This window comes from Calypte anna, chromosome 2 (assembly GCF_003957555.1).
Source record: "Calypte anna isolate BGI_N300 chromosome 2, bCalAnn1_v1.p, whole genome shotgun sequence".
In the NCBI taxonomy this organism is placed as follows: Eukaryota; Metazoa; Chordata; class Aves; order Apodiformes; family Trochilidae; genus Calypte; species Calypte anna.
Window position 1 is genome coordinate 115331561 of NC_044245.1, and position 68777 is coordinate 115400337.

A 68777-nucleotide genomic window follows, 5' to 3' on the forward strand; every position below is an offset into this window, starting at 1 on the left:
AGTAGGAATTGATGTCTGACTCTTCTCACCCAGATGTTCCAGCACTAACGTACGCATCTAATTATTACAATTCATATATGGCTCCTTCTCCCTCCCTAATCTCTTTTGCCCAACACCAGTAGCTGTCTCTAATTTGAAGAGAAGAAGGATGACTGCTCTATGGATGTCAGTCCCTAGGAGCCCTGACACCCAGGACTTTCTAGATGTCTGTAAATTTGCACATCTCTAAACTCATTTCCTCCCTTCTCCCAGGAAGAAGCCAAGCATGAATGTACAGTAAAAGGCACCAGCTGAAGCCTTAGAAGCCTCTGGGGACTAATTTTGCCCTTAAATTAAAAGTAAACAAACCTGAAAATGTGTGTAAAAGCTTGTAAAGTTATTTGTAAATACTTCTAGGCAAAGAACATGTATGTAACTCTGGTATCGTGTTTTCTATTCTGTCACCACTAGCATAAAGTGATACACAAAGCTGTTTTCTTTTGGAAACCGGCAGTCTTTCTAACAGAACACTTTGGTTTTTTTCTTCTTAATTACTATACAAAGTGCTGTGCACAGGTCCAGACCCCAGAGAGTTAAGTCTCTCTGCTGAGTCTGTGCATCACAGCATTCGGTGGAAACCCCATCAGGGGTTTTGGGGGGGTTTTCTGACTTTGTGCTTTCTTATTAAATAGTTTCTTTGTTCGGACTGTCAGGAAGGATGCTCCTTCTAACATGTTTATCATCACCTGAAGTTGAACAGATGTCTACTCCATTCATTCATTAATATTCTAAACAGTCTCTGGCTGGTAATTTCTGGTCCAACACCATTTAGATCCTAAATTTGCAGCCATCTCTTGAATCATGTATTTCTGAAGTCTGAGCAGATGAGAGCTAGAAGGCAGCTTGCCTTGATTATTTCCCTTCTAAAGCATTTGTGTTCTTTATTGATACAAACCTAAGGGGGATGCAATGGAGGTGGAATCTATCATTTCTAGGTGACAAGGCTCTTGTGCTGCATCAACTTATTTTCTCAGCTACTCAAATCAAAGACCTCACCATCTTTGGAGAAAACCCAACTTAAACATAGATTAACCTTCTCTGAAACCGTATGAAAGAAGTGTGCTGACAAAGTCAGCAGAAACAATAAGTAGATAAAACCCTTCCTTAGGGGTATTCCTAGCAATCCAAGGACTGGGTATACCTCCAATTGTCTTTGTGCATGAAATCAGACTGTGCCAAAAAGAGGAATGCTTTGTATGAAGATAATGTCAGCTTTCCTCAGGTATTTATGAGTTCCCTCATACACTCTTTTCCCTTGTATTCCAGAATACTGTGAAGTACCAGGCTTTTTTCTATCCTGAAGACCTCATCTTAGTAATAAAAAGACAGTTTTGTCACAAAACTTAGGTGAATAATATAACTTTTGAAGCATCATGAAAAAGATACAGTGTGAATTGCTTTATACCTCTAATATTTTAAAAAGGTGAAAATGTTTTTACCTGTTTCTGTAATATTTTACTTCTACTTAGCATGAAAAGTATTTAATTTCTTTACATGATGCCTTAAACAGTAATGATGCCTACCTAGCCAGTGCTCTGTGTTTGTGATGACTCCAGAACTTGGGATACCTGAGCATGATTCAGTGTCTCACAGTTCCCAGAAGCTGCCTTGTTTTAACTTTCAGCACATGGGCATCTAGCATGATGATTCCTGTGATCAATGTGGTTCCCACTTGGGCTTTACACTTCAACATTAGTTTAGTGGTGCTAATTATTAGGAGGTGGCAGATTAAAGGCCTTCAACTGAACCCCCACGACCAGGCCAGAGGAAAGGGAAGGAGCATTGCATCCCCACCAGTTGCACGAGTTCACAACCTGTTCTGACAGAGCTTTGGAAGTCTGTATTTAATTTTCTACCAAGACACATGTGCTGAACTATGTTCAATGAATTTTCCTGAATGTGTCTAAACCTTGCCTTTTTTGGGTCCTTCAGGTTTTCAGCTTGCTAATGAAGAACTGCAAACATGCTACAAATATTCTGCAAAGACAAAATCTGACTTCTCTTCCATCTGAAATATCAATCACTTTTTAGCAGGGAACACAGACCAGTATGTCCCAAATACGTTCAAAATCTCAGAATCATTACCAATACAGCGAGTCTGCCATCTGTCTTACTTAATGAACAGAACAATACAGATTGAGAGGAATTTGTCTTCATTAGAACAAGCCAAAAAACACCCCTCAGTGCCAAGGGAAACTCATTTTTTTCTGAATTGAGGCACAAAAACCAGTACCAATCAATCTGTAAATGCTGGGGAAAAAATCTTGAGAATAATGAATGGTTTTGTATGTTAATTACTGTGTACTCCAATATAGTAGAGTATATGGGCTAATGTTTTTGTAGGAATCCTTTGCAACACCATTCTTTTATTTTTGCAAGTCATGATTTCAGTAGCATGTTAGGTGCATCCCAGATCAGCCAGCTACAAAGGAAGTAAGTGTTGGCTTTCTAAATAAAATCCTATAGTATTCTTCAGATTAACTCTAACACACAGTTTCACGCACAGTTTCAGGAAATGATTGGGCTGTACAGCAAAACAGAACTTGCTGACAATCCTAAAACCTCAACGGAGATTATCACTTGGCAGAAACTGTGCTGGAGGCCATACCATGACAACTTAGAACAGCTGAAGGTCTGTCTTCAAACTCCTAGACTTTTTGCCTTTCCTCAAGGTTCTGCTTAGTTCAAGTTTTACAGAGCATCAGGTTTGCAATGGAACTTTAACTGAGAGCAAAACTGGAAATACGACTGCAGAAATATGACACTTACATGTTCACTGAGGACTGAGACAGACACCATCAGCTTCATAAAAGAGCAGCCAACTTATTTAGGACATGAAAACAGGAACTATGTTGAGAAATGGTCAGATTTTTGCCTGGTATGATGACATAGGGTGATCATGTATCACAGTTTCTGGTGTTGCTGAAGGAATTATTGTCTGGTCTGATGCCCCCAACTCTTTCCAATTCACAGAGCTTTAATAGAAAAAAAAATTTTTTTCAAATTCAAGTATGATTCTGGAGAATGAAAGAGTTCATAACTGGGCTTATTAAATGGTTTTTACAGTGCTAGGATATGATAACTACTATAAGTGATTTTCAATGGAACTCTACCAGTTAAAACCCTGGGAATTATGCCTAGTTTTATTTAACACCTGCTTTCTTTCAGTAGTGCCGAAGATGGTATTAGGAAGATGGTATTTACCATGTATTAATTAGGATATCAGAGTTTGAAGTCAGGAGTAAAGTTGCTGGCTAGCAAGTGACAGGACTACCTTTTCTTGTTTAAAACCTGAGAACACGCAGTTGGGCCACTCAAAAACCTGTAGTCCTGGCCTAAAAATGGCAGATTTTAGCCCTAACAAATGGTGGCTTGTATCTTTAAAGCAACTTTGAGTCCAGGCTTTCTTTGCAGCTGCTGTGAAGAGAGCCGCTCCACGCTTGACTCTTGAATTTCATCTTTCCACTCAGTTGTCCACAGCTCAGGCTTTGCAACACCTTTGTCACCACCGAGTACCAGATGGGCAGGTGCAGCCTTTTCTCAATGCCAACTGCACTGTGCTTCTGTGCATCCAGCTGCCTGTCTTTCAGGTGAGGATTGTCTGGTTGGAAAAGCCAACCCAGCAATCTATCAAGGTCCTCTAACAGACTTTGACAGTGGCAAACAAAAGTTGACATCCCGAACTAATTGTCTTGCCTCTTTCCAGTATCAACCTCATCTGCTTTAATTATAACAAATTGCAGCCTGGGGTCTCCTTTATACACTGAAGAAGTTTTCTTTCAATTTGGTAAAATATTCCTTCCATGTACAACACCCACCACAGCAGGAGTCCTTTTGCAAAAGAATTCAACTGGGTGCTTCGACAGAAACCACTTCTTTAGTGCCCAACATGGTGATGGCATCATGTCATTACCTGGCAGAATAGTGCTTTTATAGCAGGGTGTCTGGGTTGGAGCCTGAGGTCATGTCAGAAGCTTGAATGGTTAGGGTTGCACATGATAAAGGGTGCCCTTATCAACGCAGTCTTAAAGAAGTGGTCTCTCTCTCTCCTGTCTATCCAGGGAGCTGACTATCCCTGCAGCCATTTCTGGGGATCAGCCTGAAAGACTCAGTAATATGAAGAGGGTTAGTGAGCAAACTAATATATGTGCTGTGGACAGTCAGAATCACAGCTGAGAAAATGGGCACATAAAGATTTTTCATACCAAGATTACTGCAGAGGGGTTTGCCCCTTAGAGCTGCATTGCATGCTGGTTTTGTGGGCACAGTATCTCAGAGAAGCTCTGATCACCTAGAAGCACCAGCAGCACTCTGCTTCACTTTAAGGGGACACATGGCTATTCAGGACTCTATATAATTATTTAGGAGTTAAGGACACAGATCTACTGCTTGCTGGTAAGATATGTAATGCTAATATATAAGGTGTACTGTTTTCCTAAGGTTTACAGGCACCTGCTGATAAATGATGGCTTCTTGCCATAATTTCAGTTTCCTTCATACAAGTCATGGTTTGAATGTTTCTACTTGATTAAAAAAAAAAAAAAAAAAACAAAAACACATCTGGATTTAATTCCTGTCTTGGCATGTGCACCTGCTGGTCAGTCACACAGCACAGTCTCAAATGTGACAGCTCTGTAGAATAGCTGCCCTTGCATGGTCTATTGCCTCTTGAAAACAGCAAATTCTGGAGATTGTCTCACTAAACAGCAGCCATGCATAAATAATACTGGGAAGCCGAAGATTCTCCTTTTATTCGCTTATCCCCTTAGGACCAAATATAACTTTTTTAAGCATTCTGTCCCAATTTCCTATTTATTTCACACCAGACATATGCACCCATGCTTTCAAAGCACTCCTGCAAGTCAGTGCCAAGCAGACTCACTGAAGCTGATTTACAAATGGGCTGAATGTGATTCCAAGAGTAATCTAATTTCTCTTCTTCCACAAAATTGCATAATGAGTTGAGCATCACATACTAGGAAGGCTTACAGCATTTTGTCTGTGCTACACCATGAGCAAACAAGTCAGCACCACAGGTCAGCCATACTGCTCAATAAAACATCACTCAGGTGAACTTATCCTGCATTATCTGTGGAGCCAGAACCAGATTAACAAGCCGAGTGTCCCAAGTACCAGGGCAAACACAAGCCAACACCTTGTTTAAACAGCCTTGGCCTGACATTAATAATCCACACTGGAATGTGTTGTTTCGCTTAACAAATAAAGCAGCCTGGCTTGTACCTTGCAGCCAGAGCCCCAAGTGTGTGATTGCTAGTAACCTTCTGCACCACTCATACACATATGTATATATTAAAAGTCATGGTTTTGCCCTGAAATTTAGAGAAGGCTTAATCTAGACTGCTGTAGAGAGTGTGCCTGGAGTGTTTGGAGACCAGAAGAGCAATGATGGAGACCACTGTCTGCCCATGGAGACAGACCCAGGACCTGTCCTGGTGCCAGCACTGGCTGGAAGCTCTGAAGGAAGGAGGAGCCCAGAGCTCCAAGAGGAGAAAGAGGGCAGACCCTCTTGTCACAGTCAGCTCCCACACCTGGGCTCTGTGACCTGCAGCAAGCTGCTGAGAAACACCCCGAGGAGAACTCCTTAGGGATCTCCCCTGGGTTGCTTAGGAGCTGCCTTTAAATCCAGTCCTTGGTCTGTGGTGATCCCCTGAGCTGTTCCTGGACAGGGACCTGTAGCGAAATAGGGCAGCCAGGTGTCACTAATTCCCAGGGAGTGGCATGAGTTTGTGTATCAGGCCTTACCTTTTATTGGCCCCCTGGTCCTGCTCATGCGCAGTGGGGGCCTGCCCTAATCAGGCACAGGTGGGCTTGACACAAGCTCATGCCACTCCCTGGGAATTAGTGGCACTTGGTTGCCTCATTTCTCTACAGGGACCTGCCTGACCCTAATTCACCCATGATGCCTCTCAGTCCTGCCTTGGACCTGTCTCATCACCATCCCTTTTGCTGGTGGTCCTTGGATGGTGGCCACTCTTCTATTTGGGCACAGGGCCACATGGTCCATTGGTACAGGCAGGGTCCTGCCAGTCTGACCATCACCTGAAGCCAAGCCTCTTCCTCGTTCTTGTCCCTAATAAAGGCTTCACATGACACCTCTTCCATCCTTCCACTCCCCTTTCTGTGGGTGGGGAAAGAGAGGATCAAGATTTTTGCTGTATAAAGTGTCTTCCACTAAGAGCTTAAAATTGCTTTCCTTTTGCATGCCTTTAGCACAAGGTGCTCCAGGGACCAAAATGAGACAGCTGTAACAGACTCTTTTCTAGGAAAGCAAGACTCGTGGCACATAGTCCATTTGTTGATTTATGATTTGCCAGGTAGTTTTCCAAATCTGCAAGAAGTCTTTTCATGATAGATTTTATTTAGTATTACAAAATCTTTGGTCCTTTTTTTCCCTCAAGCAAGCACATACAAAAAGTTGTGCTTAATAAATTAGTTTTTGATGATGAAATACTAAATACATGTATACTGATAAAGCTGTTATCCAAATTAAGACACCAGCTTGTTAAGGTAAACTGTCTTTGGGGAAGTATTAGCTTCAGGTATGTAGCTAAGAGATGTGTAATATATATTCATTTAAAAGACATCCCAATTAATTTACCAGTTAGAAAGAAATCAGATTTGTGGCTATCCTTGACTCAAGAAATCTGTTTCACACTACAAGAATCTACTAGCCCTGTGAATGAAGAAATATTTGGGAAAATAAATAGATCAGACTTACAAAGGGCACCATTCTAAAAGGAAAACAGGAGAGTGGAAAGCAAACAAAAGAGAATTTATTTTTTTTTTAACATCTCCAGGTAGTACATTCACAACTATTTACTGAAATGAGAAGCACCACAACATAAATTAATACAAATATAATTATTTGTCATTGCTTTTCAAATAGGGTAGGGTTACTAAAAGCTGAACTAGTTTTACAGCCTAACATCATTAAAACGTAATCTACCAAGAAATGAAACTTTGTTGTTCTGCTGTGCATGCTATGCCACCTTATGGTTAGTGGTAGAAATACTACCACACTCAAGACAGCCATTTCAAAAATATAGCAGAGGCAAAGAGGATCACATCTCATGTATTGGTACATATTCCTGAAATGTCACATGTCCCAGTGGAATCAGCCAATGCAGAGAGCTAAGGTCAAATCTGTGAATTATATATAATATATAAAGACAAAACACTGCAAAACAGATCTCCTTTTAACAGTTTACTTTGCTGTTTTGCTGCAAATACATTACTAAAATACTAGGTAATCCAAATTTGACTTGGTAATGTCCCATAAGCAACAATTCCTGTGGAGTTCCCTTGTTTTGATAGGTTGCAAGTAACTGGAAGTCACAGTGTTATCCGCTCCAGGAGGTGTCATCTCTTTGCCTCTTTCACTTTAATAATGTGAAATACAGTTGGATAGCTAGCATGGAAGTCCAGTCCTGAGTGCAATTTATACAATACAATATATTAACAATATAATATAATATAATATAATCGTATAATAATAATATATAATTATTATATATAGTAATATTGTAATTACAATATAATTTACCATGACCTAAAAATCTTACAGTAAAGAAAAAAAAAAACCAAAAACCTTATGAGAGAATGATTTTCATTTGAGTCAGGAGTTCATAATATATAGTAGCAAAAGCAGGTTTACATTTTTATATTAGAATAAGTTTACCTGTTTAAATAAACATGGAAGCTGGGTGAAACAATGAGATCTAGAGTATACAGCCAGTTAGGGCATGCTTGGAATCTTTGCTACACTAAATTCACTTTGGAAAAAATGTTTAGCAAAACATTTGAATATGAAATATCTAAATTTATGAGCCAGTCATCCAACATTATTAAAGAAGTAGGAGGAAGGGAACTGTGTCTCTCCTGCTCCAATATAGGGTTTGTGGCTATCAGGCTTTTTCTTTGGGCATCTTGGTCCAACCGAGAGTCAGGCCAGAGGAATGTGAAAAAAATGTGCTTCTAAATTATTTTATCTTTTCTGATCTCTCAATCAAGTATACTCAGCTTCAGACAGTTCTGGTTATGGTCAGCTTCTGAATATCTGAGGAAACCTAGATAAAGCAGGAACATATTTGAAGTAAAAAATCTGTTAGTTACACACACAAGTGCTATTTTGAGAACTGAAAATGTAGCATCAAAAAGTGAGGCCTTTGGGGTTTTTTCTGTGACCTGGATAACTCACTAACCAGATAACCCAGCCAGGATACATGAAAAATTACTACACATAATTTAAAATTCCTCTTCTAAAGGGCACTGTGATCTTTCCATTATGACAGAGGATAAAGTAACTTTACTCAGCAAAACTTCTAGGTTAACTTTGTAAAAGTGACCATGAAATTCAAGAACCACTTACATTTTGAATATTCAGATTCTTATTAATGCAGTTGTTTGGAAAAAAAAAAAAAAAGAAAAAAAAAAAAAAAAGGGGGCTATGCTTCAGTTTTGGTACAACTTAAACCAGAATTAATAACATTTCTTTTTTTCTGTGTTTAGAAAGAGTATGGGCAGGTTCTCTCCCTCCTATCCAGGGAACGCACTTGTTGGAGCATTAACTTGTAGTACAAAATTACCAATGTAATTAGGGACTCTCCTCATTTCTCTGACTTGCCATAAAGCTCATATTACCCAAGGTTGACTTGCCATGCAAATAAATTAAAACATCAACTTCCTCGGAAAAAATACTAGTGATTTTCTGTTCAGAAGCAATTGTTTATTACAGGATGTTGTAGTTTGGGCCCAGCCAGTGCAAACCAGGCCTCCACTTACTCATCCCCCGGTACCGCTGTGGGACAGGGAGGGCTTCACCGCTGCCTCCCCCTCAGAGCACAGGGAGGGGCAGGAGGGGTTTAGGGTCAGTTCCCCACACGATGTTTCTGCCGCTCCTTCCTCCTCAGGGGGAGGACTCCTCACAGCCTTCCCCTGCTCCAACGCGGGGTCCCTCCCATGGGGGAGAGTCCTTCAGGAACCCCTCCGACATGAGTCCCTCCCACAGGTGCAGTCCCTCAGGCACAGACTGCTCCAGCCCGGGCTGCACACAGAGTCACGGCTGCTGCAGGAGCAGTCACCTCCCCTGACACGGAGTCCTACATGGCTGCAGATCCATGTTTGCTCCTCCATGATCCTGCACAAGCTGCACATCTGCTTACCACGCTCCTTCATGGGCTGTAGATCCTACTGTGCTCCTTCAAGGACTGCTCCACCATTCTCCTCCATGTGCTGCAGGCCACAGCTGCCATCTCATCATGGGCGGCAAGGAAATCTCTGCTTGGGCACCTGCTCCCTCTTCCACTGACCTTCATGTCTCTGTTCTGACATTGCTCTCACCTCCTCCTTTGCTCTGCCCTGCAGATCTTTTTTTGCAGTTTTGTTTTCCCCTTCTTAAATATATTACTTGCAGAGTAATATATAAACCAAACACCACTCCATGAACCCAAGACATGGGAAAACCAAATACTTTTATTGGTAGCTATATCACTTCTTGAATTAAAAATACAGAAGTATCTAATCACCATGAAACCTATTTCTGGAGACTGCTTAAACGTGGAGATTGTGCATGGAGCAAATGCCACAATAGAGTCAGAATCTTTGGAAAGTAAAAAAGAAAAATATATAAAATATGCATTCTTCTCCTGCTTCCTGTTTCTGGGGTTAATTTGGCCAGCCTTGAATAACACATCACAAGACTGGCTTCCTACCTTTTGGGATTCATTCTGTTAATTCACTGTAACTATGATGCCTCTCAGTCTGCTCTGTGTGACATATCATTTTGCATAACATTAGGCTCTAGGTTGGAAGTGGAGCTCCTTAATAGCTAGGAGCTTCTGCTTCCAAATTGCATACAGATGACTTCCTGGAGCTGGCTGGGATATACACTTCTGAAAACATCCATGTCCTCTATAAGGACATCTAAAATGACTGATGAAAACCTGCTTAGACCAAAACATTTGTAATTAATGGTGTGGAGGTATGTCTTTGTCGTGCTGGAGAAGAATGAAGACTTGGCTTCCTCAACAGATGCACTTAACTTTTGTAAGATATTCCACTAAGGTCCGAACCTCACTGGAAAGCAGAGAGGAAAATGCATCCCTTTTCCCTTTGTACTAGGAAATTTCAATAAATTCTTCTTGCTGTATTTGCTGCAGAAACTTGAAAGAAACAGAATACACTTTGGGATTTCTCTGGAAGCAACACTGCCTGCACCTAGACCTTAACTTAATGGCTCAAGTCATGCAATGGCTGTGACGTGGAGTCCCACCATGGAACTTGGGCTGTAATATTTAATTTCTTGGTCCCACACTTCTCTATGAAATAAGAATAGTAACAGGTAGGTAGCACTTTCCCACAGAAACAAGATTTTATTCATATTTAATTTTTTTTATTTAGTGGAGCCACTGATTACCAAGTAGGATATCTGTATAGCAGCCATACTAGTAGTTCCCAGGTCACTTTCTAGGATTCAATTTCCATTGTCTTCAGATGGGAATTATCAGGTAGCTGCAAAGACAAAAGACCTCCTTCATAAGACCAGTCTGTGTTGGTGCCAAATTCCTTCTTTCTTCCCTTCCACCTCCCCAAGCCTAGTCTGATGATGAGGGAGGTCTGCGTTCTGCCCACAGCTCTGGTTGGTAAAAGGCATAGCAGCAGTTCAGGCTCTGCATCCTCTAGTGCAATGATGTGGGATGGGACCTCAGGCACCAGCCCTTGGCCACCACTGCTGTGGCATTGTCAATAACACCTTGGCATAGTTTTGAGTAAGGCCACGTCAAAGTCCCAGCAAGTCTGGCCCAGACTATGAGAAAGCATGGGCTAGGGACTGTCCCCAGGAGTCATTACTGGTGTGTAAATCCTGCTTCAGGTTTTAGCAATGTGTGAATGAGCTGTGCTGGGTCCCTTCAGCAAAAAGTTAGAACACAGGCCGTAGCCCACTCCATTTTCTGTACTGACCTACAGTGATGGCTGTCCCCTACTTGTTGAATATGCTGTATGTCACAGAGCTGTGGGCATGGCTCTTGTAATACCAAATTGTCAAACTTCAGTGCTTGGAAGACACATCGTGCTCCACACCATATCTCAGGGCAAGAGAAAGAGGCTCCCCAGAGTATCCCCACAGCTCCTCCATCAGCCTGGGTGGTCAGGACATAGGAAAAAGGTCTCTGTATGGAGTGTGGATTGAATTTTGGATACACTTGATCTCAGAGTGGTTGGAAAGCTTAGGCTGTAAGGTCTCACTTTCCTTCACTTGAGCACTGTATTTTCTTCACTTTATGGGGTAAGACATTGAGGGGATAAAACAAAGTGTGAGATAAGGCATGAAGATAGCTCTGAATGTGGATACATTTGCAAAGAAAACAAATAGGGAAGGCAGTGAGAAAACCATCCTCTGAATCATGCCATGGAACTGAAGAGTTATAAAAGCTCTACCTCCATTAATGAAAATCAAGGTAAGGACAAAAAGGTGGAAAATATGTAGCTTGTGACACAAATCCTGGAAAACAGTGCAAAAAGATGAGGATTTTGAAAAGTGCATCAAAGAAGAAAACATAAGAAAGGGGATTTTTCACATTCTGAAGTAATTTACAGAAATATGAGAGATCAACCCTATGGGCTGTGCAAGGAGCAAACACAACAGAGAACAGAACTATACAGCAAACCAATAGAGAGGGTGAGATTCATGCATTATATTTAGGTTTCTGACAAATTCTTTCAAAGCATGCCATGGGGATATGCAGTTTGATGGTGAAGTTGCCCACTTATGTAAAAAAGAGAAAAGTATTTGTCCTTTTTTAATTAGGAACATTATACAAAGCATCGTGCCACTTTCTTCACCTATGATTTTAATAAGTGTTTTTTGACAGACAGCATGAAGGAACTATAATTATTAGGAGCTATACATGAATATATACTGCTGTAGGGCATGTTGTGGGGTTTTTTTTCATTTTCAGCTGGATAAACTGATTAAACACAGCTAAGTTCGGGAACTAAAAATAACATGTTATCATTTACTGGACTAAGTTCATCAATATCTCTTTTTCCCTTAGGGGAAAAGGTCAGAGATCTTTTTCCTTTTTCTTTTTTTTTTTTTTTTTTTTTTTTGAGAAAAAAAAAAGCCACAAGACCCTCCATGGAATAGCATAAGGAAGTAGAAATGCACTATTCTTCTTTGTAGTTAGATATGCTACTGAACTGTGAAAGCAGTTTAAACCCTAATCAGGAAATCTGATACAATCCCCAGACTTTGCTTCCTCTTCAGCACTCAGTCAAAAAGGAACCGTAAAAGGTCAAAAAGGTACCGTACCCCCTGCTCTTAACATTACATGAGATCCCATTGCCCTCACCAAAACTCAGTATGTTGATTTGATGTTGGTTTTTTTTCAAAATCAACCAAAACCTGGAAAAGTTTATTAAATGATTGGTAAAGCAGACCAAAAAAAAAAAAATATATAGATATTGTTGAAAATTCACTGCAATAAAAAAGGTGTGCTCTAAAAATATAGTGCAAAGGGTGTTACAGTGTAGCAGAATTGAAGTGGTGGGGATCATTGTGTAGGGTTACTGCATGGCCATTGCTCCTGTATGTGTCTTTTCTCCTATGCAGAAATTACATCAGTTTGTCACTGTTTGGGATCATAATTTGGAGATTCAAGAGATTTCCCAGATTTCTGATAATTTCATAATCTTTTGGAGGGATCTGGCTTTTAGGAGTGTTAACTTTCGTCTGTCTGTAAAACAAGAATCCTTGGATTTGTTCAGTATGAATACACGGAGTATTAGTGCAGTAAATCTTAAAACCAGAGCTTCCAAGCACCTGGTGCACCTTGGACACAGCCTGTTTTATGCTACATAGAGTGTGCTCATTTGGGTGACCCTGCAGACAGGAAGTTCTCTATCATTTAAACTGGCCCCAGTGACAACAATAAAGATCATTACCAGTGACTGTATTCACAGCAAGAACTGAGTTAGTGCCTACTGAAAGGAGAGGCAGCCCACCCCTTCAGCACACTTGGTGAGCTCCAGACACTGCTTTCTCTGGACTAAATATCTGCCCAGGCAGGGAAGAGATGGTCAGAAACTGGAATGCCTCTTTGCACATACACCGGGCACTCTGTATTCGCCATCCTCTTAGTTTAATACCGACATCCTATACACCAAATGGATAAGGTGTGGCCATAACAATCTGTCATTCTATCCATTTCTTCTTTTCATGCTATGCTATGCAGGAGACTAAAAGGTCATTAGAAGAAGAGATACAAAAATAAAATAAAATAAAATAAAATAAAATAAAATAATAAATATACCAAGCTTATTTTCTCATGCTGATTTTTCTTTATTTGAGGGGGGCTGTGATACTGCATGCAGTGCACATACCACCCTGTGCAGCCAAAAACTGGAATTCAAAGGGGAGAGACTGCTGTGTGACCCACAACATATACAGCTTGTTGGCCTCACTGGGCTCTTCTGCTGCATCTCTGTAGGGAGCAAGGAGGAGGAAGGGTTGTACAAGGCACAGATGGCAAAAGGGGAAAGTATGAGGAAAATATAAGTGCAATAAAAGATACCTGGACACAGTGTGACACTTGGATAGTCTCCACAGCCAGTCTTTTACATCGATCAGCTTCTGTAACTTCTAATCCAGCTCTTCAGGTGTGCCAAGCCTGCCCTGCTCCACGCTGCTGAATTGCTGCACTGGGTCCCAGCTACTCTTGCAATGTAAAAGGTAAAAGCTGGTGCCACAGTAGGTACAGAGAAGCTCAAATCACATAGGATTTGACCTGAAAATTGTCTGCATGCTTCACAAATGAGATGTTGCATGCTTTGATGTCACCTTTTTCCTGAGAGAAATGAAATCTTTGCCATAACTTCCCCTGCATGCAGGGAAGAGGGCTGACTGCTGTAGAGGATCAGCTGTGCAGAGAGATGTGCACAGGCAGAGGGTCAGCTATCATCTTTCAACAGAGAAAGACATTTCTGTCATGCAGTGGGACCTGCTACAGTGAAAAAGTGCCACACTCGTTAGGATAGTACGTCCCCAGCAACCCTTTGTCCCTCAGGGGTCTTGAAGAGGATCACAGAATTGGTGCTGCACACTGAGCTCTGTGCAGCAGAGGGTTAAAGGATTATTCCCTCACGTGTGGCCTTCTCCTGGGATTTTGCTGGGGGGAGCATATTACTGGTATTGAAGTTCAAATGTTAGCTACCCACTGAACACTGCCATTTCACTCATGTCCTGAGCTGTAAAGCTGAGAAGAAATCATCTCTAAGGACTTAGATCTTTCAGGTGCTGCAGCTGGCAGGCAGGCAGATGACTGAAAGCCACAGGTACTTGTTCAAATCAACAAAACCAGCAGTCAGCTGTGAAGTCCAGTGCCTGAAGTAACTCAGTGTTAACCCACTCCAGCTGCCATGTCTTGCTTCAGCTCACATCCAGGACCCAAGGGCTAGAGTTTCTTTTATGGCATTGATGTATTCCTTCTCATTTCCACGTTTGCTGCATTACAGCATCTTTCCCAGCAAATCCCAGCACACATTACTGTACAAATGTATAACAGCTTCCAGCAGACAGAAAGCACGGTGTGTAGGAAGGCAAAGAGAGTCAGAGAGGGACCAGCTCACCACCAGCATTGCAGTTCTGGATGTAGCTGACCCAGGCTGAGTTTCCTCCCACATCACTTTGCAATCTTGCTTCTGCCTGGGAAGGGCTGCTGTCTGCCCTTGCAGGAAGCAGCATTAAGGCATGATTCAGCTTGTGATGGAGGGTGTGAAGCAGAGTGTCAAGGTGTCCAGCTGGGATGCTTGCCCAGGCAAGTCCCTCCTTGGACTACTTGATGTCCATCTCAGCCAACACAGCTTCCTCCTCCCCCTGAAACTCTCCTCACACTGTCACCTTCTCCTGGTTACCCTGGTACTGTTAGACTGGGAAGTTTACCACACCAGGATTTAGGCTCCAAGCTGCCCTATAGTCTGCTGATTGAGCAAGGGCCCAAGGGTGGAGATTTCTGCAGTGCACAGAGGAAAATACCAACGTTAAGTGGCCCAAACCTGTTGAGAAGGACCCAGCCTGGCTGCTGTCATTCAGCTGGGGTTATTTTTCACACCAAAGCAGTCTGTAATGATCAAAATAGGGTCATAGAAGACAAAACAGGAAAGAAGATCGGGCTGTAATCAGAAGTGTCTAGAAAGCACTAACTTTTTCTACTGGAAATTTTCATGAGCAAATTTCCCTAGTTAATGGCATCAAATTAAAACACTTCACAGATGCATAACATAGCAAGGCTCAGGGAATCTGAGAACAGCAGATGGTTTATATACATCTGAGGAGTTTTTTAATATTAAACAAATAAATGAAGATTGGAGAGGAGTGTCAGTCACGCATCTTGTTGGGTTTTTAATCAGGCAGATGAGACTCCCAAATTTTAATTGCCTCTGTTTTTTAGTCTAATTTTAAATTGCATAGATGAAGCTCTTTAATTTTTCTTGTCTTGTTTGAAGTCTTGGTATCTAGATTGTAATTTATCAATAAGTTCTACAGGACACAGAGAACAAGATGACTACCAAAAATCCTGCTACTCACAAAAGTGTGAGATCATGTTTCTTTTTAATTACTTCTCATATAATTGATCATCCATCTGGATTTTATTATTCAATGTAATAGTAATGAGTTAAAAACCACGCAATTAATTCATGGCAATCTTAGTAGGAGATAAGCTGTCCTGAAGGAACAATAATGATGTGTGGTAGTGATTTAGAAGCTGAAGCAAAGTCCAAAAGAAATATGTCACTTTACCTCTTCATTTACCATACAGGGTCATGTACCTTGTTAGTAAGCACTGAGTAGGACCATCAAGCTCTGTTCTAAAAGTTTTTTGACTTTTCCTCTTCTCACAATAAGCCCTAACCCTAATACCACTGTATAAACATGCTCCCACTCAGCTTAGGGACAAGTGATCCTAGGAGAGGCCTTCTTTGTGTCACTTTCCACAACAAATGGGCCAGTGGCTGGGAATTCAAGATACAAACAGTCTTTCTTAGCATATGCCATTAAATGGATGAGGTCTACAAGAATACCTTCCTGGAGATATCTGAAAGACATGTAGATTAAGTGCTTAGGGACATGACTTTAGTGGTGGACTTAACAGTGATAGGTTAATGGTTGGACTCGATGATCTTAAAGGTTTTTTCTAATATAAATAATTCCATGATTCTATGATTCTGTTCGAGTGTGTGCACAGGAAGCTTGTCTCATGGTCACTGGCATCCTTTTTGGACCATGCAGTCACAGGGCAGCAGTAAGAAAGGACATATTCTGATGGGATGGAGGTCCATGGAGCAGAGAGGATAGGACTGACATCATGTCTGCAAGCCTGGCTCCTGGCTTCTTTGTAGATCATGGGCATATGTACAGTAAACTCAAAAGATGAGCAGGAGAGAAAACACCACTGCCCTGTTGAAGTTCCAACCAGCAGAAGAGAGAAAAGAGATCTCATTTATTTGGGCAACAAGGTATCATTTCTAAATAGAAATAATTTTATTGTGCTACATAGGTATCAGTTTTATCTCTTATGATGAACAAAGGGAGACAGAACATTATTTGGCACCTTACAACCTTTTTGAATATCAGATAGGGTCCTTTGTGAATGGCACAAACACATAGCACAGCTCATGGACCTGATACTGAGAGAAGGTTTGCTAGAAAGTGAAATTCTAATTTTTTTAAGTGCGAGTGGGAGATGACAGATTGGGTGTGATTCATGGAACCCAGATGTGTCAAACCTCATCTGCCACATGATTTGTATCCTTCCCACAGGCAGCCAGAGACAGCCAAGCCACACAAGGAGGCACCTCTGGGTTTAGCACCAAAGCCCTGCTGTGAATGTTGTCATCCGTGTGGAGCCTGCGTGGGAACTGCTAACAAAAGGGCAGTTTGCTATAAAATAGACTGGACTCACCTCTCAAAATCTTCAAGTGAGAAATCTGGGAAACCAAAAGATGCCCAGCAAGACTCGCTGTTCAAACAGGAATTGTTGTATGAACTGGTATTCCCTGTGCTGGTGGGATATGACTTATCTTCTCTTCAAATAAAATGTATCTATAAAGATACACTTTGATCTGTACAATAATTTGTACCCTACCCTATACTACACTACACAGTGCAAGCTTCACTTCTCTTTGGGTTCAAATTGGGAAATCTGGGAATTAGTTCAGGTTCATTCATTTTGCATATCTCAGATCCTATGGGTTTGGAAAACAGAGAGGAAACTGATGGCTGATTCTGAATGTCTTGCTTCAGGAAGCCCTACAAAGGCAGCTAAGGGAGGGGAAGAGTAGCTAAAATAAAAGAACATGGAAGACATTTATGTTAAAGTGCTGTCGGCCTCATGGTCAGTTCATGCTGAGCTGCTGCTTTGGATGGCACCAGCTGCTGCTTCTGCTCCTTGCTGCTTCTTTCCAGCATCTCCCCCACCAAGGTGCAGTGGGCTGGGCTCCAGTGAGCACATCCACTGCTACTTCAGGGCAAAGCAGCTACTGGGCTTCTCTAAGTGGGAACAATTTGGGAAGACCATGGCTCCTGTTGCTGTAAGAAGCAGTGAGTTTGCTGGCTGGAAGCTATGGGGCAGTAATTTAGCTTCCTAAGGAGCTGCAAAAGTAGCATGGTCTGCAAGAACAGCAGCGGGAAAATGAGAGGGATATGTTCAAACCCATCTTTGGGAGGGATGAGAAACCTGAAGTAAAGCTTAGGAGCCTAGGGATGAAGGGTGAACCAGCTTCTGCTTCTCGTAAAAGAAAAATACCTTCAGTTTAGTAGCATAAAAAACAACCAAAATTGTGGGTATAATTCCAGAGACTAATGGTTCACTGGTAATCTTGTTTGAATGGATAGACTGAGGTAATTCTTGCAAATGAGAAATAATCAATACAAATTCCTCAAACTAAATCAAAGCAGGTAATAAGATTGTTCAGCTTTCTCTCTTTTCCTCTGAAAGTACCAGATATCACAGTTAGATCTGCTTTGGGGGGTCTGTAAATGGCTCCAAACTCTGCCAGTGATACAAATGCTAGTGATGAATTTGGAAGCCTAGAAAGACTGCAAGGACTGACTGCATCCAAGGCCAGAAGGGGTCTGGTCAAAGTCTTTGAAGTACTTTAATTCTGCCAGGGACTCTTTAGGAAAATATAAAAATTTGTAAAATATGCACTGTACTTTGTGTCTCCTCTCTCTGACAATAATACTATTAACAAAATGTAATCATTATTACCAGTTAGTAATTAAAATAATAATTAATACTAAGTAAGTGATCACAAGTGATCATTGTCTTCTGAAAAAGCCATCCCTTAGGAATTAGATTAGTGTGAGAGCTGCCAAGTAAATCCCAGTGCAGTACAGTTATGTGAAGTTTAAACTTGGCAGTCTGAAGAATCCTGGGGCTGAAGAAGGTGACTACAACACCTTTGTATCAGTACCTCAAAAAGGTCACAGGGAGAAACTAATGTTCTAATCTAGTCCTAGCTAGAAAATTGCCTTCCTGTTGCTGCTGATAGACTCTTCAGGAAAGTGGTAAGAAATCACACACATATAAAATCAGCTCTTGAACTTGTATATCTGCAAACCCACAGTGAAATACCTTCCAGTCTAGATCATCAAAGGAAACTTGGGACGTACATAGTCCCAGGCCAATAGTACTCAGCCCAGTTGCTTTGATGAGTGAAAGTAACAATTGCTAGAATTCACTCCCTTCAGACTTCTGTTTGCTTTTTCCTCTTCCTTTACAGAAAGCTTGGTTGTGAGGAATGCTTGTTCACTCCATTTCTGAGTCACAAAGAAGGGAAACTTGAGGTTTTTCTGCTTAACTTTGGAAGAAATGCCTCGCTCAGGAGCTCTTTCAAATAGTGGCAGCTATTTTTAGATCATCAGGATATTCTGGGTGAAAGGGTCTTGGAAATTTTTGGTTAGGTAGAAACTCACAAAGTTGGCTCTTAAAACATATTGCTTACATTATGAAATACATATAAGCTTTATGAGGAGATTATAGCAGCTGAATAGTATTCTGATCAACAGGTGGCCCTGGGCAGGATACTTCTCACTATTTGCTCCATAAATAAGCACTGGATTAGGAAAAAGGCCTGCCCTGAGGAAGGACACAGTGCTGACAAGGGAAGATAATAACTCATCTCACAGTATCCATCAATCTGCCTTCCATGTACTCAAACCAAGATACTTCGAAGTGGCAGTTAACAAACCTTAATGGAATTTGGGCACTAGCTGACTCCTGTAGCTTTTCTGATAACACCACTGCCAGATACATACAAGTGAAGCCCATATAAGAAAACAAAAAACCAAAAACAAACAACACAGCAGATTAAAAAAAAAAAAAAGTTAATTGCTATGATAACAGTGACTGTGAAATCTTGTGTACACCCTCCCACCTCAAACCCAAACATTCTCAAGTATGCATTGGAATGCAGTTCTTAACTTCCTCGTCACACTGTACGGCTGTTTCCCTCCCCTCCTGCTTCATAAGGGCACTGCAGAGATAACACACACCTGGGGAACTATCCAGCATTGTTCTTCCTGCTTGTTCAAACCCTGCTTGTACTTTCCACACTGTTCAAAGAACCACCACTTCCTCATAGGCTGCTAATTTCTATAGAAACCTGCTCAGCATTCAACGCCCCTTTGCTGAGTGGCAGCAAGAGCAATAAATAAGGCAGCACTGACAATGAAGTGAAAAAAGTTGAAAACTAGCCTAAAAATAAATTAGGCAGCATTAAAGTGGGAATAGGGTCATGGCATGCATAGATACCAATATCTGCTTAGGCTTTACTACCTTGCTAGGGAATTCTGCATAGTCAACCCCAGAGTGGGGAGGTTTGGAGTGGGTTGCTGTTTGGCTCCCCCCCACTGCTCCCCTCTCTCAAAGCAGCTTGTGAGTTAGGCTTTTACTCTTTAACTCTGTACTTAGAGCACTTATTCAGAATTTTTTTCCTTGTAATTCCTTCCATGCCTGAAGGAATTCCAACTGGTCTTTCCTAACTAGGAGGCAAAAGTTTTCTGAGCTCAGGTTCTCAGCTTCTCCCATCCGAGATGTTCTGGTTTGCATGACCTAATTTCCTATTTATGCAAAAAAGGAACCAACAGAGATTCTGTAGCTACAGGGAAGGAACAACCACCTGCAAACAGGGACTTTATTCCAGTTACCTTCAGCTAATGCTCAAATGTTTTAAATATTTATCAGAATAAAGATTTAATACCAGCTGAATTAAGTCTTTGCTCATGTACTCGTTTGTCTTCTGCAATGCTGCCAATCTAGCCAGTTATGCCAGTAAGATTCCAGTCTTATTTGCCTTCTCTCTCCTTCCCAAATACCCTGGCACACAAGTGAACACCACAGTTCACAGTAAATACTCTAATTCAACACGACACTTAAAAAAAATTGAGACACACCCAAATAAAGAATTGCACAAATACTGGTTTCTAAAGGCCATCTAGTGGTTAAAGGGGAGTGGAAAAAAGAGAAAAATACTTCAAACTTCTGCTTCTGAAAGTTGGTTCAATATAGCCTGTTAAGGCACACAGAGTTACTTTGCTAATCAATGGATGTTTTTCCCACACACCAGCAAGCAAGATGATTAGGCTCATAAGACACAGTTTGAATAAGCTGAAAGTACAGCCAAAGGCTCCTTTTCTTCTCTCTCCAGCATTAATCCTAAAACTTGATAGAAGCTCTGGCTGAGCAAGGAAAAACCATATTGTAAATCATTTAGAGCAGCAAAGTCTATTGAAACTTCTTTAAAACAATTTTTTAAACCTTCTCTTGGGTGAATTTAAGCGAATTCTGGGTTCCTCTATTTTGTTTCTGACTGGAGAACTTGATGGAAGACATCAGGTATTACAAGGAACAGACAGAAGTTCTGATTTCAAGGACACTGCAGAGAGCCATTGCTTTGTGTACAGCTCTCAGAGCCCTGCAATCACTCACTGGCTCTGCAGCCACTTCCCATCTTCTTAAGAGGTTTGGCTTCCCATGCACAAGCAAGCTCTGACACTCTGCACCTGGAACGAGTCTGTTGTGAAAAGGCTGCATGAGAAAGACCTGTGGGCATCTTTGTTGAAAGCTTCTGCCCCTTGGCTCAGCAGCCACATTTAAGTGGATTTAACCTCAGGCTCTGGGCATGAATCCCTGCCTGAGCTGTGCAACTGGACACAGGTTACAGCAGGCTCCTGATCTGTGACCATCACAGATGGAAATAAAAAGGTGAAGTCTATTAATGCTTTATCTATGATACCTAAAAAAGCACAAAAATGCACATCTGCTTGAATAAAAGTTTATTGTCATAGAAAAATCACGGACACCATTCAAATAAGGCTTTACAAGAAAAGGCCATAAAGAAAAGACACGTACAAATTCATAATAAATATACTGCTCTCCCATCATATTACACACAATATTCCTTACAGTTACACAACTAGCAACTAATTGCTACTGATGTAGTAAACAGACATTTCCTTTGCATGACTGATCCCTGCCTTTTAAGGCTAAATCCTCCTTTCCTTACTTATGCAAATTCTTAAGAGCTCAGACTCAGATTGAGTAAGAAGACTGGACTTGGTTTGTAAGAATCTTAGCTGCTACTTTTATACAAAGGTGTAGAGCTGTAGAGCACTTTTTACTCTTCATTCTACTCAGAAGTCAGCTGGTACAGTTAATATAATAAACTCATCTATATTAAAAAAAACCATGCCATTTATGTAATTTGGCTCATCTGACAAATATAGAAATTGTCTGCAATATCACATTTGTGCTTGTAATTACCTGGTAGTATCTTTCTGGTAGTCACAGTTAATATTTCCTTTTGTGGTTTTGGTTTGTTTTTTTTTTTACAAATGCATTTTAAATTCTCTTACACAGTTGTTTCATGATAAACAACAAGTTAGACAGTTCTTTACTTGAAAAACCTGAGAAGTGTACCAACTTTATTCAGATATGGTACTTGAGCATATAAGTTACTACAAAACAGAGCTGAGGTACAAAGCCAAATTCTTCAAAAACTCCAGACTTCAAAAAGAGTTTGGAAGCTGTGCAACAGTGGAGAGAGTTATATTTGATTGTCTCATCTTAGTCCCTTTTTGAACACCACACAGAACCACTGAACAGAATTTTCATTAGGTGAAAGCAAAGCAACTTTAAAAAAAGGTGTAACAGTGTAATGAATGCAACTGGATTACCAAATTATGTCAACACGAATAGGTTTCTCATATACATTCACCTGTTGTTTGAATTCTAGTTGCATTAAATATCAAATAAGACTGAAACTACTGGTTTTACTATTAATGACAAACTACCTCTTGATTCAAAGTGTGAATTCTCCCCAGTAGCTGCAGAAAAAGTCAGAGCATGTAAAGAAAAAATTAGGTTTACATTCTTTTAGCTACAAAGAAATAGATGTCTTTATCTCATATCTATCTGCTGATTCCAGTTACCCTCAGACAATTACTGGAAGATAAATAAAAGTGAATTTGAAAATAAGAGAAAGTGAAATCAGCACTTTAATATGCCCTCCAAATTTTCTTATTTCATCTAATATTTGCAATACCTGCTTTACAGTAAGCACTCCAAACAATGCAGAATGTACAAGAGAAACAGCTTCACAAATGGGATATAATGTGCTTTTTGATCAAAATTGTCTTTTTGCTATCATACTTCATTAACTATTTTTAATTTGTGAAATAACAAAATACAGCAATTTGATTACATACATGTATTTGCAACAAACTTATGATCAGAAGTCTCATTTGTTGTAAATCATTTGAAAAGGATAGAATTATACTAAGCTATGCACCTAGTCCAAAACATTTTTATAATATAACCCTCATTTTAAAATATATGAATCTGGTGTTTTCCTTGTAATAACCCAATTACTTTAAAGTTTATAAACATAATCTGTATCTCTTCTTTGAAGTAAAAATGTGTTTTTCTGTAGCTTCCCTTGAAGTATGACTCAGGCAAACTATTGAATGTAAATGTTTAAATTAATGGTCCAAGAGTGCAGAAGAAACCCAAAGTTAATAATTGTAAAAGAAGAGAGCTGTTCTGGCTTTGTCATGTGCAGTGCAAATTATGCAATCCTGACAAATGATTCCTTTTATAAATAGCAACACTACATCTTTGACATGACACTCAATCAAAAAAATAGATTTGCTGGAATGAAGAAAATGTTCCTGTATATATTGGAGTATAATTATAAATCAATTCCTTTGTTTCCTCATCCTCACTGGAGAAATGGTGTAAGCTCTTCCGGGCTGTAAAACATTATAAAAGTACAGATCACTTTACTGTTATCCTCCCTGACAGCAGCTTTCTTGGAAAAATAAGTTATTTTGTGTAGCATAGCAGCAGATAGAATTACAGTTACTGGTATGTGAAGAACTGTGAAGATACATCTTCAGAAAGCTGGTTACAGCAGTATTTTATTACTGGGTAGTGAGAAATGAAATGGTTAATTTCAATCAAAGGCTTTACAAAAATATTTATCCATGAGATACTAGCAGTATTTATCAGAGATTCTCATACTTGTAATACTGAAAGAAAAGCATCAGTGTCAGCCTACTGAAAGTTGCAGTGTTAGTATGGACTGTGCTGGTGAGGATAAAAAAAATTGAATCCTTGCCTTGGTTTATCATGGTGGCAACTCTACACAGGTTAAAATTATTGATGGATGGATATGAAAATAATATTTCAGTAGAATGGTTTAGTTATTAAGTGATGAGTAGAGATGAGTATGTTTCTGGCAGTAGAAAACAGCTTACATTTTTCCCCTCTATGGTTCATTTTCAAAGTTAAGGAAGACATTCTGTCTTACATTAGCTAAAAACATCAATTGCAACATTATGATAGCAAGTAACCAGTAGGAGCAGCTGTGCACAGATTAGAGAGATAATGAAGAACAACTTCTGATTTGGTATATGAGATGGGGGTAGACATGCAGCTGGCTGACCCAAGTTTTCTATTAGAATTGAAGTATAATAGATCCAAAAGCTAGCAACATACCTGTGTGGTACTATCCACAAGCTCATGATATGTGCATAAAAGAACTCACATGCACTGTGTCTCAACAAGACTTACAAGGAAAGCTGGCACGCATTTTGCCACATTTAGTTGGATAATAGCCTGAACAAGCTTACTTCTGCCTGTACTACTGTGTGCAGACAGAACACAGCAAACAAAACTGGGGAACATGGTGAATCCTAGTATTAGTCTACAAAAGAAAAACCCCTCTTACTATACTTTCTCCTTCATTTTTGTCTTAGTCTCTCACAAGACTCTACCAAAAATCTTAAAATACGGGAACCTTGTGGCTACTGATAAGGAATTTTATGTGATTTTGCTACCATTTCACAAAGGGCAGCAGGACTATATTATGAAAAAGAGAGCCTTGAACTTGTATGAAACACAACTTTTATCCAGGTCAGCACAAGTTGCATTTGTGATAAATCACTACCTGCTTTCTCCAATCTGGTGACTCTTTGGTTAGAGATCAAATCCAGAGACCAAACTCAATTAGGTTATTGATTATGTTGTTCACCCAATTGATCAGGTAAGACAATTTCATGAACAGTAAATTCAAAACCTGAAAATAATACTTCAGCAGAATAGTTTGTTAAGCATAAATAAATTCATAAGTGTGATCACTTCAAATACTCCTACATTTATAACCCGCTTACTTATATGAAACAGAGCAGAACTGTCATAAAGTATTGCCCTGGTTTGTAAAATCAAAATTTTACACAATAGGTACTGCTAGCTTCTTAAGGTATTAAAAAAATAAATCAAACTTGAAGCTCTGTAAAATAAATAAATAAATAATTTATTGTTCTCTCTATAACTGTTGGGCCCCTTATTGAAACATCTGTACACTTAGCCCAAGCAGTATGCATAACCTTGGCACACACATTTTGCAAGCAACACTGAGTATAAATTGAATGTTAGTAACTCAATTTGGAACTGAAGAAACTTCTGGAATAATGAACAGAGTTGGGTTTTTTTATTTCACCCTTTGTGTAAAGGAGGCTAAAACATTCTAGTGATCATTCAAAATGGTAGAAAGTCACAGCACAGACAGGGTTTTCCAGCCAGTCTGCTGGAAAGAGTTTGTGGAATATTAGGCCTTTTGATGTGAGCTTTACTAAGCCACTCTATTTCTAGTAACCTTTGTTTTTTTATAAACCTATAAAGCTTGCAGAGTAATCTTTCCAGAAAGCAGTAAGATGTACTGAATGTTGAAAAAGAGTTTTTTTGTCTTCAAAGACTTTCACTAATGCTTCACTCTAAAAAATACATGTATAGATAATAAAATTTTTACCTTCATTAACGAAAAAGTCAGCTATATAATATGCTGCTCTTACAGCTGATGGAGAATGTGGAATTCCTGGCGTATTCTTCCACTCAAAAGGATTTTTCTCTGGATGCCACTGGACACCATATATTGGATATTTGTATGCTGCAACAAACACAAAGCATGTAAGCAAGGTCTATGCTTTAAAAATTACGTGCTTAGTCATGTATGCATGTCATAGCATACATGCATGGAAAGGAAACTCAAAGGAAATGCAAAGGAAACTCAAAGAATAATATACAAAAATACCTCACTTATTTTCAGTTTCACCAAAGCTTAAACAGCAAGTTAAAATTCTGTTACAGCACAGCAGAACTGAAGAAAAAAAATGGATATGTAAACAAAGAACTTTATTCCATGCAAGATTTTTGCAAAAAACCCAAACAAAGCCCAAACCAAAACAAAAACAAAGAAACAAACAAAAAACATGGTAAGTATATCAGACTTAGAACTTCCTATCTACTGCCAGCATCATTTAACATACAACATTCACAGCCACATGGGATATTCCTGGCACTTCCATGGAATAGATCCAAGCCTTTTAGGATCTCCTTGAAGGCCTAATCAAACCAGGGGCACCTCCTATCAGCTCTGTGCCAGGACTGAGAGGCATAGCAGGAAGCCAGCCCTTAACTCTCTTACAGAGAACAGCAGCACAGCAGCTGATGACTGCTCTGTGCTAAGGCACTCACAGGCATGGGAGATGTCTGTCATTAGACTAATCAGGTTTTCTGATCAAACTGCTATTCTTCTCTTCTGGAGGACAGCCAGTAAGTATGCCATGCAGAACAATCTCACTCGCTGACAGCTGGGACTCACTGTAGAGCTGCTAGCAAGTGCACTGATCAAGATAAACCACTCCCTAGAGAGCTAACTTGTGCCTTGAGCTAAGAAAGCCTGGTACCAAACAAATGGAAACACAAGGTAAGGATGACAGAAGGCTTTTGAAGGAGGGCAATTAGCAGTATTGCTGCTAAAGTAATGAGGGATGTTGCTGTTACCTCAGTACCTTGAATTGTGCTTCTCATACAGCAAAGAGATGCAGAGCATCACAAGAAGGTGAACATAAGCAGACAGAAAGCAAGGTGCAGCTGAGGCACATTGCACTGCAATTAAACTACTACAGGATGAGTGCTGTACACTGGAAATTCCAGTATTAAAGTGCAAGAGCATATCTGGAAGAGGAACAGCTTAGAGATGTTCTTCCTTGCAGAGGAAGAGGAACCTTACTTAGAGAACTAAGTAGTTAGCACTTAAAATATCCCTGTAAACAGAGTTATGTTGCCCACTGCCAGAGCATTGGCAGCCCTGATGCTCGTCCTACGATTCTAACAGCAATATTTGTAGTACAAATTAGCATCAAGGCTACAACACCTCTAAAATGCTAGTTTGTTAAAGTCACAGTTTACAAAGGAAATTAATTTTCCTACCTTCCATGGTAGATATAAACTCCACTTCACCGTCAGTGTTAGTGGTCAGAACGTTATAGAAATTACGAAGTTTTTCATTCTTTGTGAAATTCTGTGATGAGGAAAGGACGTGTTATTTACTCATTTATTTCTAGTTTTAACAGAGCACATGCATTTTTTTATTCAGGTAATACAATGATCAATTACCTCCATGGAGAGGCTCCACATATGAAAGTTTGATGTCACTGGTTCAGTAGCAAATGCATGTAACACATCATCAGGGAAATTCTTGAATAATCTACTCTCTTTGGCAGCTATTACAAATTAAAAAAAATAATAATTAAAAAAGAATACTGTCCATTACCCAATCTGCTAACAGATGGACTAATACTGAAGAGGATATAAATGTAATAAAATACTGCATTACAGTAAACCTTTCTCTCAGGTGTAACTTTATGGTTTTAGAGTATGAGGAAAATCAGTGAAATACTACAACAGGTTTCTCAATATGCTGTTACTACCAGCCTTGACCCAAAAAAGATCCAACAAAGTACCCAAATTCTTGCTAAAATAAGCATCACTCTTTGCAATTAGTTCCAGTGACCATTCCATTCACAATGAGCACATGACAAAATTTGTGAATGTTACATGGTTTGCAGATGGATTACTTACAAATTAAGGGATAAAGTATCAACAGTGACCACGTTTTACCATTGCTGTTGAGTGGCACAGCTCTACCTTACAGGAACTCTCCTATTTCAATACCACACAAGTGGGGCAGCAATGCTAAAATTCCTCATTAGGAAAGATACAATTTGAAAAAACTAATATAATCTCTTCTCCGAGTTTGATAGGTTTTGATCCATGAATTTTGTTCCACACACTAACAAAAAGGGACATAAACTCACATTATTTTTGTAGGTACAAATTATCAAATGACTCCAAAGCCATAACTCTGGTTTTTGCCAACTGCTGTTGGTTTCAAATGGCCCATGCCCTCAGCACAAAACTTTGAAGTTTTACAAGTGATAGGGCTGCACTGACATTATTTTTATAAAAGCAGTTATTGCAACTTTATAGGAGAGAATTCAAAACGTTTATCAGAAACATCCCAAACATTTAGTCCTGCATATTTATCACAAATAAAACACAAAAGTCTCAGCAAGATTCAAACATGAGATGTAATTAATGTTTCACCTGAAGTGAAGTTCAGAGGGAGTGCAAAACCATCTGTCTTGGTGTTAACAAGCAAAACTTCGCCACTTGTGAGATACGTAAGTTCTTCATGTCCTAGACATGTTCCCCACACTGGGAAATAATCTCCTTTATCATTAGCCTTCAAAATAAAAAGCAACAACAGAAAGAAAAGCACTGAAGATTTACAGAAAGAAGACTGAAGAGAATTTGCTACTCTTGTAGCTCTCTCTACAGTTCTCTCTGTAGGTAGAGAGGTAAAACTACAACAGAAGTACAAATTGCTACCAGAGGAATTGTAACAGTTCAATCACAATTGAAACAAGCACATACTTCCTTAGGTTTTTCTCCTGAAATCTGAAGACTACAGGATATACACTTGTCCATTGAAGCGGTAAACTGGGCTTAATGTTGCCATTAATTTCACTGTTCCGTTCTACAAATAAGTAAGGTTGAAACAGTCTAAACATAAACCACAGAATGGCAACATTTCAATTAAAAAAGGCAATGATAAGAAGGGAAACAAATTAATCGGTAACCACTGAGAGGAGGGAAAGCCTATTCGTTACAATTCACAATTTAATATGAAACCTGTTATGGTCACATAGCAAGGGCACTTTGCAATGCAGGCATGCCTGTGCCCACCTGTCTGTTTTAAGAAAACAAATCCTCTTGTTAGCAAGGCTATGGTCTCAAGAGATGTATTTTTATGCTTGTTAAATAGCAGGTTTGAACCTGTGTACCAGAAAGATAAACTGTTGAGTTTAAGCTACATTAAAAAGTGAGTCACTTTCATAAGGATAAAAACAGGCAGATTAGGAAAAAAAGAAAGAAATAAAAACAAGAGAGGAAAGAAAAAAGAAAAAAAGGAATGCAAAAATAAATCAAAACTAGCTTCCTGATACTTAACTAAGCACAGTGCATGCAGAGAGTAGAAATCTGCATTTTTGTACAGTTTATTCCTGATAACATGGAATACGGGATGTTCCAGAACTCCTGCTGTTTCTGCAAAATCTGAGTAGTCTTTCTTAACCGGTTTCTAAACATTTTTACGTGAAGCATATCAAAGCACACATCCCTACCTTGCGAAGAGCTGCTGCTCAAAAGCCATTCTTGAGAACAGCTACATTGTATGGTGCTAATTAAGCCTCAAAAGATGAAAATCAAAACATGAAATCATAAAAAATAGCACAGGAAATAATAATAAAAAACAAAAATAAAGACTACTTATTAATAAGGGTTACCTATGATTAACCAAAAATTACTTTCTGCCTTTCACTCACATGACGTACACACATTATCAAATAAACCTATCCCTCCAGTCATAAAATTACGACATAAGCAATTCAGTGAATCATTATGAAATACCAACAGAACTTCATAATAACACTGCAAGCCACAAGAAACCCTCACCCCTCTTTCCTAATACCAAGACACAGGCTGCAGTGAGCAGCTTCAAGGAGAGAGATGAGACTGTCTTACACAGAAGTGTGACAGTCTTTGCAAGAGTCAGGTTTAAGGCAACAGACTTAACATCAGGAATAAAGACAAGAGATGATAGACAAAAGAATAACAACTATGTGCTATGGGGACTGAAAATTAGGAAATTTAATTACTGAGCTGCAGCAGCTGAATGGTCCTGTGAATGCCACTGCCTGTGCCTTCCCTGCCTGCTCCTGGAAAGTTGGCAACAAGGGCAGAGCAGCAATGCCTCACTGCCAGTGAAAGCTTCCACCATGGTAACACTTCAGGTGCTAACTCATAACTGGCTCCAGAACTGGGGGCAAAGTTTTCCAAAGTGTGACTTCCCTGACAATTTTAATCAATGCCAGCTGACAAGAAGTCAGCTAAGAGGAAAAAAGGAAGAACATCTAAATTTTTGTTCACTCTGAATACGGAAGTTCTGTAACAAACAATAAGGATTGTATGTAAAGCTCAGTGAATCTCCACTCTTTCCCACAATGCAAATATTACATAAAAATGTGTCGACTAGTCTCTGGAAAAAATACACCTCTTATGCTCTCAGAGAACTAAATCTTCAATAGAGATTCAGAGCCTTCCTGGTGCTTTTTGAAAGAAACAGCTTTCCCAGAAATTAATTGTTTAAATAAAGCTAATGGTCATATAAATATTTAAAAATAATGAATATAACGTTAAGTGTTCTTCCCTCATTGTTTCATGTTATAAATTAAGCCAGTTTTAGCTGCTATATGTACAGCTGCCAATACAAAGAAATAACTGGTTTAACATGCTAAAGTAGATCCCTCACCTGCACCTCCAAACATATATTTAAATCTTATAGATAAGTGAGAAAAAAGTGTTTCACTAGATGTATATGTAAAGGGAGGCCTTAATATTATATTATTGTAAATTGATTTATTTGAGAGTCTCTATAGAATTCCATCTGAGTTTAAATTTTAGTCATAAGTCTTCTACAGATGATCAACATTTAATGGCAATTTATACTCTGGTCTTTTGGATGGAATTGCAGTTACTCTATCACAAGTTCTACAAAGCCATAAAGCTCCAGGTACAGCGAATAAATTCTACTGTTCTCATCTGAAGAACTTAGGAGTTTATGACCAAAAATACAACAGGAAAGGGTGTCAGGAGTGTGAATCATCAGCGACAAAATTATTCTTTATGCACAAGCCAGAAATGAGCTATTTATTATTGAGCTTATTGTTAACATATGGGATACCAATGGAAAACTGTGAAAACATGAGCCCCCTTGTCATTTTGATCTCTGAAGAGTGACAAAAACAAGAACACGCTGTTCCTTAGCAATTACCTCTAATGCCTTGTGGTAAAATATCTTAGCAATCCTGGAATATTCTGAAGTCTTAAGATCCACACCACCTCCTGGAAAAAGTACCCTGAAAGGCAACATCCAAGAATCTGATTAGCAACGGTGATCAAACAAAAACCTGGACAATGTATACAGGGAAAGGTCTGACAGTGGGTTTAATAGTAGGATTAGAATATCTACACATCAGAAATCTATAGATAGGAACATAAGCTTCCCTTACGAACAGCAGGGACCTAGTCAGAAAAGTAGATGCGAGGCTTGACTGCTTTCTAGAGCAGACACCTACCTACCTGCTCAGTAGGCTGAACAGCCCTGTAGGCTATACTGACTGCCAGTCCATTAATTATGAGAGTTTAGACAGTGAGCATACAGGCAGACAGCTATGTTTAGGTGTCTTAGAGTTCTACTAAATGATGGTTACTATTACAAAGGTGTGATGGAGCCTAGCATAACATAAGGACCTCAGTCCCTGGAGGTTTTTAAGAAGAGACTGAATGTGGCACTCAGTGACATGGTCTGCTAACCACAGCAGTAGTGGATCAAGGGTTGGACTTGATGATCTCAGAGGTTCCTTTGAACCCAGCTGATTCTAAGATTCCAAGGAAGAGCAGAATAAGCAGATAACACACAAAACATATAGATTTCAGCTGGTATACAAAAGGGTTGTGTGCTGTGATGCTGTGAAATCCTGTCCTGACTTTTAGCTGGCTCTCCCTACTACTTTAAAATCTTGGCCCAAATCTTAATTCATCCTGCTCAGTTTCAGTAAAGAATTGTGACCCTGGAAGACTGGCCTTCTTATTGCAGACAACACAGATAAAAAAGTCCCTATTACAAAGAAATAAAAAAAGTATGTTCAGCCACAACTTTGGTCACACAGGATCTAGTACAGCCATAAAAGACAAAGCAATCTCAGAGACAATTTCAGAGAACCGGTGCACAATCCTTTTCCATCAGCACAAAAAAAACCCAAAAAACCACCCCCCCTCCAAAAAAAAAAAACAAACAACAAAAGCAAACAAAAAAACACAAAAAAAAACCAAACAAAGTAAAAAATCCCAGCAATGACAGCTCTATGTGCAACTCCCCAAACTCAAACAAAAGACTCCTATACATGTGATGACGTGGAAAGTAATAAAGTGCCAGCACCATAGGCAGCAACAAGGAATAAAGGAAATCTCTTCTGGCTATAACAGGAACAGTACATGCAGAACCAACAAAACTGAATGCATGTGCTCTCTAACCCACTGAAGCTGAACCTCAACTAGATTTACCCAAGCCACATCCATCAATTGCTGATTTTTTACCAAAGTGGCTGAATGATTTACTCTATTTCTGTGCTTTGGAAATGGCAACCTGTATCAGTGAGGTACTATCAGGCAGCTAGAAACAACTAACACCTCAAACAATCAAAAGCACCTGCAGGGTGAGTGTGCATTTAAACCCTTGTGACCAGGTAAATGATGCACAAGATCATGCAAAAGGCACCAAGTATTTGACAGAAATGTATTCACAAAATTATAAATCAGATTACTCCCTAGAGCCAATATAGAAAATGAATACATGATGAATACCTTCCAAGATGAAAGCATTTTGGAAACAGGGCAGACTATCAATTTCTACAGAGACTTAGACAAATTAGGCAGCCCTTACCTGGAAGTGGTAGAAAATTCACTTCACCTGTTCCTTTTGTTCAACCCCAAAACTAACAAGTACTAATTAGGAAAAAACATCATCATTTCTGCTACTGTAATAAGGGAGTAACCCATTAAGTAGCAATGATAATGGCTTGACATTGTTATAAGCAGACTAAAATGCAGTCACCTGTATTCCAGTATCTACAAGTGATTAGAGATGTTCACTGGGAATTTCCAAGGCTATCTCAGGAGTACATTGCTAAATTCATAAAACTGTCTCTACTACAGGAATTTCATGATTTTAAGAAGGTGGAATTGAACAATAAGTAACTTCAACTGCAAAGAACCTCAAGCTAAGCTTACAACATGCAAGATCAGTATAGCTCTTTCCTATTCTAAGTTCCCACAGAGTGGAAAGGCTTTTCCTCCAGAGATTTTATTTGTTGTTTACACACAGCTATGCTGTGGAAGCAATCAGCTGACAGTGGAGGGCATCATGAGGAAATGCAAAGCATCCTTACCCACCTACATAGCATAAACCCCACTGCCTGCCACTGCAAAGACAGAGGGATAAGGAAACTGGATTTACTTGCCTAACACACTCTTCTGCATTGAGGTAGGTGGTGAAGTAAAAAGAATGGGAGACCTCAGTGGTGAAAGTCCTTCTGGCAACCAAAGAGAAGCTGGCAGTCATGAGAAGGGGATGAAATTATGGGTTTTGTCTCCAGTATGAGAAGTGTCACTGTCTTACATTTCCTTATACTGCATGACTGTAAAGACACTGACTTTAGTGTTCAGGGCATGTCATGGAGTAGAAGAGAACAATACTCTTCCCAGATAGCCACAGGTCTAAATCTGCAAGTGCTACACATGTTGATTAACATTCTAGGATATGCATAATCTTAACAAAAATATTCACAGTTTAAGATGTTCATCCCATGACTACAACTAGCCCAATCACATGCTTATGGGCTCACATATAACCAAGCCTGTAAAGTGTAGCATCAGTTTATTTAACTCCTCTGAAATGCACTTTTAGCAAAAGGCAAACATAAAAGGTTTTGACTTTGCTTAGTCCATGGTTAAAATACATTAAATTAGATCACGCCACATTTAAAATCCAGAAAGAAGAGTAGACAGTATCAATAAGTCAGGTAAAAAGGTAGAATATTTGTCTAACAAAGACCTAAGACACAGAATTAAGACAGGAAAGACAGGTCACTCAGGCAGCAAGAGAAAAAGCACTCATAGGGAAAAGGGTAGAAGAGACTGGAAATCAGAAAGTTTTATCATAGTGGAGATATGGAGAGGGCTGGAAGAGGAAAGAAAGGGTACAAACATGAATGAAATACCCAGCAAATGCTATTAAAAATCGAAATAAAGGTGATGACTCAAGAGGAAAAAAATAACAAAGAAGTGGGTTATTTATCAAATTGTTAACCACTTTGATGCCACTTCTGGCTGCCTGCAGACAAATACAAGAGATGAGCCTTAGCACTGTTGCAGTTTATCTGACATGTGCTCCAAGGAAAGAAAGGCAGCAGACAGACACCAGATGAAATAGTGCTCTCTCTGTTTGTGTATGTGTATGCCTGGAGTTCTCAGGACAGCCTCTCTAGAGAGCAGAAAAACAGTGGTTTTGGGAATATAGCAAAGCTCACAACCAGAATTTTCATATCTTTGAGAAAAATTAGTGCTCAAAACTTACCCATTAATAGAGTGGAATATTTTATCGTATTCTTCATCTGAAAGATTTAATCTGAAACACCAAGTTACAGAATAGATATGGAATATAGATATTTAACTACAGAAATATCATAATTATTGAACAAAACCATGAAATACAGAGAACATGTAGAAAGTGTGCTGTAAACAGAATAAAACAGAGCCAAATCAAATGAAGCATTTTACTTGAAACAGCTCAATCCACAAGACGGAAAACAGGGCCTGTCACGTCCAGTTCAGGATTAGACATTCTGAGACCCCTTTGCAGACACCTGTTAAATTTAAACATTTACATGAATGGAATGGTTATTATTTCCTGCAGACCGGCAACTCCGGTTTCCAATCGATTCCAAGAAGGGCAGAGCTGCAAACACGAGGTCCCGCCCACTCTTCAGCAAAGATGTAGCAGAGAGATGGAAAGATGAGAAAGACCTCAGCAAAATGTCAGGAAAGCAGCATGATGGCACAGTGGCAGCATTCCTGCAGAACTGATACACTGGGTATATCCAAAGTGTCCAGCTTTGCTCCATCTAATTCAATCACCAGAATCAGAAGCCTTCATCCATTGATGAAGCTTCTGGTCAGCAAACACTGTGAAAGCTCCATTAGCTATGTGAGGAACACCACCTTCTAACTCAGGCACTTAACTCGAGCCCTTATTGGACTGTATATATACATACTATTGTGATTTTTCTGCAGCTGCATTAGTATTATTAATACTGTATTAGTATTATTAAGTTCTGACAGCTACCATTTTAAGATCTGATTTCAGTGCATTTACTACTTTTTAGCCAATTGTTGGCTATGAAGTATTGTCAGTTCCATTACTTACTCTGCTACTTTTTACCCAACAACCAAAACACAACACATGGAGTTAGTGACCCATAGCTTGAACAGAGCTGGACTTTGCTTTCTTCAAGGAGTACTAACAGCCTCCCACTATTGAATTCTAGGACAACAGATGTGACAAAAGATACTATGTATTTATGTACCTAGATATCTACCTGTGTTTGTGGAGCACTCCACATTAGACTGTAGATCTAACTTCACAATGCACAAACTATGGAGGATAATTTTACAGATTAAAGAATAACTTTCAAAGAAAGGTCATAATAGTAAGAGTAATAATAGTAGTAGTAACAATAATAATAAAAATATTACAAAGTACACGTTCCACTCTACTTTTATTCCGATTTCTAAAACTCTGCAAATTCTAGCATCTTCAAGTCTTTGAGGAGCTTTAAACTCTCAGAAAAGCAGCACCACTGCTTTCTGTGCCTCTAAGATCATATTATTACATCAAACAATTATTACCCACTAGTAAGGATATAAAAGTTTACCTTATTGGCACAACTCGGGCACCAGCAGATTCCAAAAACTTCACGTATGAGGCTGCAATGTAAGAACTTCCAAATCTGTGGAACTTCTCGAAATGACATTCTTGTGCCAATATCCCTGAAAGTCCAAGAAAGAAACGTACCATCATACAAATAGGAAGCACTGCACACGGAAATAATAATTAAACTCCAATTTACTGCGAGCCAGGTTACAGGTCTGCATTTACCTCCTGAAGGAAGCAAACACACCAGGACAATGCGGCATTAATTTCGACATTTAGTCACAGGCTACCAAATACACACACAGTGCCTGACTGAGACTCAGCTTTAAGTATTCAGGAGTACAAATTCTCTTAAGTTACAGCGATTTTAAGACTCTGAAACAAAGGAAGCGTGGCTGAACCAAACCTGCGCTTCAGGAGACCCCTTCACCCCACACAGACACCGGCAGGGTGTTGGCTTCAGCAGCCGTTCCCTCCCTCACGATAGCGACCGAAGGGTGCGAGGCTGCTAATCCCCGGGAGCCGAGGGACCCTCGCCACCCCCCAAATCTCCCCGAATTCCTCCCAAATCCCCCCCTTCCCCTCACCAACGATGGGTCTCTCGTTGCCCTTCCCCAGCCGGCCGCGCAGCACAAGGGAGGCCGCGGCGGCGCAGCGGAACAGGAGGAGGAAAGAAGCGGCCGCGACAACGCCGGCCCGGCACCCCATGGCCGCGATGCTCGCTGCCTGACAGAACCCAGCGGTGCCCTCAGCACCCGGTCCGGTCCGGTTCTGCCCGCCGCCGCGTAGCGCCCCGCCCGCCTGCGGCTGCAGCGCGGGGCACGCTGGGAAATGGAGCTCAGGTGGCGGTTTCGCTGCGGTTCGGGCCTGTGGCGGAGCCGAGGAGGGTTCGGTCCGGTTCTTCTCAAGGCTCTTCCCAGGCCTCAGGGAAAGCAGCTCTGGTACCATCAAACACTGACAGACGAAGCTGGTTCAGCCGGAAAAGTTTTATTAAAATAACGATGCTAACACAAAATTGAAATTATACAATTTTACAATACAAAATTAAAAAAATATTTTGCGTTACATTGCGCTCATGGTCAATAGTAAATTATGTTAAGCCACTTAACACAACTTGCTTTTTTTTTTTTTAAGAGGCACTCCTGATAATCTTAAATAACGCACTTAAAAACCTTCACCTTTTTGCTGGCCGCAGCTCAGAGCCGCTGTAAGCACCAGCACCCAGTTCTACCGATGCCTCTTCATTAGTTATGCAAATGTCCCAATCACCTTGTGTCTTTATTAGCAGGAACTGCAATGGTCCCTTACATTAAGTTCCTACTTTCTATATAACATGTAAACATCAACAAATAATTAACAAGGTTTTTTTTTTGTTTTTTTTTTAAAGTGCTTTAACTTGGGTTATGGAAACACGTTACCATTCAATAACAGATAGAGGGTATTTCTGAAGACATTTAGGATGTCACAGAGCTGGTATTGTCAAGATGAAGATTAGAAAAAAAAAAAGCTAAATTTTGCCCACATGCATCTACATATGCAATCCAATGAAGTCCCTGCTACATAAAAGAGCCATGATCAGCGCTTGGTTCCATGTGAGAAGTCTGAATTTTGCTGTTCCCTGAAATACAGTTCATTCCTGTACCTGGTTTACATTCAAGGATTAAAAAGGAGCATAAAATTAAGACAATAGCTTCAGTTCTCCAGTTCATAAATTACTGGAATTTGTGTTACACACTTGAAGAATTGCCAGATGCCTGACTACTCAGTTAATTTTCTTATAAAGAACTAACAATTCGCTGAACTCCTCCACTGAAGAAGCTTTTATATGATAAAATAGTTAAATAGTTCAATCTAAGAAAAAGTATCTAGGAAATACATTCATATATTAAAATGTGTCTGAAAAAGTTTTCTTTAAATTTAGGATCCACATGAGAGATATACTGAAAGAGAAGAATGAAAAATGCAATGGAGGAACTAGGGGAACTGGAAGACAAAAAAATAAAATAAATAAATTTAAAAAAGCAAAGTTTTCAAATAATTTTGCATCTGGCATTGGCCTCACCACAGCAGTAGAAACTAAAACCAACAAGTACTCTATGGGCCTTTCATCTCCTGGTAATAAAGAATAGCTTCCAATAGCTTTTGTAATAATGCAGTATTAATGTAAATGAAAATAAGACACTTCTGATTTAACAAGACAGTCTCACTTCCCCCTCCTAAGCATATGTTAAAATAACTTCCCAATGTCCTAAGGTTCCGAAGTAACTGAAGCTAGCTACCTGAGAAACAAAGTATTTTTTTTTTATGGATTCATTCATAGAAAGATTCATATGGAATGTTCAAATATACAAAGCTTATGCAAAGACCCGTTGGCTTACTACAAAGTAGATTTTAAAACTGTGTAAATAAACTCTAGCAGCTGGTATACTAACAGAGCTTTTAACAAAAGGCTGAATGAAAAGTAAAATATCATTAAACACTCAGAATTGTGGGATGATACTGCTATGGAATGTGAGTGAGAGCTTTCACATGTCCACTGTTCACATCTGAATCACATCTCTTAAGAAAAATATATTTTTTCCTGTGTAGGTGTAGGCAATTTTATTGTTTTCATTTCTCCTCCAGATGTAAAGAAGAGGTATCAATGAAAATTAAAAATAATTTCTTCCAGTGCCCAACAGAAGACATAGGATGATGAGCTGCCAATAGTTTTTCTGAAAATAAAATGAAACCAAACATTTCCTACACTGAGACCCAGAGAAACCTACAAGCACACTTAAACAACACAACAAATACTTCTAAAGTTCAGATACATGAAGGATAACCTACTTCACTCTCTAAAACAAAAATATACTTAACGACTTAGAACTCTTAATCTCTGTAGTGCTCTGCAGTAAGAATTAAAGGTGATCGTAATCCAAGTTGTTTATAGCTTGTCCATAGATAGCATCTCTTTGGAGGAAGAAAATCAGAATTTTCAAGGTTGTTTTGATTCTCTTATGAGTTCCAGCTCCTGATAATGTCCTTTGAATAATAGGTACATGGTGTTTTCCCTATCTTCCTCAACAAAACTGGATGATTACTGTATTAATTAGCACAAAAAGGGAAGCTGCACCAGCAGCAGCAGGGAGAGTAACACAAATGTCTCACTATTGCTGGCTTATTTTCACTTTGACACAAACTAACAAAACAGCTAATTTCCCTGAGAATCAATCCAAAAAGCAGGCTGTATTCACTGTCATAAATTACCCCTGTCCTCATACTCTAGTAACAAGCTAGTCCAACCCGTTCACAGTCTGTTCTTTTTTTGTACCTTACCATCTCGACAAGCCAAGATACAAGAGCTAAGCATAAGGTTCTGGACTGCATTCTTACAGATGAGCTGTCTCCAAAAGCCTAAGAGCAGCAGTTACCAATCTCTGATAACAAATATACTATTCAGCTTTCTGGCATAAATTAATCAACTACAAACAGTATTGCAAACACGTAGAATTAATTTGTCTATTCAGACATACTGATAGACTCCAGTTAGTATAAAAATGCACTCAACATAATACTCTGCCTTGCAAAGACATACTTGTTTCCATTACAATAATTTCAGGCTTAGATGAAGGATTCAATATTAAACTTATTTCCATTTCCAGTGTTCAAAACCTGATATGATATTGTAGCAAGATTATTCCTGGGCAACTAGAGAAATGCTTTGAAGATAATCTGCAGATGCCATTATAAAGTCAGTCCACTCCTTGGCCAGCTCTTCAATGGAGACTTCTTCCCCTCCGTACTCCTTTGGGAGAATGCTGACTGGGAAGTGTTCCGTGAGGCTCTGCCTGTAGTTGCTTCCGTGCATATGCACCTAAAATAAAATACAAAAGGCATTTATTTGTGCATGAATGCTAGACTCCTGAGTAGAAACAGGCAGGGAAGAAACCAGAGCAAGACCTGAGGCCATCAGCTTGGTTCAGCTAAACAAGAGAACTTGTTCATAAGGAACTCCTTAAGTGCAGAAGAAAATACTACAGGATAGGACTTTCTCATGGGGCTCGAACTCTTCCATGTTCAGTATATGCTGAGCAGTGGACTGCAACCAGAGAACTGCATTTTATGCAGCCACAAGCATAGGGCTGAAACTAACTGCATGTCTATTGCAGGATGATTTAGCAAAACTGATGAGAGTTCACACCAGCTCTGTACAGCTGTGAGCTGAACCACGGGAAGTCTCGAGTTTGACATTGTCATGATAGATACCATGTACTTGCTTTCCAGGAACTTCCAATAAAAGAATGGTGTCTGGCTCCTGGCAATTACTATCTGGTACTGCCATGTGTTTAAACACAACATTATGGAGTTTGTATCTAGGTTCAGATAGGTGCCAAGAAGGATATTCAGAATCATAGAATTATAGAATGTTAGGGGTAGGAAGGGATCTCTAGAGATGATCTAGTCCAACCTCCCTGACAAAGCAGGATCACCTAGGGCAGGCCACAGAGGAACACATCTAGGTGGGTTTTAAAGTTTCCAGAAAAGGAGATTCCACAACCTCTCTGGGCATCCTGTTCCAGGCCTCTGTCACCCTCAGGGTAAAGAAGTTTCTCCTCATGTTGAGATGAAACTTCCTATGTTCTAGTTTAAACCCGTGATTCCTTGTCCTATTACTGGGCACCACTGAAAAGAGATCCTCTGGACACCCACCCCTCAGAAATTTATAGACATTAATAAGATCCCCTTAGCCCTTTTCTCAAGACTAAACAGCCCAAGTTCTCTTTCTTCATAGGAGAGATGTTCAAGTCCCTTAATCATCCCCATAGCTCTCTGTTGGACTGTCTCCAGTAGATCCCTGTCTCTCCTGAACTGCAGAGCCAAAAACTGGATACGGAATTTCATGTGTGGTCTCACCAGGACAGAGTAGAGGGCGAGGAGAACCTCTCTAGAGCTGCTGGACACACTTTTCTGATGCACCCTAGGATACCATTGGCCCTCTTGGCCACAAGGGCACATTGTTGACCCATAGAGAATTTACTGTCCACTAAGACTCCAAGGTCTTTCTCCATGCAGCTGCTTTCCAGCAGGACATCTCCTAATGTGTACTGGTGATACAGAAGAATCTGTATCTCCATCTTTCTGTTTCAGTTCCAACTGAACCTAGATCCCAGACTACTCCTCCACTTTAACCATGTAATACTGTAGTTTCACATCAAGTCCTCTTGCTTTACTGTAGCTGTTTTAAAGCCTTGTTCATCAATTCCAGTCAGAAAATTTATAGGTCACTTATTAACACTTGACAGGAATCTTCTGCAATTATAATTACATAAAGACTACAAGAACATGCACTCAAAAGGTAGCTGACTGCTTTTTATCTAGCACTTCCTCACCAGGAAGCAAGATAGGGAATAATGATTATTACTATGAAGGTATGTGGAACTGGCCCTTAGAGCAATTGCTCCAGATCATTCCTGAAATTCTAAGCCAGGAGAAAAGCCAGTCTACTTCTGTTCCATTCTTTGAACTGGAATATCTGGTTTTCTTTCAGGCCTTTACTGCCCTTCTGCCATTTTCTGCTTTTTGAGTTCAGGCCTGAGTTACTCTGAGCTGGATCAGGTAAAAGAGGCTGCTGGAACATACTTTTTTTTATTATCTTTTCAGTGGGACTGATTGCAAAAGACTGTCAGAAACATTCTACTTCTCTCCCATAATAAACATGCTAGGAACAGGGGACTGGCAAATAACAGCTAACAATGACCAGAAAAATATGGATCTACTGGCCTGGAGTGCAGTGGCTACCCCAAGTGCTGAAACAAGCAGGCTTCAGAGTGGAAAGAGCAGTGGACAGTGCTGCTTATATTTGTAATTAGTTAATACTGTTAACGTTTCACAGTATTTCCTTTTCTGTCAGCTGAAACTTCCAATATTCTTCCTATGCTACAAGATCCAGAAATCTTCTAGAATTCTTAACATCCTTTTGTATCCAAATATAAATAGGTTTTCAGATTTAAAACTGCAAAACGAAGCTATGTAGAAAGAAATTTTGAACTTAAGCCTGACCTACTTTTGATGCATAAAGGCCTCTGCAAGTGTTTCAGAATGAAAAAGTTGTCTTCTACGAATTCTGCACAACTTGGAGCATAACATCACTGTTCAGTGACAATGTCTCACTGTTATCAATAGACTGTTGGGAGATCAGGACCTACTTCTGCCTAGTCCTACAGTATTGCTGTGTGACCTCAGACAAAAATTTAACCTCTATATGTCACAGTTTTTATCTTTAGAGTGGTGGTAACAGCAACCACTCGCAACTCTCACAATACTGATAACTGCAGATGCTTTACATTTAGATTCCCCAAGGCCTGTATGGCCCTACCACACAAAAATAATTTATGCTCTTCCATGCTCAGGAATACCAGATCCTAAGGGAAGTGGCTGCAGATTTTCATGCAGGGATTTTGTGGCAGAAAAAAATATTTGTGTGCACTCACCCGTTCTTTTATTTTTTCAGTGAGAAAAGGCTTAATTAGAGCGAAGACTGGGTGGAAGAGTAAAGGCTCATTAATCAAGTGGATACCACGAACTTTTAGTGGAAAGGAATCCTGTCAACATACATGAAAAACAGCATAAGAAATAGACAATATTATTTAAAAATTTCTATTGTCAATAACAGATCTGTGAAAACTATTGAGTTCATAGGTTAGAGTACTCCTCCTGAGCTTACTAATACCTGCACTTTGGAGTGTGATTAGTTTATACTGCCCCAACAATGCTTAGAAAATCATATCTTGTTCCTCTCACTGAAGGAAAAATAAATAATAATAATGATTAAAAAAAACCCAACAGTATCAGGAGAGGCTACTAGAAAACCTAACAACACAGAAACAACCAAACCTTCATCAAATTACACATAAATAACCTATACAAAGTTTGTGCTCAGCCTCTTCTTAGAGGCACAATCCTTCACAGCAGCAATTCTGCTGAGCTTATTGGTAAATTATATCTAGCCACATGCTTTCATTGGCAATTCAAAGCCTGAAGGACAATATGTACACATGTAAATATAAACTATTGAAGTGACAATTTTAACTTAAATGAATTATAATTTGGAGTTATTACAAATACAATTTAGAGCCTTGAAGTTACTGGGAATTTGACCAAGCTAGAAATTCAGCTTTATAACAAGATTACTATCCTAATGAAAATAAACATTGTATCTGCTATATAGCCTTTATAATATGAAATACTTCTACTTGAATTCAGGATTTATTTAGAAGTCCCAGATCTTTCTAAGTTAAAAGAAAATATGGCAGTATTCAAAGACAGCATTATGCAATGGGGAAAGTGTTGTTTTTGTTCATATCCCAACTAATACAATCTCTGCAGCCAGTAGTTTTCTGCTTATAAAAATACAAACAGTCTTCCCTTCTATATGGAATAGCTCTTCTGACATTATTTCATGCACTCTTCTATGGATAAAAAATAACCCCAAGCCCCACACATTTCTTAAGTGTAGCTCCAATAATTTTATAATGTATTAAAAGATTTTAAAGCTAACAGATTATATGTTTACTGCATGTGATCGTGTGTTACCATGCACTTGAAATCTATTATCTTTTCCACAAAACAATTTGGTTTTGCCTGGGGTGACAGATTTTTCTACATTATGTCACTTACTAATGCTACTACGCTTTCCAGTCCTTATCATGTATTTTCTGTTAACTTCTGTTTCTTCATACAGAACAGTAATATGCAAGACAAATTTCTTAAGAAAAACATAGGATCAAAACTGTGGTTTCTTAATTTTTAGTTAGTAGTTTAGTCTTAATTATAAGCATATCAAACAACACTAAGATCATCTCTGTTAAAATGATGAAAGAAATCTTAAAAGAAAAAGAAAAGAGAGGAAAAAAAGAGAATTATTTATCTCAAGAAAAAAAACTGGAAACACTTTTTTCTGCCTTTATTCAATAGATATAACAAAACATTTAGAAGCTTGAAAAGCATGCAACAAATCTGAAGTAGGTCATGATGGAAACATCACACCTAAAGAATTTCCATTTCAAGATAATGGATTGAAATCTCTAGATGTAATTGCAAAGTCTGTTCTACCTCTTTTCTGCTCTATTTCAAGGTTAAAAAAATTCCTAGCAACTTGTTATCTACCCCAGAAATCAACTGAAACACAGATGTCCTTTTATCATAATATCTGGCCCAGGATATTATGATAAACAAACATCTAGAGTTCTTATTCTGAATATGAAAATTTGGGAATACCTGGTGGTTCCACTGAAATTTTACGTTAGATAGCAAAGGAAGCTCAGCTGAAATTCTGATGATGAAGTTATTGACTAAGCTTTTTACTGAACCTCGGATATCAACCTTACTATTCAAGACCTAGAGATTATCCTCCTGGCCCATTTTCACATCAAAGGCTAACAGTTTAATTAGTACTGATTTTGAACCTAACTACTGAAGGAAAATGGGACTATAGGACTACACAGTAATTTGCCTGTCAATTTTCACTCCCCTTCTTCCCTTTTTTACCCCCCCTCTCTAATCCATTTGCAAAGGTCAATCAAATTAGACAAAAAGGAACAAGTAATAAAGACAGTACAGTGCAATCCTTAAAAGTTTTGTGAAAAATAGGAGATTTTGTTGACAAAAAGTAAGCAGAACATAAACATTATACATTCTATTACCAGCAGCTGGATAGTTAGGTAGCATCATCCATACTGGTAACAAGTTGGTACTGCCTTGTTCTTAACTACTTTTAGCACATGCTATTTCTCATCTCTGAGTTCCAAGGAATAAAAGCCTTGAATGCCGAGTTAATGCACAAAAGAATGGAAGAGATGAAATTAAATGGGATAATAAACACAAGTCCTTACAAAACTAGGCTGCTTCTGCTCTTACACTCATGAAATTGTGTTGTAACAGGTCAGTGTAAAACATCAGAGGTTACAGGGTGCTATAAGAGAACAGACTTTAAGTCAAATCAAGCACACCCTGAGCCATCTGACTTTTAAAGAATTTAAGATTTTATTCCTTCAAGCTGCATAGTGTCAAATATGGTCTAAGGAATGAAAACTGACCATTGCTTAGAACAAACAAAAAACTGGGAGTTATAGCAATGAAGAAGCACGAAGCAGTATGTCACACTCACTGTGAGCACAGCAGCAATTTTCTTGGCCACTGCTGGGCTGATTTGAAATGCATGAGCAAATCTCCAGCCTTGCAGATCAAAGATCACCTTGACTCCATTCCGCTGAGACTCAATCTCCTTTACAATAAGTTCAGATGTGATAAGACTGACACGAAACACATCATAAGCTGTAAATAACTTGGGATCCCAATGTCCTGAAAAGTAAATAGAACGTATTGCATTACCACGAGGATAGAAGATACACCTGTACTTTTGCTTGTTACTGTTTCTGATGTGCTTCTAAGGAATAAGAAGTAGCCAGCAGTATCAGGAAATGAAGTTACCTGCCAGCTCAGAAGTTTTTTGGTGCTCCTGCCCTTTCTCTCATCTTCACAACTCCTTTTGGAAATGCTACCACCTAATGGTAGAAAGCTGTAGATGCCACGTAATGTAGCGTGAGAACCTCCTAGTGCCAAAGCCTCTGGTACAAGGTTTTGATAGGAACAGCTCGATTCAGTAATAGTTATGTTAGCAAAAACTACAGATTAACAGTCCAATCAGTTAATATAATTTTCTTGAGTGCATAATTGTTTCAAGATTCAGTGATTTCTTGTTTTTCTGAAGCCTCAGCAAAGAGCTAGATTGGATGCTTCTCAACGCTAGATGAAGGCTTCAGAAAACATAATTTAGCAGAGAGACACAATATTTTCTACTGGACCAGCTAATAGTAAAACAATCCTTTTAAAGTAGGCAAAAGTAATTTATCTGTCCATAACAAGCACAAAGAAATATAGTATCATGTGATCATCTAACTACATAATTTTTAAAAAGACTTTTGAAGTGTATGAAACAAACCAAAGGCCTTCAGAGTGGTGTTAGATAGAGCTCTTTGGCTACATGTACTCAGTGAAAACTCGGAGGATTTCTCATTTATAACCAAAAAGAACATTGCTACATGAACAACTATACCCTTTTTTCTCTGTTCTCTCCTCTCTGTGCTGCACGTGCACCAATGCCACAGTCTTAGCACGTGGCTTTAAAAATTAGGATTGAAAAAAAATTGTTGGGACACTCGGCCTCAGATATGCACATATTCTTTCAAGTTTTAGGATTTCAACCTTAAGACTTTTTTTTTATGTAGACAAGAATTCCACTAAAAAGAAAGTAAGTTCTTTATAGAGGATTGTACAGCTTTAGCCATACCAGTATATAAATTAAATAATGTAACTGTTGCATCTCAATAAACTCACCTTTTATATTAATATAAAGGTATATTTATCAGGGAACGTAAGTATGTTACCTTTCTATGTACTCTGGTATCATCCCATTTTATGAACCCCTGGTGTTGTACCCATAAAATACTTTCACTTTGGAGCTCAATTTGTGATAATTGAAAAAAAAGCCAAAACCACACACAAAAAAACAAACAAAAAAAAAACACCTCAAACAAACTAAACCAAACCAACAAACCAGAAAAAAAACCAAGAACAACAAGAAGATACAACAGAAAAAAAAACTTCACACAAAACAAAACCATTAGTGCACTATTAGCCAGGTGCTAAACAGGTCCAAGCAATTTCATCACTCACCAATTCTGTATATTAGAACCTTGCTTCCATGTGGGTCCCTTGATCTCAGGACTCCAAGATAACCAGCATTCAAAAGACCAAGAATAGAAGATGGTTGTAAATCTGCACTTATTTCTGGGCATTCAATTCTCCACTTCTGGTAATTCTTCATTAACTGGGGAAAAAAACCCAAACAAGCCATCATGAAAATTACAGTTCAAAATTTGTTTTGAACATGTGGTCACAGTCAGAGGTCCAATTCATTAAAGTAGCCATCAGTTAATTGTATATTTTAATCAAATTCCTCATAGGAGAAGAAATTTGCTACACTGGATCAAATAAGTGAGTAAGTTATGATTAACTTAAAGTCCTGTCATCTTGTTAATGGACTGCAGTTATTAAATTTGCGACAGAAAAAAAAATTGGAATGTGGAGAAAACACTGGTAATTTCTATGTAAAATGCATTTAACACTTAGTTTTCTTATTCAGGTTACATTTAGGATCGCTCCGTTTGAAAACGCATAAGATTCCTTCAGGGTTTGTTGAACTTACCTATGCAAATTATGAGAGGAACATCCCCCCTTCACAATCCCACCCCTGATTAGTAAGGACCCATTATGTACACTGTCATTAATAATAATAATAATAATAATAATAATAATAATAATAATAATAATAATTCAGTTTACTATTCAAAAAGGATTTGACCATCAGCATATCTAAAGCACCTTTTCAAAGTCCCTCCTTCCCCTCTGAAATGGCAGAATATAAGAACATAGTGGGCCCATTACTCCAGAGACAATTTTCTTCTCCTGAGTGGAAATAATGAGAACCTGCCTTGCTAAAACAGAGATCCTATTCATTACCTGGGACATGATCACCTGGTTCCTAAGGCTGGAAGGCAGCAGCACAAATGACTGTATCTAAGGCACAGGAAGGGCTCTGTGCTGAAAGGTGACAGCCTAACTCTAAGAGTAAATGAAATGTGTTCCTTTCTGAGGTGACACCTATCTAGAGGAATTACAGGTGGCACTAGGGAAGGTCATCTTAATGATGGATCATCTTTAAGAATTAAGTTGGTCATGTAGTAGTTCTAATTTCCAAGCCTAATGACAGTTTACCCTTTAGTATTAAATGGTGGTGGTGAAAATGAACTGCCATGCCTAGCAACTAAAATTTATATAAGCCATTTTGTATAGGTAATTGGGAAGCTATGCAAGATTACCTTCAAAAAAGCTTCCTCACAATTCATCAACTAAATTCTGCCTCTGCTGTATTATCCATGCTAAATTCTCTAGAACAGAGTTTGGAAGGTGGAGGCACAGGGATCTACACTCCTTGCTCTAGCTACAGCTAGTAATTCAGATTTTGTACCAAAATTTCCTAAATAGCTACAGTTTAGACTTCTACCCTAAAACCTTCTACTCTAAGATGATAATCAGAATTTTTCAGTAGTTCATTTCACATCAGAATGAAATGTAGGTTTAAATCTTAAAGGTAGCATGGACAGGCTGCTCTTTCATACTGTTTTGATATTTCATCAAATAGCAAACCATAATCTGATCCTCAGCAGTTTCACAATTTAATTGTGTCTAACAAAATGAAAGCATCAACTTTCATCTCTGTTTATTTGTATTAGAATAAATTAATTTCTATTAATTTCTCAATTACTTCATGTTTCACAACAGAAACATTAGAAGAACTCTAAGCTGCAGCTAGTAAAACATAACCTCAAATTAATTACAAATTTCATCTATATACAGAAGTATCATTTTCTTCACTGTTTTCATTGAAAGAATGGTCACAAGGAATTTCAGTGGATACTGAATTCATATCTTGGAACACCACAGCATCAGTTGTGCTAATACTTAGCCATAGCCTCTTAAAGGAAGACCTGACACTCACAATCCTGTACATAAAAGCATGCTTGTATTAGATAATTAATTTTTTTTCTTGCTTCTAGTTCCAAGTTGCTTGTATTGTTTTACATTAAACACATTTTTCCTTCAGGTTAAAGGCTTTTCTCCTCAAATAAAGGTCTTGAATTATTTTGAAGGATCTTGAAATGAAGTGTCATGAGGAAACTATTCATAAGGCATTACTAGTAGTAGCATTTACTTACAAATAGACAATATATTAATCAGAAATTATCTGCTGCCTTCATGGAAACAGCACCAATAAATAAGTATTTATGGGTACAAACATGGAAGAGTTCATCTGGCACATTAGAATCCCATTTGATTTGGCAAAGAGAAATATTGAAAAAAGCCTCATCCTAAAACACACACAATAGAGAAAAAACTTTTAACCATTAGAATATTACCAGAAGCCTTTAGACTACATTGAACCAATTCTAGCCTAGGCTAACTTAAAAATAAACAAACAAAAAAAGGTTGGAGGGAAGGGAGAAGGGAAAGTAAGTTCATTTGTGGAATAAAAAATCACTAGGATTGCCAAGATTGACCTGGTGAGGTACCCTGATTATCTCACTCTGATAGTGCTTGACTCTTGACTCTCTATAAAGGGCACTGTTTGAGCAACCCTAACCACTTTGTGCCAACCAGACAGCATTGTGAACATACTGCTCTCTTTTCCTGTGTCTTTTCAACACATATTTGAGCAAAATACAAAAATACCCTCAGAACAACAACACAAACCAAAGCTTTGGCCTTTCTCCCTTTTCTTCTAAAATCTGTTGTATCACAACTTATGTAATTGTTAATTTGGTTCATCAACTATTTTAAAATCTTTCTGAAGAGCTGTCTGCCAAAATCAAGATGAGAATAGAAATGAAATGTCCATTCAATAACCTATCTTGTCAGAACAGTTACTTTTTTTCATTAATATTTAAATTTTCCAAGTTGGGAACAACAAGGATTTAAGTTTTGAACCTTGGAAGAAAGGAAATACTGCTTCCAGCTTGGGACACACTCAAAATTCTTACAAAAGACGATTTGCCTACTGGCAAGTCCATTAAGGAGTAAATATAAGGTTGGGATATTTCTAATACATTCACTAATGTGGGCTAGTGGTACATCTATTAGCTGCATAACATGGCTAAACTCCAAACAAGTTCCTCTTGGTCAGAAAGCCATGAAGTTCAAAGTGTTGAAGAGTTCTCAGATGTTGAAAACTTAATCTAATTACCTAAAATCTCTTACAGCTGAAGTAAAGGTTAGCATTAGATAATCTTGCACAGCATCTACAGCTAGCTGTGAGACATTTTCTTAAAATTTTTACTTATTTCAACAACCTCTTTCTTAGCAACTGGACAAACTCAAGTTGCACACAGCTATTTAGATGACTAAGCTTAAAAACAGAATTAAATAACTAGAATTGGTACTAAAGAGATTTACTTTGTTTTGAAAAATGCTAATTTAACATAGTTAAATACATAAATTCATGTGAAATATAGTCTTTAAAAAGAAGATGAAGAAACCTCATACCAGGAAAACCAGAAGCAATCATTACGTAGTATTAAAAAAGGCTCTTGTAACACCAGGAAAACATTCAATGTATAATTATCTGTGTTTACAAGCTGAATAACCTACTTAACATCTGCTCAGCATCTGAAAATAGATGCAAGATAAGTTGATAAATGGGAAAAGCTGGTAAAAAACTCCAGTGTCTAGAATTATGCATTAAGAGGTTTTGTCCTGAGGTCTGCTGGGGACAGTTTCAGATTTCTGGACATCAGAGATGATAAAGTTACTGATTAAACCAAGATTCAAGTGCCTCAAAAGAAACAAAAGTGAACTTAGTACTTGACTTAAAATTAAAAGAAGTAGAAAACAACATGCTTGTTACAGATCATATCAATGATACATATCAAATCAATGTATTTTCATATGTAAATTCTTTTTTTCTTTATTAATAATTATTTATTAATATTAATCAGGACACTAGAAAATGAGGCCTCTACTCTGTCAGCAGCTGTACCAATCCTCAATGCACACAATGTTTAGGAAAAAAATATTTTCTATGGCAGTCTCTGGAGGAGAAATTGACATTTTGAACTACAAACTAAAGCCTATCTACACACACACACAAATACACAACTTTGTACATTATATACTTTTTTGTATGTGTCTATAGCTAGACACAGAATTTCAACATATGGTATACAAAGACAAAATGTTTAAAATATTTTTAAAGAGACACAGAACGTTCCCAATCTCCCATGCATTGCCTCTTTGCCAGCTGAGAGAGACTGGCACATGCCTGGGTTGAGCCATGCTGCAAAGGGAAGACTGGCTGACTGATTTCTGCTTCCTCAGCAGTCCAGAGAGCCTTCCATCCTTCTTGAGGAATCCCTCTGTATTGATGGAAGAAAAGCAAAGAAAATCCCTTTGTATGATGGAATCATAGCCTGGTTTGGGCTGGAAGAGAACCTAAAGATCATCTAGTTCCAATTCCTTTGTCATGGGCAGGGACACCTCCCACTAGATGAAGCTGCTCAAAGTCCTGTCCAACCTGGCCCTGAACACTTCTAGGAATGAGGCAACCCTGGGCAACCTGTTTCAGCATCTGACCACTCATAAATAATTTAAACTTGATATTTATAATTGAATGATGCAAAGATCCTTGGAGATAATTCCTGAGAGACACAGTGGCATGACTGACACCATAGAAAACAAACACTCTTGTACATCATAATTATTCTAGGCAACTTATTTGCAGTACAACACATTAGGAAGTCTTGATTTCTCCATAAGTCAAATGCAGGGCAAAGACAAAGTCTGACTTTGTCAGACCTCCATAGCAGCTAGAACTCCTATAAGGATACTAGATAGAGTTTTGAGTGCAATAGAAAGGGTGCTTACAAAAGCCTAAGTGGTATGTTATGAAAACATCTCTTGGCATAGGGTTTCAATGTTGCATTTTTACTGAATGTAAAGATTTCCCTTCTTTTCCCTAGAGTATAAATCTATTACTAGTCTTGTATATTATTTATTTATTAATATTAATAGTATAATTAGTATATATAGTATAATATATATACTAGTATATATATTAGTATAATAATATAATAGTATCTATTAATAGTAAAGTATAAATCTAATCCCTAAGTATTAATCTATTTCAAGTATAAAAACCAGTATCCCTAAGGCACGGAGAATAAACCTCATGCAAGAGCTTTGGGATGAAATCCAGGACATAATAGAATGCATTAGGCAAAAATACTTAGGGAGGAAATGAAATGCTGGTTGTGCAGATGTCAAATATTACTACTACATCCAAGGGACAGAGGTTTGGATCACAATGATGAAGTCAAACATACCCACACACACCACACAGAGCTGATACATTTAATAAGGGATATATAGACCAATTGCTTGCTCTAGCAAGCATTGCTTCTCAGAGTATCTGGAGAAGTTAATGACCAAACAGGCTCAGCTCAGGTACAGATCCATATCTAAACTTAAGTGTTTTCCAGCATTCATGCCCATATATCCAACAGGGATTACAAAAGCACAGAAGGTGTTGCAATGATATAACATGGTTCCTTCAGAGTGTTAATATTTGGTAAGTATTGCCTAAAGGTCTTACAGGAAAAGAAAATTTCTTATTTACCTATTGAAGATTTATTGTGTTTTTTGACAGTTACTGTTAATCTGTGTCAAAGTATTTTCTGTTCATTCCTAGAAACAAATCAGTGCCAGTATTTCATAGAGACTGACTTAACAATTTCTTACCAATAACATTTATACATAAGAAATACTCCTGTGAAAACTACCTGCTCAGGTTCATTTCTTCTTCTGGAGCCTGTACTTAAGTGATTTAGGTTCATGCATACATCTCCAGCCACTTTCTAAAATAAGGCATTGGGCCAAGTTTAATCCTTTCTGTGATTAGAAATGCAGAAAAAGAATCCTTTTCTGACAAAAGAATAGTTTGTTACTGAGCCTAATTGAATAATTATTGGCTTTAAAACACAGACAGCTCCAGCTCTTCTTGAAGTTCTTCAGTTCCAGCCACCTGTTTCAATGGTGGATTTTCTTCTAGCATGACATATATTGATACACCAGTACTAGAAAAGAAGTCTGGAATTACCACTGGAAAAATTTTAAAAATTGTTGTTCGAATTAAGTCATCACAAAAGATTCGAAAATTGTGTGTCTTCCCACAGTCTACACTATTATTTCTAAAGCATTTCCAAAAGTTGAGAAATCAAAATCACATAAATCAGTGTCAAATATTCATAGAATCACAGAATGGTTTGGGTTGGAAGGGACTTTAAAGATCAACTAATTCCAACTCCCCAGCATAGGCAGGGACACCTCCCACTTGACCAGGTTGCTCAGAGCCCCATCCAACCTGGCCTTGAACACTTCCAGGGAGGGGACAGACACATGTTCCCTTACAACCTGTTCCAGTGTCTCACCACCCTCAAATTAAATAATTTCTTCCTAATATTAACCAGGGATGCAACAACAAACAGCCTGATCAATTACTTGTCAGACTCTTGATTCATATTTAAAGCTAAGTATAAACATATAGTAGGAAAGATGCATGATGTTGTTTGCTTACAAGCGTTGGCAGAGCCACAAACTTTTTTAATTCCTCAGCTGCTGTACAGGCACTATGCAGTGCTACACAGAAGCCCAGCGGGCAAAAAGTTACCCTGTCAGGCTAAATTCCAAACTGAGAGGCAGCACCAAACCAGGATGGGAGGGACAGGTCCCTGTCTGGACAGATGGCAGGAGGGCTGTGTCTAGAATAAGTACTAACATGCATGTACTAACATAACCTCTGCATGAGGTTAGACTAGGGTTAGATGTGTATTAGGAGCACTGCATACAGATTTTTGCACAGTAATTCTCCTGGGTTTTAATATACCACCTGCAGATAAATACATTTAAAAAAAAATTAAATTCAAGTAGCTATAAAATTTGGCAACCTGAAATTCTAGGCGGTAAGATTAAAAACAGGTGTTTTTTATACATCTTTTAATTCAAACACGGGTCCAAACAAGAAATTTGGAATCTCAGCAGCCTGTGGAGACTGCTGAAATTCTAAAGACTTTTTAAAAAGACTTAAGTTTTATAAAAGAGGTCCCCATCCCTAGATAAATGATTCTCAAGAAGAGAACAGGAAATTTGCTACTTTGGAGATTCCATCTCTACACCTAGTCTAGATTCTACACTCTTTAAGATTAGTCCTAAATAGAAGACATGTCACAGTTAATCACAAGAAAGTGCAGAAAGATACAGGCCAAATTCTGAAGTGCCACCATCCTGTCCATAAGATTATCCATTAAAAACAATTACAATGCAACCAGGAGTGCATATTTAGGAATATGAATTGTCTTAATAAGCCCTACTTTTCGAAACCAAGAAATATAGGATATCAAGATGGCTTTTGCTGGGAATGAAAAAAAGGCACAGTCTTTGCTAATGCATAACTGATATAAACAATCTCATGAACCTCAAGCAAAAGTAAAATCCATAAATATCCTGAGGAATCTGACTCAACTTGTTCGTTCTGATGAGGAGTGAAGGTTTAAAATTGTGACTCAGGTCTCATGAGCCAAATGAAAAGAATTTTTTTTTAATACACTATTGATGCTTAAGGGCTTAAATGAATTTCTCACATTCTTGTTTTGCTACCCTAATCCTGCAATATATCCATAAGCAAACAGACTTCTCTTATGGTGAATAAACTTGGAAAATGTATAGTACAGAGAAGTCAGAAACTAAAAGGCGAGGTTCATTGGGCAATGCTATGTCATAACAAAATTCCACTGGAACAGAGCTTTCAGTTGGTGCAAGTGAATAAATACTTTTGCCCTGGAAGGATTTGGAAAGGTTTAGTGGTTGTCAGTCTTTCTGTTAAAAAATACACACACACAAAAAAAAAACCCCAAAAAACCCACAAACAAACAAAAAACCAAACAAGCAAAAAAAAAAAAAAAAAAGCAAAACAAACCAAATAACCAAAACCCAACCAACCAACCAAACAAACAAACAAAAAAAACCCAAAAAACCCAATAACAATTTGTACCTTAGGAGATAAAAAATATGCCTATGCTGTCTGTATAGTGAAGAGACATACAAACAGCCAGGAAAGTCCCAAGGGAGTGTTGTACATGACTGAACTCCAAGAGAAAATAAGTTTTTACCCATAGCTTTATGTTAAAAGTAATTATAAATCCGTAGTAGTACCATTACTGGTATCAAGTGACCTGATCCCGATAAGCATGACACAGATATCCTTTAAAGGACATTGCTTCCCCATGAGAGTTGTCACCTTACCACACTCACCTTAACCCCTAGATCGTGTGACCTTTGCACACTTGCTGTAAGCTTCACGTTACCTCAACGTGACTGCACAGGGTCACCCACACCACACCACACTTTATACCCACGCTAAGGACATGCGAGACAAGCACTTACACCCCGAAACCCCCTGGCCTGACCGACCTGAACAGCACAGCTCACTTACCCAACACCCACACCCTGCGGATCCATCAGCCGCCGGACACAACCCCCCGCCCGCTTCTCCATCGCTCTGCCGAACCCGCCGCCCTCCTGTCTCGGCATCCCCCTGGGCCCGCTCCGAGGAGAGACCCCCGAGGGGTGTGAGGCCCGGGTGGGCCTGTGGGTCCCCGTTCCACCAGCGGGAAGCTGGAACACCCCCGGGCCGGGCCCGGCTGTCTGACTGCAGCCGCGGGTGTTCTCCACGCAGAGGGAGAGCGGCTGTGGCCCTCTCACCGTCCCCACCGAGCAGCAGGAGCTCCCCCACTCCCTCGGGGGACCACCGGCAGCTCCCGCTCTCCCCGGTCCTCCTTACCCTCCAGGCTAGGTCGAGGTCGAAGTTTCGGGCGCGTAGGAACCTCACCAGGAAGGTGTCGGTGAGGGGCTGCGACCAGTGCTGGCCGTGCTCAGCCTCCGCCCGCTGCCGCAGCTCGGCCACGGCGCTGCGCACCTGCGGAGAATGCTCGGGAAGGTCGTTGAGGTGCCCCGAGCCCAGCGGCTCCTGCCACATCCCGCTGCTGGCCGGTTCGGAGGTGACGGCCACTCTCTTCCCCGACGCCTGGCCGGTCCCATTGGAAACCCAGCCGGGCTGCCTCCGCCCCCGGCGGGGCTTAACCCCTGAGCTCCCTCCCAGCCCGCAGCGGAAAGGGGAGGGAGAGGAGGTGGCAGCTGTCCCCGTCCCCTCCTCTGTCCCCTCCTCTTCCCCCTCCCTTCCCTCGTCCAGGTCCCTGTTCTGATCCCCGACCCCGTTCCGATCCCCGCCCCGATCCCCGCCCCCCTCCCGCTCCCTGTCTCCACCGTCCCGGCTGCGGTTGTTGGTGTTTTGGGGTTGCTTGTTGTTTTCTTTTCACTTGTATAGAATTTCCCAGTTTTTTAGAAATTTTACGTTTTAAAAGCGTTAAGTTTACGTAATTTTACGTCTCTTGTGTTGCAATTGCAGCTCTAAAAAAAGAGGCTGTGCCTTCCCCGGGCCGGTGGAGAGTGAGGGGCGGCCCCGCTTCAAGGAGAGCCCGCGGTCCAGCCCCGCCGTGTTCGTGCCCGTCCGAGACCGAACTAAAGATGTGGGCCTGCGTTTGCGGGGCAAATAAACCACCTTCACATATTGGATGGCAAAACTGATGCAGTCTCATGGAAGCTGTGGAGAGAGGGGTGATGGTGGAAAAGTGCCTTGGAGTACCTTGAATATGCAGTGATAGAAATACAGCCGCTCTGGCAGGAGTAAGGATGGTGAAATGGAATTTGACTTTACTCCGGCTTTGCTGCTTAGTTACAGAGGGTGAAGAGTTCGTTGCTGCTCTTAGTGTTTTACTCTAACCACATGCTTTGATGCGGATTCCTTTGAGATCTCTCTGGCCTGCTTCATTTAACATACAATTAATAAGGAGTATGTTGACCATTAAAAGGTTTACAAAAGTTTGTTCTGGATTATATTCCCCTTTTCTGGTTTTCTGCATGTATACTTAATACTTTATTTCTGTTTGGTCATACGTAGCCTTGTCTTGGATACTTAGATACTGTTGAAATGTCTATAGGTATCCCCCTCAGTTTTATGAATGTAGAAAAAAAATTAAAATCTGCCTAACTAAATGCAGATACAGAGTGGAATGAGTGTGAATAACCCTAAACAAACAAACAAGCAAAAATAATTAAAGCAGGAAATCACGGTTGCTCAAGAGTTGAACTCGATGATCTCTGAGGTCCCTTCCAACCCAGCCAATTCTGTGATTCTGTGATTCTGTGAAAGATAATGCAGGGGAGGCAATGCATTGGCAGCAAAGGATAAAAAAATTGGCAATGGGTATAGCAGTCAGGAGTACAGAGATGGATGCAGAATGGCACAGAAGAAGAGGAGGGTATGAGGAAGTATGGACCTGCCCTAGATCAAGAAGAAAAAGCAAGCTGGACATATGAGAAGGAGCAATAGAACAGAACATGGAGAGGGCAGTGGAAGCAAGTTGTGCTAAACCTATTGTTCCTGGACAGAGCCTCCCATGGGAAAAATAGCATGCAAATGTGTAAGCTAGCCATGGGTGGTAGGACAAAGGGTTATCACAGTAAAGTGCTTTTAAACACCACGTCCTAATTTTTGAGCACTTATTTTTGCCATTCTTACGCTTTAGAGTTTTGTCTGTAAATGCAAAAAGGGTGAGAAAAATACTTTTTATTAGTCTTCAGCTGAGCATTCATAGCATTTAACTTGCTCTTCTACAAAATTAAGATTGCTATTTTGTCTGCATATTTGACCAAAGCTGGTTGTAACTGGTGATTTCAATGGTTTCCCTCAAGACAGAGTTACAAAAATATCTACACTTAAAATTGTATTTAAAATTCCGTGAGTGAGACTGAATTTACAAGATTATTAAGAGTGCCTGTCTTTGACCGTGATGGTTTGATATCATCAGAGCTTTGCAAAGAGGATCCAACACGTCGAATACTTAAGCCCCCAATTAAGACCTCTTACAAGATGAGATTTGTAAGTTTTATGTTTTGCTTGATTACATCAGCAAAAGAGATCAAGTGCCTGAAAGCTCTGTCTGAAATATGCCTGTTTAAACCTTGCCGTGTTTGTGTCCTTGGGCCATGATGCTACACTTGAAATTAGATTAAAAATTAGATTAGATCAAAAACTTGAAATTAGATTAAAAACTAGAAAAGAGCATTAGATGTCTCTTTTTGGTGTGCTCCTGTGGCAAACACTTTTCTCAGGTAGCTGGAATTTGCACCCCTTCAGCAGAAGCTGTGTAAAACCTACATCATAACTTTACCAGGTCTTCTGTGACAAGCGTTCAAGGGCTCTGTAGGAAACCCTCTTAGATGGACTGTGCATATAGATATATATGCATACATGTATAAAAGATCACAACAACAAAACATTTCTGGAATTTAAAGATTTCCCCTTTATCTCCTTAAGCTGTTTTTTCTTTACCTGTTTTCATGCATGAAAACTAATGGCTATTTCTCCAATCTTACATCCACTTGCTGGTTGCACCAAAGGTCCCATGCATTCATTTGCAAAATGTGCAGAATGGCTTTGGGCACACAGCAATAGGAGCACCTGGCCCGGAAATGAAGTCTTGGGTCACAAACTGATGTTGCAGGCAGACTTAAGTTATTCCAGAGATTTTTTTAGACATTATCTATGACTCAGAAGGTATTTTTTTCCAGTCAAAGACATGTGAAATGCATATGCATGCCATATTTTTTAAAATAATTGTTTTAATGGGACAACTCACCAGCTCAAGATATTCTAATGTTCAAGACAGATAAGACTTAACAGATATTTTCTGACCTATATTGTGCAATGTCATTTACTTTTCTGAATTACACTGAGATCGGATTCTTACTTGCAACTCAAAAATCTCCTTGCCCTTACACTGTGTATAAGAAAATCTGAAAATTACAAAGTTCATACTACTATATTATGGCATTCTAAGTCATTAAAATATATCTTTAATTTTAAAAAAATCTCCTTTGATTAAGTAAACTGAGAGCAGGGCGTAGGTTACAAGGAATCCAGCCTTGTAATATGTGGTGTATGGGTGCAATCCTGAAGCTATTGAAACAAATTCTGTAATATTCATTGCAAGAGAATCCTAATAAATAACCTGCCTACAGGTCAGGGAGTAGGAGCTGTGAAAGCTTGTAGTACATCTGTAGCAAAGCTTCTGAAGTGAATGGGAAAAGAAAAGTGAACAATGAAGACTTTTCCTTAAAATGAATGAGTCTATGCTCCTGTCTTTCACAGGATGCAATTAAAAATTGTAAAAGATTTGTGAGTTTCAACTCTACAGTAGTAGCTGTATACTCTTTCTGTGAATGATAAGCTTCTTTGGAATATTACTGTGGAAGAAATAAATCTTTCAAGCTAACTGAAATTCAATTGAGAACCTATTACTGTATCTGAAGGCTCACTATTTTGTACAGAAAAAGAAAAAAAAAAAGTGCAAAAATGACAAAAATTTGTCATCCCTCTCTAAATAAATATGATAGGAATATCTCTGCAAGGGACATAGTAGCCCTGAAGTAGGGCTGAAGATGTCAACTCTTCATTGAAACTTAAACTCCAAGGTGTAAAAGGTTTGGTTGTTGCAGAGAAGGCGCTCTAATTTTTTTTTTCTTCTGATTTTTCTCCATGATCATTTCTTTTTGTTGTCTGCTCACTGATGCTGGTAGCAGTGCTCAAAACTTTTTGACCTTAAGAATTATAATATACTGCCTAACAGGGCTGGTTGGTGATTCAGCATCTTATCAATAAGCTTTAAAAGTCTTGCTGTATAATATGGTATTATTTGTCAGTCTCAGATGATAGTTGATGGCAGGTACACTGGAAGAGAAATTGTATTTCCTTTTGTAGCACAATGTGAAAATAAGGTGGGGAAAGGGTAGTATAAGTACAACCCAAGCTTCTAGATAAACCAGCTTATTTTGCTTTGTACAACACTGCAATCCTTGGTGTGCGAAGAGATGATGAAGACCAGACATGATCAGAAATTGGAAGGGTAATTTGAGGACTGAGTGAGTGATGAAAAGGAAAGACTTTAATCCTGCTGTCTTGCTGTAGCAACAGTATGAATCATCTGCACCAAAGCACTTGCAGAACTGATGGTTTATTTACTGCCAGATTTACAGCCATGCTTGTGAAGTCTGAGCATGTTATGGAGGTCATATGAACGAGCTCCACCAAACCCAGAGTCATGTGGCTGGGAAAATATGCATCACACTATGTGTGTTTAAAGAGAGGAAAGACTTCTGTATGTTCCTTCACCCTTGTCTCTTCCTCCTTGCAAATAAATCTGTGCCCATAAGTATGGGAAAGGATTTATGCATTGACTCTATATTTAATTCAATAATTCAGGCTTTAATTTCAGCTTTCACAGTTTTCCACCTATCAGTCATTTTTTTTTATGAAATTTATCTACTAAATTCACTGTGATTTCATTGAATGGCTTCTGTAAACTGGTTGTGAAAAGCCAAAACTAAAAAGAAACCAACCAACCAACCAAAAACCCCACCAGCAAACATCAGCCCTTCAGCCAATTTCTTAGAATCATAGAATTGGCTGGGTTGGAAGGGACCTCAGAGATCATCAAGCCCAACCCTTGATCCACTACTGCCGCGGTTATCAGCCCATGGCACTGAGTGCCACATCCAGTCTCTTTTTAAATATCTCCAGGGACGGAGAATCCACTACTTCCCTGGACAGCCCATTCCAATGCTTGATCACCCTCTCTGTAAAGAAATTCTAATATCCAACCTAAACCTCCCCTGGCACAACTTGAGACTGTGCCCTCTTGTTATTCCCTGCATCTGCATGTTTCACAACTTCTGGCTCTGGCTGTGTTCTTGGGCTGGCTGGCTGTAGACTCCCTGCAGCTTGTTAGCATTTCTACTGTCTAAACATGCAAGAGATAAAAGATGCTAACTCAGGTTGCTGGGGCTGATGGCCACTGGAGAGCTGTCTGCAAAATAACCAGGCAGGACTGATAGGCTGACTATTTCTGCATTCACATGCCTTTGTCTGTCCTGAGATCTTTTCAGTGTATGATTTCTGCCTGCAGCAGCAGGGGGCTGTAGCTTACGGTTTGCTGTAGCAAGTTCCCCTCTCTGGTAACTTCAATGCCAAATACTCCACCAAAATGTGATGTTCCCTGAGTGGTTCTTTGCTATCTTGTATCTGACTTGGTTACACTCTGCAGCTCAGTCCTGTGGACTTTTTAGTTCTGCTTAAGTTAACACAGCAGGATTATGAAGGGTAATAAATTTGAGCCTTGTCACACAAGGCAGTATCCAGTGCACTGACTTGAAATTTTTTTGCCTGGGAAGATGATTCTTAAATGGAGTTTTACTAGCCAGGGAGTTCCGTGCTCACTCTGCTCTCTGAAGATGTGCCCAGCTCAAAGTTCTGAACTGGATTTCTCCACTAAAATATGTGAAGAAAAAAGAATAAATCAGGGAAACCAATTTCTGTCATTAAGATATAGTCAATGGAGAATGGGAGGTTTTGTTCCATATCAATGCCAATGCAGGATTGGATTCTTCCCTCTGCCTCAAAATCCTTGTTTAAAAAAAAAAAAAAAAAGCCTTAAATGCTGTAAAAGAATACTATGACAACACTCCATCTCTCACATATACTGCACATTATTTGCTAGGGTTGTTTGGGTTTTAGGGCATAACAACACACACTTGACAAGGTAGCATAGCAATCGGAGTAGTAAATAGCATATAAGACGAGGATCTTTGGCTCCTGATCCTGCTCCAAGAACTGCTTATATATTTTACAAGTAATACGCCAAGATACCCAGAAGGAGAGACTGCCAAACAATTCTGTCATTGAATTAACATGCTGCAGGGGTTGGAACTAGATTGTTTTTAAGGTCCCCTCCAACCCAAACCATTCTATGATTCCACGAATTCTAATAATCTAAACACACAAGATCTTAAATACTGTAAATAAAATATTAAAAATTATGTAGAAAGCATTTTTAGAACTTAAGTACAAAGTCATACTGCATTTTTAAAGCTACTACTTGTTTTTTTACTGTTAGCAAAAATATTTCATAGAGAAGCTTCTGAAACTTTTGCCATTTCTAAATCTGACCTGGTAAAGAAGGAAAAAACTACACAAATTCATTGCCTCAAATGCTTCTTCCCTTTATTTCTCTCTTTCTTTCTGGGTTTTTGGTTTGGTTGTGTTTTTTCCTTCTCCATACCTTTTCCAGATCATCCTTCTGGCAAAGACTATGTTAGAACTGGGTTCTTGACCCCACTGGAGTTTATACAAGAGGTGCTGATTTATTTAGCATTGTAAGGACTGAAAAATCCTCATCATTCATTAAAGGCAGCCCCTACAGCTGGGTTAAGCAGCTTGCACAAGCAGCTACAAGGTGGGATTTAAACACCTAATTCTTATCTAAGGCACCTGATGTCCTTCACTTATTTGGTGGTGAAATTCTGCACTTCAAGGTAATTCTCAAAAAGGAGGATTCCATTCTGCTCACACTGTAATAAAATGGAACAAGTCAATGTCTGAATTGACAGGAAGCTGAACATGAGCCAGCAGTGTGCCCAGGTAGCCAAGAAGGCCAATGGCATCCTGGCCTGTATCAGGACCAGTGTGGCCAGCAGGTCCAGGGAAGTGATTCTGCCCCTGTACTCAGCTCTGGTGAGGCCACACCTCGAGTACTGCGTCCAGTTCTGGGCCCCTCAGTTCAGGAAGGAGATTGAGGTCCTGGAGCAGGTCCAAAGGAGGGCAACCAGGCTGGTGAAGGGACTCCAGCACAAGTCCTATGAAGAGAGGCTGAGGGAGCTGTGGGTGTTCAGCCTGGAGAAGAGGAGACTCAGGGGAGACCTCATCACTCTCTACAAATCCCTGAAAGGAGGGTGTAGCCAGGGGGGGGTTGGTCTCTTCTCCCAGGCAGCTATCAGCAAAACGAGGGCATGGACTTAAGCTCTGCCAGGGGAGGTTTAGGTTGGATATTAGAAAGAATTTCTTTACAGAGAGGGTGATCAGGCATTGGAATGGGCTGCCCAGGGAAGTAGTGGATTCTCCATCCCTGGAGATATTTAAAAAGAGACTGGATGTGGCACTCAGTGCCATGGTCTGGTAACCATGGCAGTAGTAGGTCAAGGGTTGGACTTGATGATCTCTGAGGTCCCTTCCAACCCAGCCAATTCTATGATTCTATGATTCTATGATAATGTTAGATAAACATTGCCTCTGTACTGTTTAAGAGCTTTGAAATGTTTGTAATCAAAATTTTATTATCGACAGTTTGTGCACCACAAGAGAGCAACTACTTCTAGAGAAATTCTGTTGATTCTCTTTCAGAAGTGCATGGTTTTCAGGAACATTTTTCCAGAAGCTGTGGTAGAGTGTTGAGAAGCTGCTGTTCACTTTTGCCTATTGGAAGTTAGCAAGTGACATTTTTTAGATGATGAAACTAATAAATCCCGGTTTCCAGTACTTCTAATTTCTCCACCATCCTCAGCAGAGTAATGCTGACTGCCTTCTCTGGGCAGTTTGCTCCTGGAGCCAAGGGGAGACCCTCCCTCTGGCAGAGATGATGCTGTGCTGGCCATTACTGACACAGAAGCTGAGTGATGAACCTGAGTGGCCAAGTGAGAAGTGAGGACAATTGAGCTCATCCTGTAGATCTTGAGGGGACAGAGAAGAGCTCCTCTGCCCTTTCTCCCATGGTTAGAATTTGTAAGGAATTAATACGTTTGGGCACTTGTAGTCAGTGTCAGCTGTCAGGTTAAAACTTTAGGAGACAGTGAGACAGATCAGAGACTGACTGACAGACAGATGGGCAGACAAAAAAATCACATTTATTTCCTGGGGAAATCAGATCTGGAAGTCATACGCAAAACCGTGGATCATGTGTTGGTGGGTAGGACTTTCACAAGCTCCTAAGGCACAGAGCAGAAGATTTATTTATGCACCTCATCTTATCTTGGATGAAAGGAGAATTAGGTACCTAAGTAACATTAAAAGTCTGATCTAAATTACTTAATAGGATTTGCTGTATCACTTGAAGAGCCTTAATCCCACTTGCTGTATTTAAAATGATAGGCAATAGGTGTTTTGGTACTGATTTAGAAGAGTTTGTCACTTTATAAAGCTTACATAAAAGCAATGGTAATGCCTGGAACCTTGAAAAAATAGTTACAGCACCTAATACCTTAATTCACAGGTGCTGTCTTAAGAGCAAAATGTCACTCGGAAAACAAAGCCTTAGATTAGTGTCAGTCAACACTGAAGCAGGGTTACTACAGACAAATAAATACATAAAAAGATAAGTGGCCTCCCATTTTCTTTAGTTGGTTAGAGCATACAGTATGTCAGAGGAGAAGATCACTGAAGTGTGTAAAGACACACTTAGGGCAAGACTTCTTTTGGTGTGCAGTACTTCTACACATGAGGTGTGCAGCAAAGAGCCATGTGCCATAGCAGATGAGGTGCAATGACTCTGTCCAGAACTGTGAGCAAATTCTGGCTGATAACCATTTGTAAGAAGAACTGCAGAGGAAAGTGGGCAGGGTGACTGCAGCTATAGATGTGATACACATGTCTGCTGCGTATTGTGAAAGTAAGGCTGATATGTACCAATATAAAAATTAATTTCTCCTGGTCAAATGGAAAGCAGCTGCTCTCAGTTGGTCCAACATCTCACTGTCAGTATTTATTTTTTCCCAGTTAAGTTGCTTTTTAAGAAGGTGACTGATAAGTTTTATATTGTTATTTTTTAAAACAGAGAACAAGGGCTTTTTTTTTTTTTTGAGTAGCCAGTTTTTAATTAGGGATGTAACTAATCTGTCCAGAGGACAACTATCCATTTACTGCATTCCAAGATTATGAACCTTGCTCTAATTTTTTTCTGTAAAAACCAAAACCTATGAGAGTACACTGTGACAAAATATTTGGATTTAAAATGTCAGATGTATATCTAGATAATGCACTTACAGTGACTAGACTGTGAACACGGGGCATTTTAGGAAAAAAAAAAATCAATCCAAATTGGTAGATCTCTGTGAAAGCTTTGACTTTAAACAAGGAATATATCCTACAAAGAAAAGTTCTGAGTAGTTTTACTACAAAGCCTAAATGCTTGAACTTCAAAAGTTCTTAAACTGGCACAAAGCACCAAAAGAAGATAAAGAACTTCTGAAAATGATAATGTTTTTGGAGCATCTTATCTCTAGGAAGTTAAAAACAAGTTGGGCAGAGTTTAAGCAGTGCAAATAGTTTTTAGATTTTAAGCATTAGGGCATTATTTGCCCATCTCCCTGACACTAAAACTAAAGCTAATAAATAAGAACATTGCATCATCATTCCATTCTACCTTTAGGAAAGCTTTGTTTACTTAAAGCCTTGCCTGCCAAGTGAAACAATATTTGTGTTCTTGAATTACACATAAACTTTAATCCAGGTTGGCAATCACTGGGTATTCACTGACTCAGCTGAGTTCAACAGTTATTTTTTTTGTTTGCTTTTGTTTTTCTTTTACCATTTCTTCAGTGAATTCAACTTAAAAGAATGATGATGCTGTCTTTATTGCCTATACTAACAGAGTACAGCGTTCAGACTCTCTATAGCAGTACCATCTAAGGAAGCACACAACAGCCATTTCTGTCTTCTGCCAATGTTTTCCTATGTTTAGTGCATTAAGTCTTTAGAAAGACTTTAATTTAGGCATTATACATATAGAAAAATTAAGATAGATGAGAAGCTGAAACTGGAATCAAACAGATAAACAGCAACAACAAATCTGACAAAAAAATACATATATTTAAAACCTGTGTATCCATTTCAGAACTAGAGTAACAAAGAAAAAGAAAAGGAACTTTGAACTATCAGCTTCCTATTAATTGAGGGTTGCACTAATATTTTCTAATCTATCTATTTCAGATTTCTGATACCAGCATTATTCCAAGATGCATTACAGATAACTAAGTCTATTTTTCATGTCCTATAAATCATCTTCACTCAAAATGCTGAGTTTATGATTAATTTCTTCTCCATGTCTTTCCAATGATCCAAATCCTTTTTTTCCTATTACATCAATATCTTTAGGCTATTTCTTCATAGACTATGTTTTAACATGAAAAATACTTGCCATGATGCAGGCATACTAGGAATGAAAACTTAGCTTTTCATGTACATCACCCTAGTTTATCTATCTTCCTCTACTTCCCATCCTTATGATGAAAACTCTTTTGTGCTTTGGCCATGAGCAAAGCAGACTTTTCCTTACATCTGTGTGACACCTTACATTTGATTGCAGTGCATTTATCAATAATAAGATCTGAATTCTCTAGGTTCACAGATGCATACCTTAGGGATTTTTGTAATAGGCTAGCTAGAGTCTCTTCCACTGGCAATTCATGCATGCTTTTCTTCAGTATTAATTCTAAACATTTTTTTTACGCATAACAGAAGCCTGACTAACTCTAACTTTGTCCTGTGGCTCTTGAACTATTCCAGGTGTAGTTACTTCCAGGTTCCTAATCCTCACTATCGGGTAGTGTAGCACCTCCAGTTCCTTCCCAACCTTCACAATTACTTTCACTTTTTCACCAGACTCCCTCACTTTAGCTGTCTGTCTCCCTTGCCCCAAAAATGCAGCCCTCCTACACTTGCCCTGGCAATCAGAGCCCTCTCAGAGTCTTGCCTTTGTTGGCCCACTTCTTTGGCAAGACTTGTCACAGACTGTGCAAGTGTCAGCACTGCAGAGGTAGTGCCTGGCCACCTACCACTACAGGCAAGCAAAAATGCTAGAAACACATTCATTGTGTTTCCTTCCTCTCCTTTGCTCTCTATTACCTGCCTGCCATGTGGGTTAGGGGAGTCTTTTCTCCTGAGGTCTGCAAAGAACCTTTTGAGAAGCACTTCCCTCCAAATCCCATGCCAAATCAAGCCTGGATCACCAGGAGGCAGAGATAACATCAAAATATCCAAAGGGATGAAGGTGTCACAGCTTCCCCTGGTAGCTGGAAGGGACACTGGGCATATGTTTGACAGGACTAACACCCTCTTTGATGGAGAAACAAAATCAGGGAAAAAAACCTTATGTTAGAAGCTTGTACTGCAAGACTGAAAGGCAGGGCAATTATCAGGCAACTCACTGGTGCAGAGCTGACTAGAGAAGTATGTCCTGGCTGTACTTTTTTCAGTGTTCTGAAGAAGCTGTTTTGTGTTAGGGGAAAGATTGCACAGTAAATGGCTAAAGGATAACCTGAGAAAAGCCTTGGTCTCCAACAGGAAATTGGCACAATGTCCATAATTCATACCTATAAAACTGGCCATGGATTCCTTCCTCCTCTTCCCCCCAGTCATGCACAGTAACATCTCAACAGTTGTCATTTGTTACTGGAAGTTAAACTTCTCTCAGGACTGATGAGGCACTTTGGTAGTGCCAAGTTTCATCTTTATCTAATATACTTAAAGAGCTACTTATTCAGATCACTTGGAGTCTAGATAGAAGTTTCCTCAAATGACAAAAATTTAACAGAAAATGATCTTGAGTGTACAAGAAGTGAAGAAACACTGAAATTTATAATTGAGAGCAGTACATCTCTATAATGGTGAACACCTTGTGTTACTTTTGAAACAGAAATCTCCATTTTGGAAAAAGAGGAACCCAAGCACTTGGATAGAAATTTTATTCCTGTTGCCAAGAGAATAAAGTTGGAGTTTTGAATAACGAATTACAGTTTCAGATTTCACTGCCACACCACTTTCCAGTTGCCCTTGGATTTCTGAGATGGGCTTGGCAAACCTGAGCAGGTCACACTGGAGTTAGTTTATTTCCAAGCACCACCTAGTGGATCTATGCAAGAGACACCAAAAAAAACCCAAACCCAACAGCACAAAAAACCCCACAAAAACCAAACCAACAAACCCCAAAACAAACAAAACAAAAATGTAAACAAACAAAACACAAACAGACAAAATCCAAAACAAAAACAAAACCACAAAAAAAACCAAGCCAACAAAAGCAAACAAACAAAAAAACAATTAGTGAAATATTTTAGCTTTGGAAGGTAGGAATGGCAGCTTCTTCTTCAGATATTGCTATTTGATTGCTTATTAGCAGCAAGCCACAACAGCTCTGAAAAATGCTACATTAGTCATTGTGAAAATCAGTAGTCTGGTGAGCTGTTCTATGTACAAAATTAGGCTGCTACTGAGCCTCAGTACAGGACACTCTCTGCCCAGCTCATTAGACCCAAAACATTAAGAGATATGTCCTGTAATGATCAGAATTCCCTGAGTCAAGAAAAATTGAAAGTTATGCTTAGAGATACTTGATGGTGCTACTATTGATAGTGAGCAGTTTCCTAAAACAATATAGTCTGAATCAATACAATAAGATTATTAATATTTTGGGGGTTTTTTTAGTAAGTGTAATAGTATGGTTATTTTTTAAAATTTAGATTTTTTTTTTACATTAATTTTAAAATCACAGTGTATATAACTCATACATTAAATATTACCTTTGAAGATCATTTTTCAGAAAGAGATCAGATGTTATTGCAAGAAACTGAGATTTGATTGAAAATATTAAAATATTAAAATCTTTAAAGTCGTGGGTTGGCAACCTAAAATGAGTTTGGCAACCTAAAATGAGACTCAGGAAAGGGAACAAACCTTGAGCACCTCAATACTTACACCTTGTTTAATTAGGGGGCTTGCCGGTGCAGATCTTGCAGTTAATATTAGGGAATAGAGGTGGCCATGATCAGGCAATTAAGATATAGAACAGAGAGAATACTGAGAAGTGTCAACAGTAAGAGAAAACAGAGTCATGTCAAAATCAGCATAACCACTTATGAGATGAAGTTTCTGATGGCTGAAAGATAAAAATAGTGGTGAACAGAAATTATTGGAAGAACTAAAGGCAGAAACAAATGCTTAGAAAAATAATCTTGAGGTCTCTGCCCTGCCACTTTTGAGTGGACTAGGATTATTGGTGTTGATCCAGCATCCGGTCAGACATTTGATTACATAGGTAGATGAAAAGACCTTAAAAAATTTACAACTTCTGTGTTTGGAATGAAATGTAAGGATGTCGAAAAGAATGCATATAACTCTTTGATCAGGCTGTTAAAATAAAAATGGATTCACAACAGCCAATGGATTATGTGTTCAATCATGCAATTAGTTAACTCATCTGTATTTTATATTTATTAATTCGATTAATCAATATTTAGAAATAAAAACAACACCTCAGTTCTAACTTTGATATATCGAAAGTATTTACAATTTGTTTTACACAAAACTCACAGTCTAGATTTAACTTACTATTTTACAGTAAGGCATGACTAAGAAGAAATCAATTCTTGTAAGGAACACAAAGCTACAAGTGGTGATAAATAACAGAGACTTATCATTAATGAGGAAACATAGTTACTTTTAGTTGACTGAATGGAAATTACCAAAGCACTATATACTAGTCACCAAAATTTTATGTTTATTTTAAAGTTACCTAAGTTGTTTAGGTCTGTATGTGATATATTAGAAGATATCT

The 68777-nt window shown here is 39.1% G+C and overlaps 2 protein-coding genes across 3 annotated transcripts; both read right to left on the reverse strand.

Moving 5' to 3' along the window:
• Nucleotides 1-21386: 21386 nt before the first annotated feature.
• Nucleotides 21387-36388, reverse strand: GGH (gamma-glutamyl hydrolase). The gene is made up of 9 exons (XM_008492207.2): nucleotides 36162-36388; nucleotides 35576-35690; nucleotides 34219-34269; nucleotides 30856-30940; nucleotides 28068-28206; nucleotides 27078-27184; nucleotides 26892-26982; nucleotides 25429-25566; nucleotides 21387-23368 (listed from the first exon to the last, which is right to left on the reverse strand). The coding sequence occupies exons 1-9, from the start codon at nucleotides 36280-36282 to the stop codon at nucleotides 23247-23249; spliced, it is 969 nt and encodes a 322-aa protein (XP_008490429.2). The 5' UTR covers nucleotides 36283-36388; the 3' UTR covers nucleotides 21387-23246.
• A 340-nt stretch (nucleotides 36389-36728) lies between these two features.
• On the reverse strand, nucleotides 36729-55375 carry TTPA (alpha tocopherol transfer protein). 2 transcript variants are annotated; one of them, XM_030445606.1, is made up of 5 exons: nucleotides 55064-55375; nucleotides 46291-46444; nucleotides 44723-44916; nucleotides 42048-42158; nucleotides 36729-39430 (listed from the first exon to the last, which is right to left on the reverse strand). In XM_030445606.1, the coding sequence occupies exons 1-5, from the start codon at nucleotides 55256-55258 to the stop codon at nucleotides 39251-39253; spliced, it is 834 nt and encodes a 277-aa protein (XP_030301466.1). In that variant the 5' UTR covers nucleotides 55259-55375; the 3' UTR covers nucleotides 36729-39250. The 2 variants fall into 2 exon arrangements, with proteins under 2 accessions (XP_030301466.1, XP_030301467.1); XM_030445607.1 differs by lacking the exon at nucleotides 42048-42158.
• Nucleotides 55376-68777: the final 13402 nt, after the last annotated feature.

What these genes read in the sequence shown, in the direction of transcription:
- GGH (XM_008492207.2), bottom strand. Translation starts at nt 36,282, where the DNA reads ATGGGGTGCCGGGCCGGCGTTGTCGCGGCCGCTTCTTTCCTCCTCCTG. An exon ending in GCCCGAGTTGTGCCAATAAG is followed by an intron (nt 34,270 to 35,575) that starts GTAAACTTTTAT and finishes TTGGTGTTTCAG; the next exon opens with ATTAAATCTTTCAGATGAAG. An exon ending in ATATTCCACTCTATTAATGG is followed by an intron (nt 30,941 to 34,218) that starts GTAAGTTTTGAG and finishes GTTGCCTTTCAG; the next exon opens with GGTACTTTTTCCAGGAGGTG.
- TTPA (XM_030445606.1), bottom strand. Translation starts at nt 55,258, where the DNA reads ATGTGGCAGGAGCCGCTGGGCTCGGGGCACCTCAACGACCTTCCCGAG. An exon ending in ACCTCGACCTAGCCTGGAGG is followed by an intron (nt 46,445 to 55,063) that starts GTAAGGAGGACC and finishes TTTTTTCCCCAG; the next exon opens with TTAATGAAGAATTACCAGAA. An exon ending in AAATTGCTGCTGTGCTCACA is followed by an intron (nt 42,159 to 44,722) that starts GTGAGTGTGACA and finishes GTATGTTGACAG; the next exon opens with GATTCCTTTCCACTAAAAGT.